Source organism: Salmo salar, chromosome 07 (genome assembly GCF_965601325.2).
Source record: "Salmo salar chromosome 07, fSalSal1, whole genome shotgun sequence".
NCBI classification, from domain to species: Eukaryota; Metazoa; Chordata; class Actinopteri; order Salmoniformes; family Salmonidae; genus Salmo; species Salmo salar.
Genome location: NC_138297.1, coordinates 38,712,523 through 38,784,611, shown reverse-complemented (window position 1 = coordinate 38,784,611; position 72,089 = coordinate 38,712,523). Strand labels below are relative to the sequence as shown.

The 72,089-nt window shown below is 41.7% G+C and overlaps 1 protein-coding gene across 1 annotated transcript; it reads right to left on the bottom strand.

Annotated features, from left to right (window-relative positions):
- Window positions 1-23,708: 23,708 nt before the first annotated feature.
- On the bottom strand, window positions 23,709-56,454 carry LOC106609088 (bromodomain-containing protein 1). The gene is made up of 12 exons (XM_082977211.1): window positions 55,716-56,454; window positions 54,145-54,458; window positions 46,193-46,998; window positions 43,594-43,759; window positions 43,151-43,282; window positions 42,825-42,953; window positions 41,860-42,172; window positions 41,159-41,592; window positions 32,236-32,607; window positions 31,392-31,541; window positions 24,613-24,767; window positions 23,709-24,350 (listed from the first exon to the last, which is right to left on the bottom strand). The coding sequence occupies exons 2-12, from the start codon at window positions 54,283-54,285 to the stop codon at window positions 24,167-24,169; spliced, it is 2,982 nt and encodes a 993-aa protein (XP_082833337.1). The 5' UTR covers window positions 54,286-54,458; window positions 55,716-56,454; the 3' UTR covers window positions 23,709-24,166.
- Between the last annotated feature and the right edge of the window lie 15,635 nt (window positions 56,455-72,089).

Below are 72,089 nucleotides of genomic sequence, written 5' to 3'. Positions count from 1 at the left end.
AACAAGATAAATGACAAACTATGGAAAAATACTTGAGCCCTTTAAATGATATTATGGGCAGAAACCCCAATTAATCTCCTTCATTCATTGAAGTTGATGGGTAATTTATAACAAAACCTTTTGATATTGCCATTAATTTCAATGACAGCTAAAGTAAACAAATTGACAAGTGAAATGACAACATTTGTTTATTGAAGATCTAATAATGAAAGAGAATGCTGTTTTGAATTTTTTGGTTTGTGTGGAAGAAGTGGAAAAACAATTGTTATCCATCAATAATGATAAGCCACTTGGTATAAACCTAGATGGGAAACTATTGAGAATGGTAGCAGACTGTATTGCCACCCCTATTTGCCATGTCTTTAACCAAAGCCTAAAGGATTGTTTGTGTCCACAGGCATAGAAGGAAGCTTAAGTAATTCTACTACTTAAAAAATAGTAAAGCACCCTTTGCTGGCTCCAACAGCTGCCCAATCAGTTTGCTGCCAGTTCTTAGTAAACTAATTGTTTGAACAAATACAATGCTATTTTTCAAAGAAGAAGTTAACTACTGACTTTCACCATGCGTATAGGGAAGGGCACTCAACTTGTACTGCACTGACTCAGATGACTGTCTAAAATAAATGGATAATAATATGATAGTTGCAGCTGTATCGTTAGATTTCAGTGCAGCCTTTGATGGTATTGAAAAAAACTTTACATCACCTGCCATCACATGGTTGGAGAGTTACTTATTCCAATAGCACTCAGAAAGTATTCTTCAATGGAAGCTTCTCTAAAATCAGATATGTACAGTGCGGTATCCCTTACGGCAGTTGCCTTGGGCCATTACTCTTCTCTATTTTTACAAGAAGCTAAAATTACTATGTATGCTGATGATTGCACACTGTACACATTATCACCTACAGCCAGTGAGCTCTCGAAGACTCTAAACAAGGAGTTAGTCAGTGTCAGAATGGGTAATTAACAAAATGTCCTTAAAAACGTCTAAAACCAAAATAATTGTTTTTGGTTCGAAGAACCTCAACTGGGGATGTGCATAAAGGGTGTGACCATTGAACAAGTTGAAGAAGCTGAACTCCTAGGAGTAACATTGGATGGTCAGTGCCTTCAGAAAGTATTCATACCCCTTATTCCACATGTTTTTGTTACAGCCTGAATTCCAAATTTATTAAATATATATTTTTCTCTCACCCATTTACAAACAATGACAAGAGTGAAAACATGTTTTTAGATTTTTTTTCAAATTGACAAAATGAAGTGCAGAAGTCAGAAGTTTACATACACCTTAGCCAAATACATTTAAACTCCGTTTTTCACAATTCCTGACATTTAATCCTAGTAAAAATTCCCTGTTTTAGGTCAGTTAGGATCACCACTTGTGAATACTTATGTAAATTAGATACAGTTGAAGTCGGAAGTTTACATACACTTAGGTTGGAGTCATTAAAACTTGTTTTTAAACCACTCCACAAATTTCTTGTAAACAAACTATAGTTTTGGCAAGTTGGTTAGGACATCTACTTTGTGCATGACAAGTAATTTTTCAAACATTTGTAAACAGACAGATTATTTCACTTATCACAATTCCAGTTGGTCAGAAGTATACATACACTAAGTTGACTGTGTCTTTAAACAGCTTGGAAAATTCCAGAAAATGATGTCATGAGTTCAGAAGCTTCTGATAGGCTAAGTGACATAATTTGGGTCAATTGGAGGTGTACCTGTGGATATATTTCAAGGCCTACCTTCAAACTCAGTGCCTCTTTGCTTGACATCATGGGAAAATTAGAAGAAATCAGCCAAGACCTCAGAAAAATAATTGTAGACCTCCACAAGTTTGGTTCATCCTTGGGAGCAATTTCCAAATGACTGAAGGTACCACTTTCATCTGTACAAACAATAGTACGCAAGTATAAACACCATGGGACCACACAGCTGTCATACCGCTCAGGAAGGAGACGCGTTGTGTCCTAGAGATGAATGTACTTTGGTGTGAAAAGTGCAAATCAATCCCAGAACAACAGCAAAGGACCTTGTGAAGATGCTGGAGGAAACAGTTACAAAAGTATCTATATCCACAGTAAAACGAGTCCAATATCGACATATCCTGAAAGGCTACTGCTCCAAAGAAGCCAATGCTCCAAGCCGCCATAAAAAAGCCAGACTACGGTTTGCAACTGCACATGGGGACAAAGATCATACCTTTTGGAGAAATGTCCTCTGGTCTGATGAAACAAAAATAGAACTGTTTGGCCATAATGACCATCATTATGTTTGGAGGAAAAAGGGAGAGGCTAGAAAGCCGAAGAACATCATCCCAACCGTGAAGCACAGGGGTGGCAGCATCATGTTATGGGCGTGCTTTGCTGCAGGAGGGACTTGTGCACTTCACAAAATAGATGGTATCATGAGGGAGGAAAATTATGTGGATATATTGAAGAAACATCTCAAGACATCAGTCATGAATTTAAAGCTTGGTCGCAAATGGGTCTTCCAAGTGGACAATGACCCCAAGCATACTTCCAAAGTTGTGGGAAAATGGCTTAAGGACAACAAAGTCAAGGTATTGGAGTGGCCGTCACAAAGCCCTGACCTCAATCCCATAGAAATTTTGTGGGCAGAACTGAAAAAGTGTGTGCGAGCAAGGAGGCCTACAAACCTGACCAGCTTTGTCAGGAGGAAATGGGCCAAAATTCACCCAACTTATTGTGGGAAGCTTGTGGAAGCTACCCAAAACGTTTGACCCAAGGTAAACAAATTAAAGGCAATGCTACCAAATACTAATTGAGTGTGTGTAAACTTCTGACCCACTGGGAATGTGATAAAAGAAATACAAGCTGAAATAAATAATTCTCTCTACTATCATTCTGACATTTCACATTCTTAAAATAAAAGGGTGATCCTAACTGACCTAAGACAGGGAATTTTTACTAGGATTAAATGTCAAGAATTGTGAAAAACGGAGTTTAAATGTATTTGGCTAAGGTTTATGTAAACTTCCGACTTCAACTGTATTTGATAATATCTATATTGGTCAGTCCAACATTGCTTTTTAATTGTGTCATGGAAATAAATGTTTTTCCTATTATCAAGTAATTTACCTATGCCTTTATTTTTTCCATGTGGAACAATTAAAAAAATTGGTGAATTCTGAAAAGCTATCCAAAGATTTGTTCCATAGGATTGTGCTTTTAGGGAGTGATATTGGTTCTTGTAGAATAAGTTTAATTTTGTTCCATATTGTTATAGTGTTTTTAACTATTAAGTTGTTCATGGTCTTAGCTTTATCATTTGAAAATAGACATGTGAATAGATTCTGGGGATAAGCATTGCGTCAGGGTTGTTGAGTGTAAGAAGGCTGTAGGATCAGTCCAACTTTTATTTAATTCTGATTTATATGTCTTTCAGAGAAGTTTTTAAAGAATAACATTTGGCAGCAATTACAGTGTGAGTCTTTCTGGGTACGTCTCTAAGAGCTTTGCATACCTGGATTGTACAATATTTGTCCATTATTCTTTTCAAAATTCTTTAAGCTCTGTCAAATTGGTTGTTGATCATTGCAAGACAACCATTTTCAGGTAGATTTAAGTCAAAACTCTAAATCGGCCACTCAGGAACAAACACTGTCTTCTTGGTAAGCAACTCCAGTGTAGATTTGGCCTTGTGTTTTAAGATATTGTCCTGCTGAAAGGTCAATTCATCTCCCAGTGTCTGGTGGAAAGCAGACTGAACCAGGATTTCCCCTAGGATTTTGCCTGTCTGTTTATTTTTTATACTGAAAAACTCACCAGTCCTTGACGATTGCAAGCATACCCATAACATGATGCAGCCCCCACTATGCTTGAAAATATGGAGACTGGTACTCAGTCATGTGTTTTATTGGATTTCCCCCAAAAATAACACTGTATTCAGGACAAAAAGGTAATTGTTTTGCCACATTTTCTGCAGTATTATTTTAGTGCATTGTTGCAAACAGGATGCATGTTTTGGAATATTATTCTGTACAGAAGTATTTGTACATTTTATGTGGACCCCAGGAAGAGTAGCTGCTGCATGTGCAGTAGCTAATGGGGACCCTAATAAACTAAACTCTCTCGCTCTCTACCTCCCTCATTCCCTTTCTCCTGTCCTCCCTCCTCGTCTCTCCTTCCCTCCTTCCTTCCCCACTCTCTCTGTTAAAATTGGGAGCAGTGTGTGTTTTAGTGCCACTGCAGCAATGAGTGATGGGGATACAAAAGCACAGGGAGGCAATAGTAACCAGCCATGCAGTATAAACCTGGAAAGAGGCTCAGTGTATATACAGTGCATTTGGAAAGTGTCAGATTTCGTCCAGACATGACGCTTGGCATTCAGGCCTAAGAGGTCAATCTTGGTTTTATCAGACCAGAGAATCTTTAGGTGCCTTTTGGCAAACTGCAAGCGGGCTGTCATGTGCCTTTCACTGAGGAGTGGCTTCTGTCTGGCCACTCTCCAATAAAGGCCTGAATGGTGGAGTGATGCAGTAATGGAAGAACCTTCCAGAAGGACAACCATCTACACAGAGGAACTCTAGAGCTCTGTCAGAGTGACCAAGAACCTCCCTGACCAAGGCCCTTCTCCCCCGATTGCTCAGTTTGGCCGGGCAGCCAGCTCTCCACCAATCAGGCCTTTATGGTAGAGTGGCAAGACAGAAGCCACTCCTCGGTAAAAGGCACGACAACTCGCTTGGAGTTTGCCAAAAGACACCTAAAGAACTCTGACCATGAGCAACAAGATTATCCGGTCTGATGAAACCAAGATTGAACGCTTTGGTCTGAATCCCAAACGTCACGTCTGGAGAAAACCTGTCACCATCCCTATGGTGAAGCATGGTGGTGGCAGCATCATACTGTGGGGATGTTTTTCAGCGGCAGGCACTGGGAGACTAGTCAGGATCGAGGGCAAGATTAACAGAGCAAAGTACAGAGCGATCCTTGATGAAAACCTGCTCCAGAGTGCTCAGGACCTCAGACTGGGTCCAAGGTTCACCTTCCAACAGGACAACAACCCTAAGCACACAGCTAAGACAATGCAGGAGTGACTTCGGGACAAGTCTCTGAATGTGGTTGAGTAGCCCAGCCAGAGCCCGGACTTGAACCCGATCGAACATCTCTGGTGAGACCTGACAATAGCTGTGCAGCGACGCTCCCCATCCAACCTGATAGGGCTTGAGCGGATCTGCAGAGAAGAATGGGAGAAACTCCCCAAATACAGGTGTGTCAAGCTTGTAGCGTCATACCCAAGAAGACTCAAGGCTTTAAATCGCTGGCAAAGGTACTGCAACAAAGTACTGAGTAAAGGGTCTGAATACTTATGTAAATGTAATAGTTACGTTTTTTATTTTAAAAAATGTGCCGAAATTTTCAAAAATCTGTTTTGCTTTTTCATTATGGGGTATTGTGTGTAGATTGATGAGGGGAAAAAACTTTTTCATCCATTTTAGAATAAGACTGTGATGTAACAAAATGTGAAAAAAGTCAAGGGGTCTAAATACTTTCCGAATGCACTGTATATTGACATTGTCATGACGTTGGCCTCTGAGTACAGGGAGGACAGTTGACCCCCTCCCCCCAACCTACCTCCCCCCACCCAGGCCCTGTGTGAAAGGGTTGTAAAACTCTAAGAGGAGAATCTCTTGCCACATGGCCCATAGAGAGACATAGGAAATTCTTCCAACTCACAGAATTGGGGAGCCAAGCAACATTTGTGTTCTGGAGAAGGTATGGAAGACTGGTGAAGAATCCAGCTACGAACTGGTCCGCTTGGTACAATTTTGTGATACTCAGAAGAGACAATATAGCCATATTACCATAAAACTGTTTATATAATAGCCTCAGCGATGGGACTTGCTTCCAAATGGTTGTATAGAATGTATTAACCTGTTTAGGATAGGGGGCAGTATTGACACGGCTGGATAAAAAACATACCCGATTTAATCTGGTTACCACTCCTACCCAGTAACTAGAATATGCATATACTTATTACATATGGATAGAAAACACCCTAAATTTTCTAAAACAGTTTGAATGGTGTCTGTGAGTATAACAGAACTCAAATGGCAGGTCAAAACCTGAGAGATTCCTTTACAGGAAGTGGCCTGTCTGACCATTTCTTGAACTTCTTTTCCATCTCTATCATTTACTAAGGATCTCTGCTCTAACGTGACACTTCCCACGTCGTCCATAGGCGCTCAGAGCCCGGGAAAAAACAGAATGTCGTCATTCCAGCCCCAGGCTGAAACACATTATCGCCTTTCTCAAGTGGCCAATCAAGGGACACTGGCTTATGCGCGTGACCCCGACCGCCCCCGCCTTTGGGATTTTTTCCTCTGTTTGCCGAAAAGGAGATTCCCTGTCGGAATATTATCGCTTTTCTACGAGAAAAATGTCGTAAAAATTGATTTTAAACAGCGGTTGACATGCTTCGAAGTACGGTAATGGAATACTTAGAATTTTATTGTCACGAATTGCGCCATGCGCGCGACACTTCTTTACTATTTCGGATAGTGTCTGGAACGCACGAACAAAACGGCGCTATTCGGATATAACGATGGATTATTTTGGACCAAACCAACATTTGTTATTGAAGTAGCAGTCCTGGGTGTGTATTCTGACGAAGACAACAAAAGGTAATCAAACTTTTATAATAGTAAATATGATTATGGTGAGTGCTAAACTTGCCGGGTGTCTAAATAGCGAGCCCGTGATGCCTGGGCTATGTACTTAGAATATTGCAAAATGTGCTTTCACCAAAAAGCTATTTTAAAATCGGACATATCGAGTGCATAGAGGAGGTCTGTATCTATAATTCTTAAAATAATTGTTATGCTTTTTGTGAACGTTTATCGTGAGTAATTTAGTAAAATGTTAGCGAATTCCCCGGAAGTTTGCGGGGGGTATGCTAGTTCTGAACGTCACATGCTAATGTAAAAAGCTGGTTTTTGATATAAATATGAACTTGATTGAACAAAACATGCATGTATTGTATAACATAATGTCCTAGGGTTGTCATCTGATGAAGATCATCAAAGGTGAGTGCTGCATTTAGCTGTCTTCTGGGTTTTGGTGACATTATATGCTGGCTTGAAAAATGGGTGTCTGATTATTTCTGGCTTGGTACTCTGCTGACATAATCTAATGTTTTGCTTTCGTTGTAAAGCCTTTTTGAAATCGGACAGTGTGGTTAGATTAACGAGAGTCTTGTCTTTAAATGGCTGTAAAATAGTCATATGTTTGAGAAATTGAAGTAATAGGATTTTTAAGGTTTTGAAAATCGCGCCACAGGCTGGCAGTGGCTGTTACGTAGGTGGGACGAATTCGTCCCGCCTAGCCTAGAGAGGTTAATAAGGATAAAGCTATTTGTAATACATTGAGATGCTATGTACTGATGTTAATGTGATAGAATTATATTTCTGTACCAAGCTTAACTCAGTCATCGGCATGCCCCCAGGGACACAGACAGGACCAGGCGTCATGTGACAAGCCTGTTCTATGTTCACTATAAAACCCACCCTGATTTACATTTCTGGAGACCAGGCCTCCACTCCATTGCGAGTTGGCCAATAGGTTTGACCATCCAATTCCGCTACTGAAAGTGAACTATACTACGTGGTTAACTTTTAGACTATTGATACTGACAGAATAAGAACAAGTCTTTGATATTAATTAATAGTCTGCAGCTAGAAATTATATCATTGAACGCGAAGACCGACGAAACATCCATTCTATAACGACATTAATGAATGTCGCTTTGAAAGATCCATTCTAACCGAGAGAGAGAGAGAGAGAACGCGGACAAAACTCTCCAACAGAACGACGCTCCAACAAGGATCCCGACGACACACTGAGCGTAAATATATATTGATTGCAATTGTTCCCAAATGAGTGAGCGTTCATGTGCAAAGGATTAGCATGTCAATTGTTAATATTAATGAACTCTGTGTACCTCCTCAGCTGAACTTTTATGACCCATTGTTGAACAAGACACCAGCCATGCCTGTTAGCCACTAGGGCACATTACTCTACCAATTCTTTGTGATGATAATTACTGTTTGTATACTTTCTGTGAATTACTTAGTTTAGTAAATAAATGATTTTAAGACAATTGATGTATGGATGATTTTAGTAAAGACTGGGTTCGTGCAGATACAACAATTTACGACGTTTGGAATGAGACTGGACGCGAGGTAAAATACACCATTTAAACCAGAATATAAATCGGCCTATACTATAATATATAATGTTATAATATAGGAAAGTTATATTAGGAAAATTATAACTTTGTAATCTGAATATTTTCCTTGGTGCCCCGATCTCCTAGTTAATTACAATTAAACGATGAATCAGTTTGATCGCGTGATAATAATTACAGGGAGTTAATTGACAAACATATCTTCAGTTTAATGGTACCCCAAAGACACGACAACATGATCCCATATAAAAAGGTGATTGTAGAGATGGTTGGTGCTTTCATATTGGACTTCAATCAAACCCACCATAGCAATGTTTATGCAGTGTCTTTGTTTACAAACTTCCCCCTGCACTTCAGAGGATGATTGAATAGATAGAATTGAGTTCTTAGAAAAGTTTGGAATAAACTCATACTGTAGTTTACCATCAGGGAACAGAGTGTGATTGGGTTCCGTGACAAGCCTGCCTCATATCAACGTTTCATTTCATATGTTCAGTCCTTTGAAGGAAGAAACATTAGTGGAAAAACCAGACTACTCTGGAAAAACCAAGCGGTGATGATGAAAGTGATGATGGCTCAGTGACTGCAGGTGCATCACTGTCTATAATCGCCTCAGCTCTGCATCCACGGGTATAAACAGGCAAGCAATACCCCACACACACACACACGGCAACCGGTAGTGCACATAAAACACACACATGGCATATATTATGTATTATTTTCACACAGGAATGTGCATGTGCACACAAAAGCACATAAATACACACCTTTACTCATACTTACACATAATCCCCAATTTGCCCTTACACTCCCTGTCCATCCACACATGCAAAGACTTACGCAGCTTTCCACACCTCACACTATGACACAGATCCAGAGAGAGACATCCTACACTATTCATGCTCTCAGATAGGTAATTATGTTTCTGTTTGTTAGAAAGAGAAGGTGGGGTGGAAAAGAAAGAGAGTGTAAATCTAATAATTCTTACAGAACAGGGCCTATGGCGAAGCCCTATAGGATCAACTCCAATTGTGACTAGATGCACATTAAGCCCTGTCACTCAGTAGCAGCACTACACTGGCTGCCCTTCGAACAGAGAGAGGAATGTTGATGACACTAGTGGTGGAGGTGGAGGGGGAGTTTCTCTCTTAGGAGCAAGAGATGAAGAGTGTAAACTCACGCATGCACACATGTGCATGTAAGGACAAACACGCACACACATGAAAACAAATGTGCACACACGCAAGGGATGAAGCATGTAGAAACGCAAGTACACACACACATCTGACCCATCATCCACGCCCCGACACCAGGCACCGTACCACAGCCAATCAAACACCGAAAACAACATTATGCCGCACTGAGAACACTACTTTGTGCCAAATCCAACACATATGTGGACACACACTACAAATACATGACACACACCCATCCAAAAGCAATGACGAGTCACTGTTTGATTAGGTTACCTTTCAGAGCGAAAAGCTCATATAGTAACGTAGTCAAAAAGCATTTAACGAGTCTATTTACTTTAGTGCTGGACTTTAGCTAACTGCAGAAGTAATTATCCTTCACTTCAAAGGCTCTGTCCCAAACGTCACTCTATCCCAGCTTACGTAGTGCACTATATAAGGAATAGGTTGCAATTTGGGAAGCAGCCCGTTCCCACAGCTTCCTGTGCAGACTGAAGCATGACAGATAATTGGCTGACCACTATGCTGCTGCTGTGTTTGATGAAAGGACATGTGAGAAGAGCCCCTACAGGTTGGGTACTAAACACACACTCGCACATAAGCATTTGCACTATCACACACACACGGGAATGCACACACTCGCACACAAACAGGCTTTTAATATGAGAGATAATGGGGATGCTACACATAGGCATTAACACCTTCAACCACTGAATGACTGTTAATAAAGGTGCTATAGACATATCTATCTTGGCAAAGCCCTGCAGAAAGCGAGTAAAATCAACTTCACCCCGAATTCCATCCTCTGGCCGCAGGTACAGCCAGCCAAATGTAAAAACCAACAGTGGCAGAAATTATTTTATTCCAAGTGCAATACTTCAGATGCACAAGATGTTAGCCTAATATACACTTTAAGCACTAAGACATGCAAATGTAGGCCCAGCCTTACTCAGACATTTTTAGACCCTTGCACTACCCTACTGACTTGTTTGTAAATATTCCGTTTTTTTCTGTTGTTGTGTTTTACATTTTAATATGTGATCGTGTCTGTATGTACTTTGACTGCTGCAAAATGAATTGACTCGAGGACATTAACATATATTCTGAACAACCACAGTTTTTCAGGGCAACATCCAAGCCGTTACACCAGAGATCCAAACCTCTTAACAAAGTATCTTCCGTTCAGATGCAGACTATGGATCGCTACAATAAGACGAAAAGAGAGTGTAATGGAATAATGCCCATTGGATCAATATATTAAATGTATGGGAAGTCCATAACACCATGATCTGCCTTGATTCAAGACAGTTAACTCCTTTCACCTCATGACATTAGTAGAATAATATCTAATCACATTTGACTCAAATGGATACATAATGCAGTTGTTTGACTGAAGCATGTGGATCCATAGTGGGCATGATGTCATGCCAACAGCATTGTGTTTGAATTTATTTACTCACCTGACAATAATTCTCTACTGTTCTTTGACATTCAGAGATTGAGGCAGCATTCCAAATGGCACTATATTCCGTATATAGTGCACTACTACCCTATGGGTACCGGTCAAAAGTAGCACACTATAAAGGGAATAGGATTCCATTTGGAACACACTCAGAGACAGACTATAAACTCAGGAAAAAAAGAAATGTCCCTTTTTCAGGACCCTGTCTTTCAAAGATAATTCGTAAAAATCCAAATAACTTCATAGATCTTCATTATAAAGGGTTTAACCTCTCTAGGCTAGGCGGGACGAATTCGTCCCACCTACGTAACAGCCACTGCTATCCTGTGGCGCGATTTTCAAAACCTTAAAAATCCTATTACTTCAATTTCTCAAACATATGACTATTTTACAGCCATTTAAAGATAAGACTCTCGTTAATCTAACCACACTGTCCGATTTCAAAAAGCCTTTACAACGAAAGCAAAACATTAGATTATGTCAGCAGAGTACCAAGCCAGAAATAATCAGACACCCATTTTTCAAGCCAGCATATAATGTCACCAAAACCCAGAAGACAGCTAAATGCAGCACTCACCTTTGATGATCTTCATCAGATGACAACCCTAGTGACAACCCTAGGACATTATGTTATACAATACATGCATGTTTTGTTCAATCAAGTTCATATTTATATCAAAAACCAGCTTTTTACATTAGCATGTGACGTTCAGAACTAGCATACCCCCCGCAAACTTCCGGGGAATTCGCTAACATTTTACTAAATTACTCACGATAAACGTTCACAAAAAGCATAACAATTATTTTAAGAATTATAGATACAGACCTCCTCTATGCACTCGATATGTCCGATTTTAAAATAGCTTTTTGGTGAAAGCACATTTTGCAATATTCTAAGTACATAGCCCAGGCATCACGGGCTCGCTATTTAGACACCCGGCAAGTTTAGCACTCACCATAATCATATTTACTATTATAAAAATGTCATTACCTTTTGTTGTCTTCGTCAGAATACACACCCAGGACAGCTACTTCAATAACAAATGTTGGTTTGGTCCAAAATAATCCATCGTTATATCCGAATAGCGGCGTTTTGTTCGTGCGTTCCAGACACTATCCGAAATAGTAAAGAAGTGTCACGCGCTTGGCGCAATTCGTGACAATAAAATTCTAAGTATTCCATTACCGTACTTCGAAGCATGTCAACCGCTGTTTAAAATCAATTTTTACGACATTTTTCTCGTAGAAAAGCGATAATATTCCGACAGGGAATCTCCTTTTCGGCAAACAGAGGAAAAAATCCCAAAGGCGGGGGCGGTCGGGGTCACGCGCATAAGCTAGTGTCTCTTGATGGGCCACTTGAGAAAGGCGATAATGTGTTTCAGCCTGGGGCTGGAATGACGACATTCTGTTTTTTCCCGGGCTCTGAGCGCCTATGGACGACGTGGGAAGTGTCACGTTAGAGCAGAGATCCTTAGTAAATGATAGAGATGGAAAAGAAGTTCAACAAATGGTCAGACAGGCCACTTCCTGTAAAGGAATCTCTCAGGTTTTGACCTGCCATTTGAGTTCTGTTATACTCACAGACACCATTCAAACAGTTTTAGAAAATTTAGGGTGTTTTCTATCCATATGTAATAAGTATATGCATATTCTAGTTACTGAGTAGGAGTGGTAACCAGATTAAATCGGGTATGTTTTTTATCCAGCCGTGTCAATGCTGCCCCCTAGCCCTAACAGGTTAAACACTGTTTCCCATGCAATCAATGAACATGCACCTGTGGAACGGTCGTTAAGACACTAACAGCTTACAGACGGTAGGCAATTAAGGTCACAGTTATGAAAACTTAAGACACTAAAAAGACCTTTCTACTATGAAAAACACCAAAAGAAGGGTCCCTGCTCATCTGCGTGAACGTGCCTTAGGCATGTTGCAAGGAGGCATGAGGACTGCGGATGTGGCCAGGGCAATAAATTGCAATGTCCGTACTGTGAGACAGGACGGACAGCTGATCGTCGTCGCAGTGACAGACCACATGTAACAACACCTGCACAGGATCGGTACATCCAAACATCACACCTGCGGGACAGGTACAGGATCGCTTTGGAGGTGGAGGGTCCGTCATGGTCTGGGGCGGTGTGTCGCAGCATCATCGGATTGAGCTTGTTGTCATTGCAGGCAATCTCAACACTGTGCGTTACAGGGAAGACATCCTCCTCCCTCATGTGGTACCCTTCCTGCAGGCTCATCCTGACATGACCCTCCAGCATGACAATGCCACCAGCCATACTGCTCGTTCTGTGCGTGATTTCCTACAAGACAGGAATGCCATTGAGCACATCTGGGACCTGTTGGATCAGAGGGTGAGTGCTAGGGCCATTCCTCCCAGAAATGTCCGGGAACTTGCAGGTGCCTTGGTGGAAGAGTGGGGTTACATCTCACAGCAAGAACTGGCAAATCTGGTGCAGTCCATGAGGAGGAGATGCACCGCTGTACTTAATGCAGCTGGTGGCCACACCAGATACTGACTGTTACTTTTGATTTTAACCCCCCCCCCCTCTTTGTTCAGGGACACATTATTCCATTTCTGCTAGTCACATGTCTGTGGAACTTGTTCAGTTTACGTCTCAGTTGTTGATTCTTATGTTCATACAAATATTTACACATGTTAAGTTTGCTGAAAATAAACGCAGGTGACAGTGAGAGGACGTTTCTTTTTTTGCTGAGTTTAGTAATCAGGTTATCAACTACAGTTATTAAAATGTTCATTAGCTAGCTACTAGCAGCAGCCAATTCCAACATGCATGGCTGCATAGAAATGTAATGTACAACCGAATGAAATTATAAGACCTGCATTTATATTCTTTTGAAGTTGTTTGTTTGGCTTACCTTGGAAACACTCAATTCCTACTTCCCCTCTATGTGATGTTTTTGCGGTTTGCATTAATATTTATATAAAATGTACATCGGCCCCTATCCAGCCTAACTAGTGTTTTCACCATAGCTACTGGAAAGTGGGCTTATTGGGGGGAGAAGGTGGGATAATGCTGAATATTTGCCAGTTTGAATGTTTCTCAGTTGAAAGTTAGACCGTTTGTGTGTTGTTTATGGAAGACATGCAGTTTTTAAATATACATTAATTGAAATGTGCTACAACACACCTCATACCCTTTTCCTCTGGTCACAAATGTTCCTAAAGAGAGATTCCTCTCATCAATTTGAATGTCTTTCACCTGCAGAATTTTGACATAACCCAAAACGTGTGTGTGTGTGTGTGCGCTTCATATGCGTGCGTGCACTCACGTGCAACAATGTGAAATGCATTAAACCACTGACATTTCCTATTCCTCCCTAAGCCAGGTTGGTGACACATCAGTATATTGGTGAGATTATGCATTCATCCCCTGCCCTCCTCTTTCTCTCTAGTTGCCACTATGGTTTCACCTGCTGGCTGCCTCCATGCCATCCTATCAACGTATCAGGCAGGGTGATGTCACACACGTCGAGCCTCAGGCCCTGCCATGCTCTGCAGCCTGCGGCATGGTGTGTGTGTATGTGAAAGAGAGAGCTTCTCTCGCTGTGTGTGCGTGTGTGTATGCGGCGCACACATGCCACTAGGCTAATTAGAGGGCTCTTAATTCTGTCAAAGTCATTTGATGACACTGATGTGACAGATTGATATTCACGCTTAACTCTCCCGTCCTCTCTCTACCTGAGTGCTTGCTGTTGTGTTGTTTGCTTCCCTACACAATTAGTATCGGATTGTTGATGGTTGGGGACTGAGTGAAGAGGTCTCACTGTGCAACCTGATGATTAGGAGATAGGTATATTCCTCCAATGTCACCAGCAACATTTTTCAAATCGCATTAAAATACCATAAAACTATAGGTTAACCCTTGTGGTATGGGTCAGATTGACCCGCACAGTTTAAACACACTCAAGACAGTCCAAGAATCAAGTAAAAACAGCCAAAACATTATTTTGTCTTTTCAGACCGTTCGTAAAGAAGAAATAGAAGAACATTTGATTTCAAAAACTATTTGTTAAACATATTTCCTTTCTCACAAACAAGCATTTTCTGTCTGGAGCTCATTTTGAGTGTGTGTGTGTTTCACCCAAACATAATTATAAAAGTGCAACCAGAACCAGTCAAAACAAAATACAAAGACACTTGTTAATTTTGGACCTGTGCAAATATCTGAACAGATGAAAGCCTCCGGGTCAAAATGACCCACATCATGTTTGTATACAAAATCTACACAGATATTCCACAACACATCAATGTCTCCACATTTTGAAGTTAGGTTCATGACCCTAAATGAGGAAAAGTCTTTTAATTTCATGGAGAAAAAGAGAGGTTAACTAGTATTTTAGACAACAAGTGGAAATGGGTCAAATTAACCCGCAACTTAATAGGAGGGTTGCTCTTTCATTCAGTGGTAAAAAAAAACAACTATATTTTCTCTGAACATGTGGTCCTCGGTTGGTAGAGCATAGTTCTTGTAATGTCAGGGTAGTGGGTTTGATTCCCGGTTCCAACCATAAGTAAAATGTATGCACGCATGACTATATGTCGCTTTGGATAAAAGCATCTGCTAAATGGTATATATTGTATTATGTGAAATCCATGCAAGCTATTGGAGTGTCTTCATGAAAATATACATATCATAAAGCTATAAAAGGGTTTCAATATAATAGTCTATGATTACACCTGGCTTCATCTGTGTAGTATGATGTGAGAGTAGAGTAAGCCTCAGTCTGCATTCTAAATGGCACCCTATAGCCTACGTCATCCTGTTGTATCCTGTACACGTGACAAATACATTTTGACTTGATGTAGGGAATAGGGTGCCATTTGGGACAAAACCTCAGTTATAGTTGTCTTTTGATTAATTCAATTTGCACCAAAGAAAACAAGTGATAGACTACAATAAAAACAAATTAAAATAGGGATCATTAATAAACAGTTATTTGTAATGGGTGTTTTTACCATATGCTGACATGATATCTGGTATGTGTACAAGCTGCACGTTAACCAAGCTGATTCTCTAGCACACCTAACATAGCTGATTGAGGAATCTGTTTATGCCAGGGATCATGCCTTCTCATTTTCTATAGAGCCACAGCGCCCCTATGTGAACAGCCGTAGAATGACACCCTATATGAATCAAATGATCAACCCTTAAATTTCCAATATCCCATGCCTCCACAAATCCAATGCTTTTAGATTTGTGGAAGTATTGAACGAGTGCACACTTCAGGAGAAAGGAGATGCAGGTGCTTCTACACCTGCATTGCTTGCTGTTTGGGGTTTTAGGCTTGGTTTCTGTACAGCACTTTGTGACATCAGCTGATGTAAGAAGGGCTTCATAAATACATTTGAATGATATTATTGGGACGGACCGTCTGTTTGAATGAGCATCCTGCCTCCCTTCTTCCTTGAAGTTATCACTGATCTCAAAATAATTGGATCTGTGAAAGCTAGTATAGCCATTGCCTCCAACTACTATATGTACTCACCTGCATGCACTCACCTGACAAAGACGTCTTTGAAGTCGAAACAATGTTGATTTTGGTGCAGGAATAAAGCACTGGAGAGCTGCAATTTTCTGCATCATTCCTTTTACTCCCCCTACTGTATTAGATTGAGGGAATCACTGATCCAGCACTATGAAGGTAGAAATTAGGAAATTTTAACAGTATTCAAACAAGGCATTAATTAATTACTCTAACCTTGCATAATTGTCAGGTAAGCAAGTATTGTCTGGTCAACTGCGGTTAATGGGATGGAAAGTGGGTCTTCCAAAGCTGGCTGTCCTCCATTTCAGATGCAATCTCATCCTTCTTCAGTTTGATGTCGCTCCTGAGCTGTTCCATATGTGATCTCTGAGCGTCAATACTGCTGAAAGAGGCATAGCATGAGTAATGGGTACAGTCCTGTTGAAAGATATTATGATACAATCTAAGAGATGACATTGCTCATAGTGATTTTACATCCTTGTCTTTTTATTATCTGTGTTTTGATAATAAAAAAAGGAAACAGTCCCAGCAAGACACGATAAAAAAAATCTACTAAGTATAAAAGTATCAAAAACTACTCAATGCTACCCAGAAAAAGAACATACAAAAAAAAAGAATGTTGTGAAGTCTACAGCTAAACCGTCAAAATGACCCAGAAGTAACAAAGAAAAAAAACAACCCAAGGATTCACCGCAAAATTTACCAATAACCACTATAAACTCTTACATGATTCTCCAAATATAAAGTAATGCAAATACTTTACAATAAATAACAGGCACATCTTCCTACGTCTACAATAAAAGTTCCTAGAAGTACAGTGAAATTACAGTCAAATTCACTTTTCACAACTGTTTGCAATAAACTTTCACACCACAGGCACAAACAAATCAAAGAATAAAATGATCTGGGCAGCAAGTTTTTTGGTTTCTTGAGAACGCACTTTTGGTTTCCATAACAACAAAACACTTCCCAACATGTGAGCATCTGAATTATACAGATATACAGTTGAAGTCAGAAGTTTACATACACCTTAGCCAAATACATTTAAACTCAGTTTTTCACAATTCCTGACATTCAATCGCAGTAAAAATTCCCTGTCTTAGGTCAGTTAGGATCACCCTTTTATTTTAAGAATGTGAAATGTCAGAATAATAGTACAGAGAATTATTTATTTCAGCTTGTATTTCTTTCATCACATTCCCAGTGGGTCAGAAGTTTACATACACTCAATTAGTATTTGGTAGCATTGCCTTTAAATTGTTTAACTTGGGTCAAACGTTTTGGGTAGCCTTCCACAAGCTTCCCACAATGAGTTGGGTGAATTTTGGCCCATTCCTCCTGACAGAGCAGGTGTAACTGAGTCAGGTTTGTAGGCCTCCTTGCTCGCACACGCTTTTCAGTTCTGCCCACAAATTTTCTATAAGATTGAGGTCAGGGCTTTGTGACGGCCACTCCAATACCTTGACTTTGTTGTCCTTAACTTCTCTAGGGTAAGGGGCAGTATTTTGACGTCCGGATGAAAGGCGTGCCCGTAGTAAACTGCCTGCTACTCAGGCTCAGAAGGTAGGATATGCATATTATTAGTAGATTTGGATAGAAAACACTCTGAAGTTTCTAAAACTGTTTGAATGATGTCTGAGTATAACATAACTCATATGGCAGACAAAAACCTGAGAAAAATCCAACTGGGAAGTGTGGAAATCTGAGGTTTGTAGTTTTTCAAGTGATTGCCTATACAGTATACAGTGACTTAGGGTTCATTTTGCACTTCCTAAGGCTTCCACTTGATGTCAACAGTCTTTAGAACGTTGTTTCATGCTTCTACTGTGAATAGGGAGAGAACAAGAGCTCCTGGAAGTAGATGAGTGAGAAAATGACATGAGCTCAGAGGCGCACCCTCACGTGAGAGTTAGCTGTGTTCCTTTTCTTTTTTGAAGACAAAGGAATCGTCCGGTTGGAATATTATGGAAGATTTATGATAAAAACATCCTAAAGATTGATTCTATACATCGTTTGACATGTTTCTACAAACTGTAGTATAACTTTTTCGACTTTTCGTCTGGACTTAGTAAGCGCGTGCCTTACATTTGGAATAGTGAACCTAACGCGCAAACAAAATGGAGATATTTGGACATAAAGATGAACTTTATCGAACAAAACAAACATTTATTCTGGAACTGGGATTCCTGGAAGTGCATTCCGAGGAAGATCATCAAAGGTAAGTGAATATTTATAATGTAATTTTTGTCATTTCTGTTGACTCCAAAATGGCGGGTATCTGTATGGCTTGTTTTGAGATCTGAGCGCTGTACTCAGATTGCAAATGTTTGCAAATGTCTGATTTTGTATGTTTGCCCACTTACAAAGAAATTATCAGTCTATAATTTTAATGGTAGGTTTATTTGAACAGTGAGAGACAGAATAACAACAACAAAAATCCACAAAAACGCATGTCAAAAATTTTATAAAATGATTTGCATTTTAATGAGGGAAATAAGTATTTGACCCCTCTGTAAAACATGACTTAGTACTTGGCCACCAGGCATTTCTTGTAGTTGGCCACCAGGTTTGCACACATCTCAGGAGGGATTTTGTCCCACTCCTCTTTGCAGATCTTCTCCAAGTCATTAAGGTTTCGAGGCTGACGTTTGGCAACTCGAACCTTCAGCTCCCTCCACAGATTTTCTATGGGATTAAGGTCTGGAGACTGGCTAGGCCACTCCAGGACCTTAATGTGCTTCTTCTTGAGCCACTCCTTTGTTGCCTTGGGCATGTGTTTTGGGGCATTGTCATGCTGGAATACCCATCCACGACCCATTTCCAATGCCCTGGCTGGGGGAAGGAGGTTCTCACCCAAGATTTGACAGTACATGGCCCCGTCAAATGATGCAGTGAAGTTGTCCTGTCCCCTTAGCAGAAAAACACCCCCAAAGCATAATGCTTCCACCTCCATGGTTGACGGTGGAGATGGTGTTCTTGGGGTCATAGGCAGCATTCCTCCTCCTCCAAACACGGCGAGTTGAGTTGATGCCAAAGAGCTCCATTTTGGTCACATCTGACCACAACACTTTCACCAGTTGTCCTCTGAATCATTCAGATGTTCATTGGCAAACTTTAGACGGGCATGTATATGTATTCTTGAGCAGGGGGACCTTGCGGGCGCTGCAGTATTTCAGTCCTTCATGGCATAGTGTGTTACTAATTGTTTTCTTGGTGACTATGGTCCCAGCTGCCTTGAGATCATTGACAAGATCCTCCCGTGTAGTTCTGGGCTGATTCCTCACCGTTCTCATGATCATTGCAAACCCACGAGGTGAGATCTTGCATGGAGCCCAAGGCCGAGGGATATTGACAGTTCTTTTGTGTTTCTTCCATTTCCGAATAATCGCACCAAATGTTGTCACCTTCTCACCAAGCTGCTTGGCGATGGTCTTGTAGCCCATTCCAGCCTTGTGTAGGTCTACAATCTTGTCCCCGACATCCTTGGAGAGCTCTTTGGTCTTGGCCATGGTGGAGAGTTTGGAATCTGATTGATTGCTTCTGTGGACAGGTGTCTTTTTTTTACAGGTAACAAGCTGCGGTTAGGAGCACTCCGTTTAAGAGTGTGCTCCTAATCTCAGCTCGTTACCTGTATAAAAAGACACCTGGGAGCCAGAAATCTTTCTGATTGAGAGGGGGTCAAATACTTATTTCCCTCATTAAAATGCAAATAATTTTATAACATGCGTTTTTCTGGATTTTTTGTTGTTGTTATTCTGTCACTCACTGTTCAAATAAACCTACCATTAAAATTATAGACTGATAATTTCTATGTCAGTGTGCAAACGTAAAAAATCAGCAGGGGATCAAATACTTTTTTCCCCCCACTGTATATGTTTGGGTAACATGAACATTTTTGTTTTATTCTATAAACTACTGACAACATTATTCCCATATTCCAAATAAAAATATTGTCATTTAGAGCATTTATCTGCAGAAAATGATAATTGGTCAAAATAACAAAAAAAAATAACAATAACAAAAAAATGCAGTGTTGTCAGACCTTGAATAATGCGAAGAAAATAGGTTCATATTAATTTTAAACAACACAATACTGATGTTTTTAACTTAGGAAGAGTTCAGAAATCAATATTTGGTGGAATACCCGATTTTTTAAAATCACAGCTTTCCCTCCACCAGTCTTTCACATTGATGTTGGGTGACTTCATGCCACTCCTGGCGCAAAAATTCAAGCAGCTCTGCTTTGTTTGATGGCTTGTGACCATCCATCTTCCTCTTGATCACATTCCAGAGGTTTTCAATGGGGTTCAGGTCTGGAGATTGGGCTGGCCATGACAGGGTCATGATCTGGTGGTCCTCCATCCACACCTTGATTGACCTGGCTGTGTGGCATGGAACATTGTCCTGCTGGAAAAACCAATCCTCAGAGTTGGGGAACATTGTCAGAGCAGAAGGAAGCAAGTTCTTCCAGGACAACCATGATGGCTTGATTCATGCGTCCTTCACGAAGACAAATCTGCCCGAATCCAGCCTTGCTGAAGCACCCCCAGATCATCACCGATCCTCCACCAAATTTCACAGTGGGTGTGAGACCTGGAGAGGCCTGCAAGCCAGTGTCTCACGCCCACTGTGAAATTTGGTGGAGGATTGGTGATGATCTGGGGGTGCTTCAGCAAAGCTGCTTGAAGTTTTGCGCCAAGAGTGGCATAAAGTCACCCAACATCTATGTGAAAGACTGGTGGAGAGCATGCCAAGATGCATGAAAGTTGCGATTGAAAAATCAGGGTTATTCCGCCAAATATTGATTTCTGAACTCTTCCTAAGTTAAAACATTAATATTAATTTTTAAACAATACAATATTAACATATTTTCTTTGCATTACATGAGGTCTGACAACACTGCATCGTTTTTGTTATGTTGACCAGCTGAGAAATGTTGTCAGTAGTTTATAGAACAAAACAAAAATGTTAATTTTACCCAAACACATACCTATAAATAGTAAAACTAGAGAAACTGATCATTTTGAAGTGGTCTCTTAATTTTTTCCAGAGCTGTATAGAGACAAAGTGCCTTCGGAAAGTATTCAGACCCCTTGACGTTTTTCAAACTTTGTTACGTTACAGCCTTATTTACAAAATGGATTAAATTAAAACAAATCCTGAGCAATCTACACACAATACCCCATAATGGCCACGTGAAAAAAAAAGGTTTTTGAAATTTTGCAAATGTATTAAAATAACACAGGAATACCTTATTTACATAAGCATTCAGAACTTTTGCTATGAGACTTGAAATTGAGCTCAGGTGCATCCTGTTTCCATTGATCATCCTTGAGCTGTTTCTACAACTTGACTGGATCTACCTGTGTTAAATTCAATAGATTGGACATGATTTGGAAAGGCACACACCTGTCTATATAAGGTCCCACAGTTGACAATGCATGTCAGAGCAAAAACCAAGCCATGACGTGGAAGGAATTGTCCGTAGCGCTCTGAGACAGGATTGTGCCGAGGCACAGATCTGGGGAAAGGTACCAAAAAATTGTACCAAACTGACAAATAGGGGGAGAAGGTTCTTGGTCAGGGAGGCTACCAAGAACCCAATGGTCACTCTGACAGAGCTCTGGAGTTCCTCTGTGGAAATGGGAGAACCTTCCATAAGGACAACCATCTCTGCAGCACTCCACCAATCAGGCCTTTATGGTAGAGTAACCAGACGAAAGCCACTCCTCTGTAAAAGGCACATGAAAGCCCGCTTGGAATTTGCCAAAAGGCACCTAAAGACTATCAGACCATGAGCAACAAGATTCTCTGGTCTGATGAAACCAAGATTGAACTCTTTGGCCTGAATGCCAAGCGTCACGTCTGGAGGAAACCTAGCACCATCCCTACGGTGAAGCATGGTGGTGGCAGCATCATGCTGTGGTGATGTTTTTCAGCAGCAGGGACTGGGAGACTAGTCAGGATCGAGGGAAAGATGAGAGATCCTTGATGAAAACCTCCTCTAGAGCCCTCAAGACCTCAGACTGGGGCCAAGGTTCCCCTTCCAACAGGACAACGACCCTAAGCACACAGCCAAGACAATGCAGGAGTGGCTTCGGGACAAGTCTCTGAATGTCCTTGAGTGGCCCAGCCAGAGCCCGGACTTGATCCCGATCGAACATCTCTGGAGAGCCCTGAAAATAGCTGTGCAGCAACGCTCCCCATCCAACCTGATAGGGCTTGAGAGGATCTGCAGAGAAGAGCAGGAGAAACTCCAAATACAGGTGTGCCAAGCTTGTAGCGTCATACCCAAGAAGACTAAAAGGCTGTAATTGCTGCCAAAGGGGCTTCAACAAAGTACTGGATAAAGGGTCTGGATACTTATGTAAATGTGATATTACTAAAAATGTTGTTTTTTTTTAACTGTTTTTGTCTTGTCAATACAGGGTAATGTGTGTAGATTGAGGAGGGGGAAAAACAATTTCATCAATTTTAGAATAAGGCTGTAACCTAACAAAATGTGGATTAAGTCAAGGGGTCTGAATACTTACGGACAAACAAAAATATTGTAAAACTATTGTGTAAAAAATAAAAAATAAAAAAAATTGAAAAGTGATAAAATTGGATTACAGAAGGACTAATGCCAAAGGGAAGTTTATATTTTATAAACTTCAATAACTTAAAATAAAATACAAAAAAATGTAAAAGGATATACTTTAAAAAAAAATCCCCATTATTTTATACTGCTAAGGCTTTTTACACTTGTCTTATCTTCATAGCACTTCGAAATACCACACCGTAGTGCTTATATACTAGTATTTATACTTTTTGGTGAAGTAAGAAAATCCATTGTACAGTACAAATTCCATTCAATCTACAAAATAAGTTAGTGTGTCAGACAAATATTGCAGTTATTTACAGAGTTAACAAAAAAAATGTAGTAGGTAGTGGAAATAAATGGCATAAGGTGCAGTGGATTAAAGCATTTATGTAGTACTTTCAAGTATTTTTTCTTAAGTTGTTTTTTTGGGGTATCTGTACTTTACTATTTATATTTTTGACTACTTTTACTTCTACATTGCTAAAGAAAATAATGTACGTTTTACTCCATACATTTTCCTTGACACCCAAAAGTACTCGTTACATTTTGAATTCTTATTAGCAAGACAGGCAAATAGTGAAATTCATGCACTTATCAACCGAACATCCCTGGTCATCCCTAATGCCTCTGATCTGGGGGACTCACTAAACACACATGCTTCATTTGTAAATTATGTCTGAATGTTGGTGTGCCCTTGGCTTTCCGTAAATATTTATATTTTTTAAAATAAAATGGTGCCATCTGGTTTGCTTAATATAAGGAATTTGATACTTAAGTATATTTTAAACCAAATACTTTTACTCAGGTAGAATTTTACTGGGTGACTTAATTGAGACATTTTCTATTGTCTTTACTTTTACTCAAGAATGATAGTTGGGTACTTTTTCCACCACTGATAAGGCGAGACGAGTGAGTTGTTTTCTTCCATTTGGTGCATCTTGAACACGACCATGGAGAAAAGTAGATAGGAGGGGAACTGGGGCACATTCTTTAAAGCAGCAGTCGTCAGACCAGCGGGCGAGGGCTGACGTGGAAGGGGGCACCATACCAAGCCAGGGGGGTAGCCAGGCACCTGGTAAACACAGCCAGCATAGACCTTTGGAAAGACTGACAAAGAGGAGAAGGAAGGAGTGTAGGCCAGGCTCAGGTCCGGGACAAGACCATGAGCAGTAATTCAAGGGTTGGGTGTGTGTGTGTTAGTCCACGTCACTCATGTCGCTGACAGGTTCGTCCTGAACAATGCTAAGATGTTTCATGGCACGTTTGAAGGCAGTCTGAACAGCCTTACGGATGCTGGATGTTCTGCCCTCCATCATCTTGATCTTGTCGATGGTCTTGTCGATCCCCAGAGGGACCATCTTAGACCTAGGAAGCCATTGCCTGAGAAGAGAGAATAATGAAATCAAATTCAGCTACATTTCTTCTGATACAAATCTGCAAAAATGTAGAACTTATAATTCAGATTTGAGTTCTTTGTGTTGTCTGTTGGTTGTGTATGAAAATTCACAGCATGTATTGAAATAACACTTAATATTGCAAATGTAGATTGCAAAATGGTATATCCATGTATGTTGCTATCAACAACAACCAAAAATCCCTTTCAAAGCATTTAGTATTGGAGAACATAGGAGATGTGTCTTACCAGCTGCGTTTGTTGTCGAAGAATAGGACGAGGAACAGTTTTTCTTCGTTCTTGTACTGCATCCGTTCTCCGACCCGGAGGATGCCGAGGGGAGGCATGGGGATAGACACCCCTTTGTGCTGGCATCCCACCCGGGGAATGTGGGGGTCAACAATCTAACGTGGTGGAAGAGGTGTACCAGGTTTACTAGGGAGTGGTGTCTGGAATGTTATGGCACAGTATACTTGCATACACATGCTCAAACACACACATGCTCGTGCTTGTGTTGAAAAGAGGTGCATCCACTTCGTCCTCTCAAACTAAGGTCAAATCAGACCTGTTTATTTGACAATGGCACCATCTAGAGGACTTGGAAGATATGGACCTAGGATTTATTCTACCATGAAAGGCAAAGACGAAACTTGAACATCACTCACTCAAGATTTGATGAAGGGGGTAGCAAGCATGGCCTAAAATTAAACACCCACCAAATGCGGGTAGTTCTTGGCATTGGCGGGTACGAATTTCTAATTCACCAGCCACATTGGTCAAAAGTCAAGTATTGGCACGTGTGAGTAGTGATTTATAGAAAAATAAATGGGGCTGTAGCTGTTTAAAGTACTTATTCTGTTTTGTTTCATATCTGGCAATGCACAAACAAATAGGAATCGTAACGTTATAGCTATCTCAACTCGCAAAGCAACACTGCCTGGCTGGAGGGCTGTGTGCACTGCGAGTGAAGAGCTGAAAAGTTTGTTTTAGAAGCAATGGGTACAGGCATAAAAGTTGGTCTAACTACTACAGTGAGACTTTATCTTCTTGTTTCTTGTACATTTACATTGTTTAGTTCACAAATTAGGTTGTTTTTCAATGTGAGTTTGCTTCCACTGTGGAAGAGCAAGAGACGTTGTCAGCCTCTACTAGTCAGATTCTCACAGGAACACTAGAATCAATTCCTCGACTCCTTGCCCGTTGATTCCCAGTGTCGACTCACATTTCTGGGTGTCAGGCATCGACTAGTCGACTCCTAAGATTCAGTATTTTTGCAAGGGAGGAAACTAGTTGGCGTGGCTACTTCCGGGAACAAAAACTCTTGCATCTATCACAGCAAAGAAAGAGTGAGCTAACAAGGAAGGGAGCGAGAGGGGATGGGCAGTCTGGCATTTCGGCCACCAGGCAGAGTCTGAACCGTGCATTGGTAATCAAAAGATGTACAGGCGATCGCAACCAGTGATACCCGTCATTCAGGGTATGTTATTCTGGCATTAATACAGGTCCCATATCAGTTTGCAAACAATGAAAAAATATAATTGAGTTAGTAAGGCCACATACAAGCGGACTCTTTTTTTCTTTCTTCAGTAATGCAGCTCCAAAATGCAGGTGTTTCAGCCTAGCTCAGTGCTTTCTGTGGTGGTGGGGCAGCCAGCAGAAAATACGGAGCATAGGGGTTGGTAATGTTCTCTAGTTGCACCGTGATTGGCTCAGTGTTCCGTCACTCATTGGGACACCACGTCACCGCAAAATCTACAGGGAGAGCCACAGATAAAATGACGTCAAATCACGTTATATCTACAGTAGCTTTGATTGATCATGTCAACGTCATACTTTCAAAATCTTACCTAGCAGTCATCATGAATCACGTTAACAATCTACTGTCAAATCCTTTTCAAATAAAGAGAAATTTTAGATAAAAAGTATCGGCGCTCATCGGCAATAAACATTACACAACAAGTTGGAAAAAGCAAATTCAACAACGAGTGGTTTGGAAGGAATAAGTGGCTAACTGGCAAAGCAATCACAAAGCCTGCTGTTCAGTGGAGTGGATGTGTGGTCCAAGTCTGGGTTTAAGGGTCTCTTTCCAAGCTTAAAAGGATAAACATTCAACATTGACCATGCTGTCAATCCAGCATGACTTCTACCATAAATCCAGAGAATGCCAGACTTTGATGACAAAATTTGCCCACAAGAAAGACCACCACACCACCTTCCTGTTCAAGTGAGCACAGCACACCAAAGTGAGTCCAAAATGTATTGTATGCTGCTGCATAAATAATGTAATATGTCAAGGAGATATGTATACTGTAGCTAAGAAAGTAATACTAAGTGTATGTTGTGTAGTAAGCTGTTAGTAGCCCATGTGCCTCACCCTAATCATTTGGTCACTTTTCCCCTCATAATTTAGCCTACTGTTCTGACTTGGTGGTGCACGTAGCTTATAGCCTGTTTAACAAAATGTCATAATCAAATATTGTAAGAGCTTTCATTGTCTACTTATATGCCCCCTTTATTTATCCTACGGTTCTGACTTGTTGTACAGGGAGAATACTGTAAGAACGGCCCATGTTCTGAATTCTGTTGCTGTACATTTTAAAAGTGCTGAACAAAGTTATATTGACTAAGTTTGTCCTACCTCGCTCATTAATTGCCTCTTCTCCACTCGGCATCCCCTGATGCAATAGTTTATACATCTCAATTGTCAGAAACCACATTTGTTTAAGCAAGTCAACCATAGCAGCTATGTTTTTTAAAAGGCAGTAAATGAGGCTGAATGAACGGTTTTGCTGCCAGACAAGGCTCGTCTGATAGCCGAGTGTAACAGCGGTAAGGTGTTGGGACTGCAATTGGGACAGCTTAATGTAGGCCCAAACAGTGTGTGGGCACCGTTTGTCACCATTACAGTCCAATTAATGTATTGTTTAGTGTTGTGTTGTGGCATGCATCTAAAAAAATGTTTTGAGATTGCCCCACCAAGATTTCCATCCTAAAATCGCCACTGATCGCAATGCGGTGTCCTGCAATGTCTCGCGCAAATTCACTAGTAGGGGCTATAAAAGGAGGAGACTGAGCTATTCTACACGAAACAGACCAAAGACTAAAACACACACTTGCGTTTTTCCTAGCAAAGAGAAAGACCAGGCGAGCCAGCGAGGGAGAGAGAGGATCGAGTCAGGCAGACAAACGTGCACTTGGTAATCTGTATCTCGCAATGTCTTGTCTTTCAAAGCCTCATCAATTCACCAAAAGTACATTAAAGTATATAATAGGCTATCAATGGCTAAGCTATTATTCATGGTGCCAGTGAATTGAAGTTAAACATCGCCAAATGCTTATTTAATAAAACCCTGGCTGGCTGTTGATGTCCTAAGTCAGGGCTCTCCAACCCTAAAAATTGTCAAAGACCCCAGCCACCCCGGTCATAGACTGTTCTCTCTACCGCATGGCAAGCGGTACCGGAGTGCCAAGTCTAGGACAAAAAGGCTTATCAACAGTTTTTACCGCCAAGCCATAAGACTCCTGAACAGGTAACCAAATGGTTACCCGGACTATTTGCATTATGTGCCCCCCCCCAACCCCTCTTTTACGCTGCTGCTACTCTCGGTTTATCTTATATGCATAGTCACTTTAACTATACATTCATGTACATACTACCTCAATTGGCCCGACCAACCAGTGCTCCAGCACATTGGCTAACCGGGCTATCTGCATTGTGTCCCACCACCCGCCAACCCCTCTTTTTACGCTACTGCTACTCTCTGTTCATCATATATGCATAGTCACTTTAACCATACCTACATGTACACACTACCTCAATTAGCCTGACTAACCAGTGTCTGTATATAGCCTTGCTACTCTTATTTTCAAATGTCTTCTTACTGTTGTTTTATTTCTTTTACTTACCCACACACACACACACACACACCTTTTTTTCCCCTCGCACTATTGGTTAGAGCCTGTAAGTAAGCATTTCACTGTAAGGTCTACACCTGTTGTATTCGGCGCATGTGACAAAAAAAACGTTGATTTGATTTGTTCCTGGAGAGCTACCTTCCTGTAGGTTTTCACGCCAACCCCAGTTGTAAACTAACCTGAATCAGCTTATCAACCAGCTAACTATTGAATCAGATGCAATAGATTAGGGTTGGAGTGAACACATACAGGACAGTACCTCGCCAGGAACACAGTTGGAGAACTCTGTCCTAGGCAATCGATCGCAAAGCAGGGCATCCCCACTAAACTTGTTGGAAATGGCAAGTTCACTTTCTCATCCATAAATACAAATATGGTCCACCAACTTAAATCATCAGGATGGGGTGCATTGTTATTAGAAAGGACGCCTACCATGGATCGCTAAAATAATGATTATGATCACACTTAATCAATTTAAATATTATGGGGACACATACAGTGCCTTCAGAAAGTATTCATATACATTGACTTATTCCACATTTCGTTGTGTTACAGCCTGAATTCAAAATGGATTAAATAGATTTCTCCTCACCCATCAACACTCCATAATGACAAAGCCAAAACATGTTTTTAGAAATGTTGCGAATTTATTGAAAATTAAATACATAAAATCACATTTACATAATTATTCACACCCCTGAGTCAATACTTTGTAGAAGCACCTTTGACAGTGATTACAGCTGAGTCTTTCTGGGTAAGTATCAAAAGAGCTTTCCACTCCTGGATTGTACAACATTTGCCCATTAAGCTCTGTCAAATTGGTTGTTTATCATTGCTAGACAACCATTTTCAGGCCTTTCCATAGATTTTCAAGTAGATTTAAGTCAAAACTGTAACTCGGCCACTCCGGAATAGTCACTGTCTTCTTGGTAAGGAGCTCCAGTGTAAAATTGGCCTTTTGTTTTAGGTTATTGTCCTGCTGAAAGGTGAATTCATCTCTCAGTGTCTGGTGGAAAGCAGACTGAAAAAGGTTTTCCTGTGCTTAGCTCCATCCAATTTCTTTTTTTATCCTGAAAAACTCCCCAGTTCTTAATGAATACAGGCATAGCCATAACATGATGCAGCAACCACCATGCTTGAAAATATGGAGAGTGGTACTCAGTCATGTGTTGTATTGGATTTGCCCCAAACATAACACTTTGTACTCAGGACAAAAAGTGAATTGCTTTGGCACATTCTTTGCAGTATTACTTCAGTGCCTTGTTGTAAACAGGATGCATGTTTTGGAATATTATTCTGTACAGGCTTCCTTCTTTTCACTCTGTCAATTAGGTCAATATTGTGGAGTAACTACAATGTTGATCAATCCACCATTTTCTCCCATCACAGCCATTAACTCTAACTGTTTTAAAGGTTCCTTCCTCTTCGGAAAATGAGTTAGGAAGGATGCCTGTGTCTTTGTAGTGACTGGGTGGATACCCTATCCAAAGTGTAATGAATAATTTCACTAAGCACAAAGGGGTATTCAATACCAGCTTTTTTATTTGTACCCATCTACCAATAAGTGCCCTTCTTTGCAAGGCATTGGAAAACCTCCCTGGTCTGTGGTTGAATCTGTGTTTAGAATGCACTGCACGACCTTACAGATAATTGTATGTGTGGGCTAAAGCGATTAGGTAGTCATTAAAAAAATTATGTTAAACACACCAAACACTTTTGTGACTTGTTCAGCAATATTTTACTCCTGAACCTTTTTAGGGGTTGAATACTTATTGACTCAAGACATTTCAGCTTTTCATTTGTATTAATATGTAAAAATAAAAATAAAATAAAAACTAAATAATTCAATTTTGACATTATGGGCCAGTGACCAACAAATCACAATTTAAATCAATTTTAAAATCAGGCTGTAACACAACAACATGTGAAAAAAGTCAAGGGGTGTGAATACTTTCTGAAGGCACTGCATACATTTGGCAGCCAAGCATGAGTTATCAGTATAGCCTATTATAGTCTAGACATGACTATGACATATCTTCATGCCTAGAATAAAAACCTCCAGGCTTCCATCAAGAGTCAATTAAATTTGAGGGGAAAAAAATAATTACAAGGGGCAGTTTGGAGTAATCCTGTGTGAATCGTCTTCTGGAATAACGCACATGCTTGGATAATAATTACATAACCAACGTCTCTAGTAATACCCATCCGAATAGCGCTATAACATGGCAAAGAATGGACTTATCAGCGTAGAACGTGCAGCATCATCACATGGGATCGTCAAGGCTGCGTACAGCAGAAATATCACCAAAATATTGTAGTTCCTACACATCACCTATATAAAAATAAAACAAATTAAATGGGACTTTTATAGGCTAAGTTAATGAACAAATGGGCACCATCATGTTCATATCAGTCCTCTAGAACGCAAATGTAGTCTTCCTAGTAGGATGCAGCAATAATGAGGTGCGTACGTGTTTCAGCTCCTTTTGGGAGTTGAGCAAGAGTCGACTCTTGACTCTAACCACAGCAGTCAGAGTTGACTCCAAAAATCCTAGAGTCACGCACCACTAAAGGCATCTGCATGTTTCCCAGCCAGAACAGCTTGTGCATATATTATGACGACATTGTGACATTACTGTTATTTGTTTTTTATGAGGCAAGCCGAAGTCGGTAGCCGAAGTCTAGTTTTTCAAGCAAATTATTTTAAGAGAGTATGCGAGCACACTCGTTTCGTTCGCCTAGCTGAGCATACTGATGCCTTATGGCACATGTGACAACTTGAGTGGCCCCATTACCACGGTAAGCTTAAAAGGGGCAGCTGAACATTTGTCTCATCTGTGATATTTTGATGAGAAGACTCAGGTCACAAAATATTAAATTGAGCAATACAACATTACTTCCTATTAGTAATACACATTCCTTGATTTAGAAACACAACTAAGCATACTCATACATTTTGATTTGTGTTTGTTGTAAGGCAAAAAATATATATTTTGGCTCCTAAAAAATCTGAGTGACAGGTAAACAAAAAGTTAGTTGTAGGCCCTGGTAGCAAGCACTGAGAAGTGAGAATTAGATAGTCAGGTGTCATACATACGCTCACTGTCACTCACCAAGGCAGGATAGGAAGGGTATCCGCTACATTTTGCCCAAACTAGCTTTAGAGGCTCCAGAACAACTGTTGCAGCACTAGCAGGCATCCAAATATTGTTATTGCCAACTTCTGTGGATGCAGCAATAACAACAATCAAGTTAGGAGGGGTTCACTGTAAATATAGCAAAACAATTCCAGAGCCATGCTAATAGTGACAGCGTCAACACATACAGGTTAAATACATCACAACTCACTGAAAAATGTGATAATACAAAAATACAATTTGGACTGTAAATCATGAATAGAATGGCTTTAATTTATGTTTATCTCGCCTACATTGCTTAGAGTGTTTGATTGAGCCTGCCTGTGTTTCCACAGTTGGGTCTATTGTAGTGGTTCCATTGTGCCAGGCGGGCTCAATCAAGCTCAGTTTAAGTAATTGAAAGACTAATTCTATTTGAACCCAGGTCTGTTGTGAGGTATATGCATGTGCCTACCTGGTGCTGCCCAGCAGACTACAACTAGTTGAGATGCTGGACTGAGGCACACCGTCTCCTGGTTTCTAGAGGCCTGCTGGCACTTAGCTCCTTCCCTTCATCAATTACCTCCTCCATCACAAAACCATTAGACAGGCCTGAGGCGAGTAACACAGAGCAGTACAGCAGTCAGTATACTACACATAAACCAACTATAGCATAGACCTACAACATTTGAACCTTTATTCATGAAGCGTCTCAGTAGGGGTGCTGATCTGGGATCAGTTTAGTCTTTTAGATTATAATTAATAAGATTACATAGACAAGGGGAACCTGATCTCTTAATTAACAAGTCTGGGAAGATAATTTTCTACTTCTTATTCATGCTCTATTTAAGAGTCCCATTAAGATAAGCACTTTATTTTCTGACACGGCAGTGCGGCGATTGACAGTCGTCCCCGAGGGATGGGTCAGGGTTGAGGTGGCCACCACACTCACGCCCCCCTCTAAGAGAAGCAGGGGGTTCTGGGACTCGGAGTGGCCATTGAGAAGGGTCTTGGTAGTGTTTAAGGAAGTGTTGTTGGGTTTCTCCCGGTCAAATTTGACCTTGCTGTCCGGAGTGGGGTTGGGGTGGATGGGTTTAAGGGTAGGGAGTTCTGAGTTACTCTCGAAGTGCAGGAAAGGAGGAAGGGAGTCAGAGGGTTCCAATTTGGGAGGTAATGATTTGTCCCCTGTTGAAGAATACAGTGAGAAAACACAGAAAGCATAACATTATATAGATCACAATGTAATATGAAGAGGGAATTGTACATCTTGAATAAAAACACCAGAACCATTCCTAAAGCACATCATCCTTATACTTGCAGAATTACAAGACCTCAATACAAATGATCTTGCCTTCTATAATGCATAGCTAAATAACCAATGAGACAGCAAAATATTTTAAAATCACATCACATTTACATTTTACATTTACGTCATTTAGCAGACGCTCTTATCCAGAGCGACTTACAAATTGGTGCATTCACCTTATGATATCCAGTGGAACAACCACTTTACAATAGTACATCTATATCTTTTTTTGTGGGGGGGGGGGGGGGTTAGAAGGATTACTTAATCCTATCCCAGGTATTACTTAAAGAGGTGGGGTTTCAGGTGTCTCCTGAAGGTGGTGATTGACTCCGCTGTCCTGGCGTCGTGAGGGAGCTTGTTCCACCATTGGGGTGCCAGAGCAGCGAACAGTTTTGACTGGGCTGAGTGGGAACTGTGCTTCCGCAGAGGTAGAGAGGCGAGCAGGCCAGAGGTGGATGAACGCAGTGCCCTTCTTTGGGTGTTGGGACTGATCAGAGCCTGAAGGTACGGAGGTGCCGTTCCCCTCACAGCTCCGTAGGCAAGCACCATGGTCTTGTAGCAGATGCGAGCTTCAACTGGAAGCCAGTGGAGTGTGCGGAGGAGCGGGGTGACGTGAGAGAACTTGGGAAGGTTGAACACCAGACGGGCTGCGGCGTTCTGGATGAGTTGTAGGGGTTTAATGGCACAGGCCGGGAGCCCCGCCAACAGCGAGTTGCAGTAATCCAGACGGGAGATGACAAGTGCCTGGATTAGGACCTGCGCCGCTTCCACGCAACGTATTCTGCATTCTAGAAGGGAATCTAATAGTTACTGAGTCAGTGTAGGTTTATTGTGAATCAATTCAGGCTCCTAGCATATCAACTCCACTGTACCAAGACCATGTTAAAGAAAAAGCCTTGCTACCATGCAGTTATACTGTATAACTACAATAGTATCCCACTTCAACACTCATCAACCAGGCAATGGGATGTCCTGAGGCAAGGGATATCATGTGACCCAGCATGACTACGTCATAGCAGGTTAGCATGGCTAAGCACACTATATGGTATGATGGTGTGACTAACTAGGGGTTAGAGGTTACGGTTAATTCCTGATCTAGCTATAGTTTATATCTTGTTTCCGCCAATAAAACAAAGAACTGCGAAGCACATAACATCATGACACCAGGTCACTGGTGATATCTGAGTGCTTGGCCAAAGCCAGGTCCTCCCTCTCCTGACGCTGAAACCCTCATACATGCATTCATCTCCTCTAGTCTTGACTACTGCAACTCACTACTCTCCGGCATCAACTCAATGTCCTTCCATAAGCTCCAAATGGTTAAAAACTCAGCAGCCTGCCTTCTCACCAACACTAAGCCCTAGCAACACATCACTAATGTTCTCCGTGAACTCTACTGGCTGCCAACTAATTAATTACAAGATCCTCTTTCTGACCTACAAAGCCATTCACCACCCTGCTTTACCTCTCAAACCTTCTTCTCCCCTACCAAACCACACACGCAATCCATTCCGCCACAGAAGGCCACCTTGACATCCCAGGTCAAAACACACCAACTCATTCCAGGGTTGTTCTTTAGTTTTACTATTTTCTACATTGTAGAATAATAGTTGAAGACATCCAAACTATGAAATAACACATATGGAATCATATAGTAAATACAGAAGATAGCCCTAATTGGTAAAAGACCAAGTCCATATTATGGCAAGAACAGCTCAAATAAGCAATGACAAACGACAGTCCATCATTACTTTAAGACATGAAGGTCAGTCAATACAGATAATTTCAAGAACTTTGAAAGATCTTCAAGTGCAGCCGTAAAAACCCATCAGGCGCTATGATGAAAACGGCTCTCATGAGGACTGCCACAGGAAAGGGAGACCCAGAGTTACCTCTGCTGCTGAGGATGAGTTCATTAGAGTTACCAGCCTCAGAAATTGCAGCCCAAACAAATGCTTCACAGAGTTCAGACATCTCAACATCAACTGTTCAGAGGAGACTGTGTGAATCAGGCCTTCATGGTCAAATTGCAACAAAAAAAAAACACTACTAAAGGACACCAATAAGAGGAAGAGAGACTTGCTTGGGCCAAGAAACACAAGCAATGGACATTAGACCGGTGGAAATCTTTCCTTTGGTCTGAGTCCAAATTTGGGATTTTTGGTTCCAACCACCGTGTCTTTGTGAGACGCAGAGTAGGTAAACAGATGATCTCCGCATGTGTGGTTCCCACTGTGAAGCATGGAGGTGGTGGTGTGATGGTGCTTTGCTGGTGACACGATCAGTGATTTATTTAGAATTCAAGGCACTGTTAACCAGCATGGCTACCGCAGAATTCTGTAGCGATACACCATCCCATCTGGTTTGCGCTTAGTGGGACCATCATTGGTTTTTCAACAGGACAATGACACAACACACCTCCAGGCTGTGTAAAGGCTATTTGACCAAGAAGGAGAGTGATGGATTGCTGCATCAGATGACCTGGCCTTCACAAATCACACAACCTCAACCCAATTGAGATGGTTTGGGATGAGTTGGACTGCAGAGTGAAGGAAAAGCAACCAACAAGTGCTCAGCATATTTGGGAATGCTAAGAGTGAGCAAAGCTGCCATCAAGGCAAAGGACATCTACTTTGAATAATCTTAAATATAAAATATTTTGATTTGTTTAACACTTTTGGTTACTAAATTCCATGTGTGTTATTTTAAAGTCTGTTTTCACTATTATTCTATAAAACGTAGAAAATAGTAAAAATAAAGAAAAACCTTGGAATGAGTAGGTGTCCAAACTTTTGACCGGTACTGTATATAAGGAACCATTATGTCGAAGTAAACAGAGTCATGCGATGATAAGCTACATTGTACTTCCATTACAACGTGGAAAAGCATAGGCAGATGATGGATGCTGATAAGCTTGTTGTAAATTTCCAACAAAAAGAGGGATTTATTTGAATGCTGTTGACATGATCGATGCTTTGGCTGCCAATTATTAAATTAAAACTAGATTGCCATTATCCATATCTCATTATATAATCTAACTGGTACACTATCAGTGAACTTCTTTTTTAGAGAACATGCGACAAAATCAGATTTGGCAAGTTTGCTATATATCGCAACTGTTTTAGTGACAAAACCATCAGTAGATTTTAAAATGCAATGGAAACACATTGAACTTAAAATGTTTATTTGGTACATGAAAAGTGTTGATTTTCTTAATGCAAACATAAGAATATTTGCATGAAAATCTGTTACAAATTGGATGGAAACCTAGCTACTGTCGGACTTGGTTATACTGAAGAGAGAGCCACCCACCTGGACATTTCTGGGGGGGGGGGGGGAATGGCCCTAGCTCTCACCCTCTGATCCAACAGGTCCCAGACGTGCTCAAAGGGATTGAGATCCGGGCTCTTCGCTGGCCATGACAGAACACTGACGTTCTTGTCTTGCAGGAAATCACGCACAGAATGAGCAGTATGGCTGGTGGCATTGTCGTGCTGGAGGGTCATCTCAGGATGAGCATGCAGGAAGGGTACCACATGAGGGAGGAGGATGTCTTCCCTGTAACAGTGTTGAGATTGCCTGCAATGACAACAAGCTCAGTCCGATGATGCTGTGACACACTGACCCAGACCACAACGGACCCTCCACCTCCAAATCGCTCCGGAGTACAGGCCTCGGTGTAACGCGCATTCCTTCGACGATAAACGTGAATCTGACCATCACCCCTGGTGAGACAAAACCGCAACTCGTGAAGAGCAGTTTTTGCCAGTCCCTTCTGGTCCAGTGACGGTGGGTTTGTGCCCATAGGCGACGTTGTTGCCGGTGATGTCTGGTGAGGACCTGCCTTACAACAGGCCTACAAGCCCTCAGTCCAGCCTCAGCCTATTGTGGACAGTCTGAGCACTGATGGAGGGATTGTGCGTCCCTGGTGTAACTCAGGAGTTGTTGCCATCCTGTACCTGTCCCGCAGGTGTGATGTTTGGATGTACCGATCCTGTGCAGGTGTTGCTACACGTGGTCTGCCACAGTCCATCCTGTAGCGCTGTCTTAGGTGTCTCACAGTACGGACATTGCAATTTATTGGTCCTGGCCACATCCGCAGTCCTCATGCCTAAGGCACGTTCACACAGATGAGCAGGGACCCTGGGCATCTTTCTTTTGGTGTTTTTCAGAGGCAGTTGAAAGGCCTCTTTTATTGACCTACAATTCATAACTGTGACCTTAATTGCCTACCGTCTGTAAGCTGTTAGTGTCTTAACGACCGCTCCACAGGTGCATGTTCATTAAATTGTTTATGGTTCATTGAAGAAGTATGGGAAACAGTTTTTAAACCCTTTACAATGAAGATCTGAGAAGTTATTTGGATTTTTACGAATTCTCTCTGAAAGACAGGGTCCTGAAAAAGGGACATTTCTTTTTTTGCAGATAGGATAGGACACACACACCCATTCAAAAGTTTGGGCTCACTTAGAAATGTCCTTGTTTTTGAAAGAAAAGCAACTAAAAAAGTGTCCATTAAATTTAACAAAATTGATCAGAAATACAGTGTAGACATTGTTAATGTTGTAAATGACTGCTGTAACTGGAAACTGCAGATTTTTTTTATGGAATATCTACATAGGCGTACAGAGGCCCATTATCAGCAACCATCACTCCAGGGTTCCAATGGCACGTTGTGTTAGCTAATCAAAGTTTATCATTTTAAAAGGCTACAATAGTCATACATTGTCTTTCTGATCAATTTGATGTTATTTTAATGGACAAAAAATATGATTTTCTTTCAAAAACAAGGACATGTATACAGTTGAAGTCGGAAGTTTACATACTACGGTGTATGTAAACTTCCGACTTCAACTGTATACATTTAAACTCAGATTCACAATTCCTGACATTTAATCCTAGTAAAAATTCCATCTTTGGTCAGTTAGGATCACCACTTTATTTTAATAATGTGAAATGTCAGAATAATAGTTGAGAGAATGATTTATTTCATTCATCACATTCCCAGTGTGTCAGAAGTTTACATTTACATTTTAGTCATTTAGCAGACGCTCTTATCCAGAGCGACTTACAGTAGTGAATGCATACATTTCATAATTTGTATTCTCCGTACTGGTCCCCCGTGGGAATCGAACCCACAACCCTGGCATGGCAAACACCATGCTCTACCAACTGAGCCACACGGGACCACTCCAAAGCCCTGACCTCAATCCTATAGAAAATTTGCGGGCAGAACCGAAAAAGCGCATGTGAGCAAGGAGGCCCAAAAACCTGACTCAGCTACACCAGCTCTGCCAGGAGGAATGGGCCAAAATTCACCCAACCCACTGTGGGAAACCTGTGGAAGGCCACCTGAAACGCCTGACCCAAGCTAAACAATTCAAAGGCAATGCTACCAAATACCAACTGAGTGTATGCAAACCTCCGACCCACTGGTAATGCGACGAAACAAACAAAAGCAGAAATAAATACTCGCATATCTGGTGTATATGCGAGTAACATGGTCACACCTTAGCATTCAGATTCAGTTATCCAAATTTATATTCAAAACCAGAGACAACATCCTGGTACTTTGCCAGCAGGAAATGGTAGAAGAGAACAGATCAAACGCTCTGTGTTAAATAGGTTTCTGGTAGTTTCTGAAGCCAATGTTGCCAATCATTTTAATGATTACTTAATTGTCAAAGTGGGCAAACTTAGGCAGGAAATGCCAACAACGAATAGTGAGCCATCATACTCAAACATAAAAAGACAAATATTGAAAGAAAAGCAATGTAAGTTGGAATTTTGTAAAGTTAGTGTGGGAGAGGTGGAAACAATATTGTTATCAATCAACTATGACAAACCCCCTGGCATTGACAACTTTGATGGAAAGCTGCTGAGGATGGTAGCTCACTCAACAGCCAATCCTATGTGTCATATCTTTAAAATCAGAGCCTAGAGTAAAGTCTTTGTCCTCAGGCCTGGAGGGAAGGCAAAGTCATTCCGCTACCCACGAGTGGTAAAGCGGCCATTTCTGGTTCTAACAGCAGACCTATCACCTTGCTACCAGCTCTTAGCAAACTGTTGGAAAACATTTCTCTGTAAACAAATTAACAACAGACTTTCAGCATGCTTATAGAGAAGGGCACTCAACATGTGCTGCACTAACGAATGGCTGAAGATTGGTTGAAAGTAACTGACAATAGGAAGATTGTGGGAGCTGTACTGTTAGATATCATTGCAGCCTTTGATATTATTGACAATAACCTGTTGAGAAAACATACAGTACCAGTCAAAAACGTTAGGACACACATACTCATTTCAAGGGGTTCTCACTATCAAGACTGTTGGAAAAGCATTCCAGGTGAAACTGGTTGAGAAAATGACAAGAGTGTGCAAAGCTGTCATCAAGGCAAAAGGTGGCTACTTTGAAGAAACTCAAATATAAAATATATTAAAAATAAACAAATATATTTGTTTAACACTTTTCTGGTTACTACATGATTCCATATGTGTTATTTCATAGTTTTGATGCCTTGACTATTATTCTACAATGCAGAAAATAGTAAAAATAAAGAAAAACCTTTGAATGACTAGGTGTGTCCAAACTGTTGACTGGGACTGTATGTAGTATGGCTTTTCAACCTCTGCCATAACATAGATGGTTACCTTTAAATAGAAGCTCCTCTAATATCAAACATGTAAAGTGTGGTGTACCGCAGGGCAGCGCTCGAGGCCCTCTACTCTTTTCTATTTTTATCAATGACCTGCCACTGGCATTAAACAAAGCACGTGTCCATGTATGCTGCTGATTCAATCATATACGCATCAGCAACCCCAGCTACTGAAGTCACTGAAACCCTTAACAAAGAGTTTGTCTGTTTTGGTATGGGTAGCCAGAAATAAACTGGTCCTGAACATCTCTAAAATTAAGAGCATTGTATCATTACCTACAGTTGAAGTTGGAAGTTTACACACACCTTAGCCAAATACCTTCAAACTCAGTTTTTCACAATTCCTGACATTTAATCCTAGTAAAGATTCCCCGTCTTAGGTCAGTTAGGATCACCACTTTATTTTAAGAATGTGAAATGTCAGAATAATAGTAGAGAGAATTATGTATTTCAGCTTTTATTTCATCACATTCCAATTGGGTCAGAAGTTTACATACACTCAATTAGTATTTGGTAGCATTGCCTTTAAATTGTTTAACTTGGGTAAAACATTTCAGGTAGCCTTCCACAAGCTTCTCACAATACGTTGGGTGAATTTTGGCCCATTCCTCCTGACAGAGCTGGTGTAACTGAGTCAGGTTTGTAGGCCTCCTTGCTCGCCCAAGCTTTTTCAGTTCTGCCCACACATTTTCTATGGGATTGAAGTCAGGGCTTAAGCCATTTTGCCACAACTTTATAAGTATGCTTGGGGTCATTGTCCATTTGGAAGTCCCATTTGCGAACAAGCTTTAAATTAATTACTGACGTCTTGAGATGTTTCTTCAATATATTCACATCACTTTCCTCCCACATGATGCCATCTCTTTTGTGAAGTGCCCCAGTCCCTCCTGCAGCAAAGCACCCCCACAACATGATGCTGCCACCCTCGTGCTTCACGGTTGGGATTGTGTTCTTCGGCTTGCAATCCTCCCCCTTTTCCTCCAAACATAACGATGGTCATTATGGCCAAACAGTTCTATTTTTGCTTCATCAGACCAGAAGACATTTCTCCAAAAAGCACGATCTTTGTCCCCATGTGCAGTTGCAAACCGTAGTCTGGCTTTTTTATGGCAGTTTTCGAGCAGTGGCTTCTTCCTTATGGAGCGGCCTTTCAGGTTATGACGAGATAGGACTCGTTTTACTGTGGATATAGATTCTTTTGTACCCATTTCCTCCAGCATCTTCACAAGGTCCTTTGCTGTTATTCTGGGATTGATTTGCACTTTTCGCACCAAAGTACGTTCATCTCTAGGAGACAGAACGCGCCTCCTTCCTGAGCGGTATGAAGGCTGCGTGGTCCCATGGTGTTTATACTTGCGTACTATTGTTTGTACAGATGAACATTGTACCTTCAGCCATTTGGAAATTGCTCCCAGGGATGATCCAGAATTGTGGAGGTCTACAATATTTTTTTCTGAGGTCTTGGCTGATTTCTTTTGATTTTCCCATGATGTCAAGCAAAGAGGCACTGAGTTTGAAGGTAGGCCTTGAAATACAGTCACAGGTACACCTCCAATTGACTCAAATGATGTAAATTAGCCTATCAGAATCTTCTAAAGCCATGACATCATTTTATGAAATGTTCCAAGCTGTTTAAAGGCACAGTCAACTTAGTGTATGTAAACTTCTGAACCACTGGAATTGTGATACAGTGAATTATTAGTGAAATAATCTGTCTGTAAACAATTGTTGGAAAAATTACTTGTGCAATGCACAAAGTAGATGTCCTAACCGACTTGCCAAAACTATAGTTTAACAAAAAATTTGTGGAGTGGTTGAAAAACAAGTTTTAATGACTCCAACCTAAGTGTATGTAAACTTCCTACTTCAACTGTATATACACACACATGCACAGTTCCCCAATGCAGATAACATAACTTGAAAAAAAAACTACCCTCGTTATCATGGCTCTGTCCATTGGTCTTCACCCCCTCTGCCTCCCCAGCTTTACTCCTTTCTGGATGGTATGACCAGTGGGAGGAAGAGGAGTACGAATGTGAGTGGTAGGAGGCCCTCCTAAGGCTGAGGCTCATCTCACTGCGCACGTTGTTGATGGTCTTCTTGAGCAGCTTGAGGCGTTTGGAGCGTGACGGACTGGACTTCATGGAGTACGTCATGTCCAGTTTCTCCAGCAGCTCTTTCAGCTGCTCCTCCAGAGGCATGTGCTGCCGGTTGGCTGGGACCAATAACTGGTCCACTGGGAACGAACAACAAGATAATACTGTCATTGGGAGACATTTGCTTGATGTTAACTAAACAATGAGTAGCCTAGGTAAGTAGAACTATATTGAGGATCCATATTAAGCAAACTCCTAGACAAAAATGCTCAAAGGAGTATCTCAATTGACCAGGAATATGCTTTATGAATTTGGATCTGTGCAAACACTGCTGTCTGTTCCAGTATTCTACATTGACTGATTTATCCATTTAATTTCTACAACTCTTCGTCTCGCTAGGTCTTTACCATCCTCCCAGGAAAACCGCGGAGGCGCTTCGATTTTGGGCGGTTCGGAAAGGTGCATCCCACCGTCCTTCACGAAGCCGATTCGTTCCACATCCCTATGCATCTTCCTGATCAAAGCCCCACCCTGGTCTCGGAGACGGGCGGCCGCCCGGTGGAAGAAGGTATCCTTACAGTTGTACTTCATGCAGTTGAAGATGATGAGGTTGAAGTCGAACTCAAAGTCATTCAGGTTGCTGTAGGCCTGGTCGTCAATGCGTTTCCTCATAGTGGAGAAGTCCATGGGGTTCCTGATGTGGTCAAGGTATTCAGCCACCTAAAGCTTTAATGATAGACAGAGATATAGAAACATCTGATAGTCGGCACATACAGAGCATTGAAATGTAAATGTAAAATCTGATATTTTTGGAAATACTTTTTGAAGATGTTATAAATCAGTCCAAATGAGACCAGACTAGGAGGAGAATGAATGAATGAAGAATTTAGATATAAATAAAGTATACAATTTTGAAAAAAATCATGAAAGTAAAAAAAAACGTCAAAGGACAAAAGCAGCATCTCAACTCTAGTCTGGCTGACACCAAACTCTGGAGAGGCTGTTTGATGTTAGGGTTAATGAAGTTGATAATGAAGGGGGCTGTGCCTCGGTGTCTTTCTTCCTCAAACACCCACATGTACAGCAACACACAGTTCCCGAGCGCCGCTCCCTTCCATTATAACTGTTGGATTTTTTTTATCCAGAACACACAAGAGGTTTAAACTCTCCAGGGGGGAAAAAAACATTTGAGAACACCAATAAAAACTTGATGAATTTCTGGCCGAATATTACATTATTATACGGACTCCTGTCCAAACCAGTGGCTCTCCGTCGCTGTGTACCACGCAAGTCGCGTCAGCAAGGCTATCTCAGGCCGTACATACACGTTATAGTAAGAGCTGCTCTCCTAGCCATGGTAAGTAAGCGTTACCTCTTTGATGTCGACAGGATGGGCAAAGATATTGGCCTGGTCTCTCTCCTGTAGCTGTTCCAGTACAGACCTGAGCAGGATACTGAAGGGAGTCAGCTGGACCTCCAACAGGCTCTGCTGCAGCTTCATCTGAGGACACACAAGGGACCATTAGCATCATGATGTACTGTATATGGAACCTTGGAGGGAGAGAGACAGGCAGAAACAGGGGGGGGGGGGGGGGGGTGCAGCTCCTATTGATACTATACTACTAATTGTCTTATAGTTGGCTTGTGAGCTATATTTATGTATTGGCTTGCAGGGACAGCTACAGTTATCTAACCTACCTCTTCTCTCTTGAGTTTCTCCCTCTTGCGTATGAGCTCCAGCAATAGACGGGCTCTCTCCAGGTCATGTCTTAGACGATGCCACTCCGTGAGCTGCTCCTTCAGAGCCCGGCTCTCCTCCTCACTATCCTTCTGTGGTTGGAATCACACAAATCAGATTTAGAAAACATCACAGACAAGTACAGTTAAAAAACAATATCACCAACATTAGGGTTAGAAAACAGAGGAATTGTAATCCAACAAGGAGAGCAGTGGAGCTCTCATTTATACAAACAATCATATGCCTCTGGGTAGTTTTTGCCTGTTCTCTTTGACATTGCTATGGTAATAAGGAGAGGGGTATGTTATAATGATAGGAGTGTGAGAAGAAATGTAGTGTACCAGCCAGGGGACGTGAATTGTGTCAGAAACAGGGGACAGGAGTGCATAACCATCTGACTGACCGGCTGTGCAGCATGGGTCTTCTGGTGGGACTGTTGGCTGGACTGTAGTCGTCTGATGAGGGGTACGCCGTTCCTCGCCTGTCTCTTTAGACTCCAGTAGTTTAGAGCCAGCTCCACAAACGCCTTCTTCTTCTGCATAGACACCCGGTTGAGGATGGTGTTTAACCTACGAACAGATGGAGAAGATTTTTTAATTGTTACTATGTTGCTTATGGAAGGAAAATGTCCAAGTCTGAAATTAAATAACATGTTTTTTTCACTTTAAGTCTTGACATCTTTTTCTATAAACTGCTGTGAACTGTTAGTTAAGAACAAATTCTTATTTACAGTGACGGCCTACAATCACTGCCGGTTGTGATACAGCCTGGACTCGAACCAGGGTGTCTGTAGTGACGCCTCAAGCACCGAGATGCAGTGCCTTACACCATGCCCAAACCAGGCGTGCACCATCGTGCGCAAATGTATTTTGTCCCCTCACACCAAACGCAATCATGACACGCAGGTTGAAATATCAAAACAAACTCTGAACCAATTATATTAATTTGGGGACAGGCCGAAAAGCATTAAACATATTTAGCTAGCTACCTAGCTTGCAGTTGTTAGCTAATTTGTCCTATTTAGGCAGCTTGCTGTTGCTAGCTAATTTGTACTGGGATATAAACGTTGAGTTGTTATTTTACCTGAAATGCACAAGGTCCTCTACTCTGACAATTAATCCACACATACAACGGTGAACCGAATTGTTTCTAGTCATCTCTCCTCCTTCCAGGCTTTTTCTTCTTTGGACTTTATATGGTGATTGGCATCGAACTTCCATAATAAGGTGTATTACCACGACCAACCTCAGTTCACCTGTCAGTCACTCACGTGGGTATAACCAATGAGGAGATGGCACGTGGGTATATGCTTCTATAAACCAATGACGAGATGGGAGAGCCAGGACTTGCACCACGTTCAGTGTCACAAATAGAACTGACTCCTATTTTAGCGCTTGGCAACGCAGACGCTTGTTGGCGCGTACGAGCAGTGCGGGTGCAATGATTGAAAAACATGCATATGTAAATATATTTTGCGATGCGAGCTGTGTAGTCAACATTTTAGACCGCTGCGCCACTCGGGTGCCCTGATGAGCATGCTTTGTAATATTTCTAAAACAATAAATGTCTTACTAGTAACAAGTGATGTGGTTTATTGCTCTGTTATTTCATTATTTGTGACCTGAGTCTTTTAACCAAAATATCCCAGATAAGACAAACATTTTCAGCTGTCCCTTTAAGGGTGGGATGTTACCATGGCAACAAGGACAAGGCTTGAATCCAGTGTGCCTGTGAGATAGTCTGACTAGTAGACAATGTGTCTTCGCTAGCAGTTGAAACAAACTCAAACATTGAAAAACAACCTAACTTGTGTGTCTTGGCTATTTACATTGTTTTGTTCACAAGTCTCACTTTAAATTACACCAACTTTTATGCCTGTGCGTAGCGCATCTAAAAATGTATCTTACTGCCGCACTTCAATCACAGTGCGCACAGCTCCCCAGTCAGGCAGTGTTGCTGCACATGAGGTTGGATATTATAGGATTTGTAGTTCTTTGTGTAATTAGCATTCAGCTATGATACAAAACAACAGAAATGCTTTGAACACAGCTACTACAGCATTTACTTTGCTTTAACAAAATGTTTATTCACAAATGCAAGTGAAATGCAGAGCCCTTACAATTATTTATTTTGGGGGGGGGGGGGGGGGGTCGAGATGAGGAGGAGGATTATATAAAAAATACTGTTTGAAGAGGCAGGGTTTCAGATATTTTAGGAAGATGGGCAGGGACTCTGCTGTCCTAGCTTCAGGGGGAACCTGGTTCCACCATTGGGGTACCAGGACAAAGAAGAGCTTGGACTGGGCTGAGCGGGAGCTGCCCTCCCGGTAGGTGTGGGAGGGCCAAGACACCCCAGTTGGCAGAACGGAGTGCTCGGGTTGGGGTGTAGGGTTTGAGCATAGCCTGAAGGTAGGGAAGGGCAGTTCCTCTTGCTGTTCCATAGGTAAGCACCATGGTCTTGTAGTGGGTGAGAGCTTCAACTGGAAGCCAGTGGAGTGTGTGGAGGAGCGGGTGACATGGAAGAACTTGAAAAGGTTGAAAACCAGGCGGGCTGCTGCCTCCTGGATAGGTTGCATGGGTTTGATGGCAGAAGGGAGTTTGCCCCATTTCGGATTCCCTATTTTTGCATATATTTTTTTACACTGAACGTTATCAGATCTTCAACCAAAACCTAATATTACATTTCAACAGCTACATGAAGCGTTTGGTTGCAGTCATTGCAGCTGAAGGTGGCACAACCAGTTATTGAGTGTAAGATGGCCATTTTTTTCACACAGGGGCATTGGGTATTGCATAATTATGTTAAATAAATGAAATAATTACCAACATTTTATGTTATATTAATATTAATGTTTTGGTTAAAAATCTGACAATAGATAAAATCAGAAAGGGGGCAAATACTTTTTCACGGCACTGTATGTTGTGTATTGTCACATTTACTGATACGTCTGGTCATCTACAAATTATGAAAATGATTCTTAGATGAATGGTGAGTGAATCTACCTTTGGGGAGGAAAGCTAGGCACAGCCACAGGCGGGACCTCATTTTCTGGCTCCACCTTCTTGCTCTTCATCTTCCTGCCTTTCATCAGTGCATTGGCGCCCCTCGTCTTCTCCTCTTTCAGAGGGGAACACAATCCATTTTGGGGTTTGGTGTCCTCGTAGATGGTGAGGGGTCTCGTGACCGAGCTGTTGGGGGTGTGAGACCCGCAGTAAGTCGTCTTCTTCACCGAAAATGTTGGATCGCCGGTCTCCGTAACCTCCTTGATAGGTTCCATCTTCATAAAGAGTCCGGCTTTCTGAGCACAGCTGACGTGGAAGGCGATGTAGCAGTTAGCCTTGGGACACTGGATACAGGCCCCCACCCCCTTCTCCTTACAGATGTAGCAGGTGAGCTTCCAGCGGGCGGACGGAATGTTGCTGACTCTGTCGATGAAGACCGTGTTGGAAAACCCTACCTCCGGCACCCACAGGGCACACACCACATGACCCCAGCGGTCATCGTCAGTCTTTTTCACTGCTCCGCCTTTATTAGGACACAGTATGCAGCCTGCGGGCTGGGTGGGCAACTGGAGGCAGTGCCGGCACAGCCACTGTCCCTCTGGGATGTAAGGGACACCGTAACACTCTTGGTGCACGGCCAGGTTGCACATGTCACAGAAGAGGATGACGTTGCTATCCTGGCCATCTCCATCCATGCAGATGCAGCAGACAGCATCCTCGTCTATGGTCAGCTTGTCCTGGCCCTCCTCCATCTGGGTCTCCTTCTCAAAGCGGTCCACCAGGAACTCAAACACATTATGGGACACCTGGTGGTGGGAGGGAGAACAGTAAACAGTTGCACATTAATTGTAGTATTAATTATACATTGTTGACTATTGTCGTGTTGTACTCTTTTCTTAGCCTGTGATTCATTTGTGTTGTATTCTTTTCTTAGCCTGTGATTCATTTGTTTTTGTTTCTTTAGGAGGGGGAGCTAGCCTGACTGCCAGTCTGTTTCTGCTCTCTTGTCTAGTTGACAAAAGAGTAGAAACAGAAAGAAATCAAATCCAAGTTTATTAGTCGAGTACACAGTTTAGCAGATGTTATGGCGGCTGCAGCGAAACGCTTATGTTATTAGCTCCTAACAATGCAGTATAATGTCAAAGTTCACAATCAAAAATATATCAAGAAAATAAGATCAAGAAATGCCTAAATTAATCCAATAAACAATCCAAATAACACAACAATAATAACAATAATAACATAACAATACCACTAACAATAATCCAAATGCAATCTATGCGTATATACAGTCGTAGACAAAAGTTGAGAATGACACAAATATTCATTTTCAAAGTCTGCTGCCTTAGTTTGTATGATGGCAATTTGCATATACTCCAGAATGTTATGAAGAGTGATCAGATGAATTGCAATTAATTGCAAAGTCCCTCTTTGCCATGCAAACAAACTGAATTTCAGCCCTGCCACAAAAGGACCAGCTGACATCATGTCAGTGGTTCTCTCGTTAACCTGTTAGGGCTAGGGGGCAGTATTTACACGGCCGGATAAAAAACGTACCCGATTTAATCTGGTTATTACTACTGCCCAGAAACTAGAATATGCATATAATTATTGGCTTTGGATAGAAAACACCCTAAAGTTTTTAAAACTGTTTGAATGGTGTCTGTGAGTATAACAGAACTCATATGGCAGGCAAAAACCTGAGAAGATTCTGTACAGGAAGTACCCTCTCTGACCATTCCTTGGGCTTCTTGGTTCTGTTTATTGAAAACTTAGGATCTTTGCTGTAACGTGACACTTCCTACGGCTCCCATAGGCTCTCAGAACCCGGGAAAAAGCTGAATGATGTAATTCCAGCCCCTGGCTGAAAAACAATAGCGCCTTTGGTAAGTGGTCTATCAGAGGACCATCAGACTGAGGCGCATGCACGGGGCGACACCATGTTTTTATTTTCTCTCTCTTTGTAATAAAACACGATTTCCCGGTCGGAATATTATCGCTTTTTTACGAGAAAAATTGCATAAAAATAGATTTTAAACAGCGGTTGACATGCTTCGAAGTACGGTAATGGAATATTTAGAATTTTTTTGTCACGAAACGCGTCGGGCGCGTCACCCTTCTTTACCCTTTTGGATAGTGTCTTGAACGCACAAATAAAACGCCGCTATTTGGATATAACTATGGATTATTTTGAACCAAACCAACATTTGTTATTGAAGTAGAAGTCCTGGGAGTGCATTCTGACAAAGAACAGCAAAGGTAATAACATTTTTCTTATAGTAAATCTGACTTTGGTGAGGGCTAAACTTGTTGGGTGTCTAAATAGCTAGCCCTGTGATGCCGGGCTATCTACTTAGAATATTGCAAAATGTGCTTTCACCGAAAAGCTATTTTAAAATCGGACATAGCGAGTGCATAGAGGAGTTCTGTATCTATAATTCTTAAAATAATTGTTATGTTTTTTGTGAACGTTTATCGTGAGTAATTTAGTAAATTCACCGGAAGTTTGCGGGGGGTATGCTAGTTCTGAACGTCACATGCTAATGTAAAAAGATGGTTTTTGATATAAATATGAACTTGATTGAACAAAACATGCATGTATTGTATAACATAATGTCCTAGAAGTGTCATCTGATGAAGATCATCAAAGGTTAGTGCTGCATTTAGCTGTGGTTTGGGTTTATGTGACATTATATGCTAGCTTGAAAAATGGGTGTCTGATTATTTCTGGCTGGGTACTCTGCTGACATAATCTAATGTTTTGCTTTCGTTGTAAAGCCTTTTTGAAATCGGACAGTGTGGTTAGATTAACGAGAGTCTTGTCTTTAAAATGGTATAAAATAGTCATATGTTTGAGAAATTGAAGTAATAGCATTTCTAAGGTATTTGAATAACGCGCCACGGGATTCCACTGGCTGTTACGTAGGTGGGACGAAATCGTCCCACTGGCCCTAGAGAAGTTAACACAGGTGTGAGTGTTGACGAGGACAAGGCTGGAGATCACTCTGTGATAAGAGAATTATCTAATAAAGGTAAATGAATCAATAAACCATGATGAATTATTAGTCATACAGCATGGTTAATGAATAATCAATGTAATGATCAATGTAGTGATTGATTGGTCTGATTAGTTCCAGAAAGTCCAGGAACCACTGGAGAGGGAAAGAAATGTGTGTATGCAATTAGTATAGAGAGCAGGGGACAGATGGTAAAGGAAGTAAAACTTCAAAGGGTTCCTAACCTTGAGGGAAAGGAACAGGCTGAGCTCTGAATAGTGATAAACAGTGTGTGAAGTCAATGGGGGAGGCAGGTCACCAACAGTTTGTGTGTAAATGCATGTGCGTAAGTAAGCAAGAACTATAAAATGACTGTTTTGTTATCCTGACCTCAGAACGTTCTCATGAATAAAGCAACAGAAACCTTTTGCAGAAAGCTGAGTCCTTGCCTAATTATTTAACCCATTGTCTTACAAACCTTGGGCATTAGCCAAGGCGAATTGATTATTGATTATTATCATCAAGATATAAAATTCCTTTAACACTCCGTCATGCTGATTGAGTTCGAATAACAGACTGGAAGCTTCAAAATGAGGGTGGTGCTTGGAATCATTGTTCTTCCTCAGTCAAACATGGTTACCTGCAAGGAAACACGTGCCTTCATCATTGCTTTGCACAAAAAGGGCTTCACAGGCAAGGATATTGCTGCCAGTAAGATCATCAAGAACTTCAAGGAGAGCGGTTCAATTGTTGTGAAGAAGGCTCCAGGGCACCCAAGAAAGTCCAGCAAGCGCCAGGACCATCTCCTAAAGTTGATTCAGCTGCGGGATCGGGGCACCACCAGTACAGAGCCTGCTTAGGAATGGTAGCAGGCAGGTGTGAGTGCATCTGCACGCACAGTGAGGCGAAGACTTTTGGAGGATGGACTGGTGTCAAGAAGGGCAGCAAAGAAGCCACTTCTCTCCAGGAAAAACATCATGGACAGACTGATATTCTGCAAAAGGTACAGGGATTGGACTGCTGAGGACTGGGGTAAAGTCATTTTCTTTGATGAATCCCCTTTCCGATTGTTTGGGGCATCCGGAAAAAAAGCTTGTCCGGGGAAGACAAGGTGAGCACTACCATCAGTCCTGTGTCATGCCAACAGTAAAGCATCCTGAGACCATTCATGTGTGGGGTTGCTTCTCAGACAAGGGAGTGGGCTCACTCACAATTTTGCCTAAGAACACAGCCATGAATAAAGAACGTTACCAACATATCCTCCGAGAGCAACTTCTCCCAACCATCCAGGAACAGTTTGGTGATGAACAATGCCTTTTCCAGCATGATGGAGCACCCTGCCATAAGGAAAAAGTGATAACTAAGTGGCTCGGGGAACAAAAGATCGATATTTTGGGTCCATGGCCAGGAAACTCCCCAGACCTTAATTCCATTGAGAACTTGTGGTCAATCCTCAAAAGGCGGGTGGACAAACAAAAACCCACAAATTCTGACAAACTCCAAGCCTTGATTATGCAAGAATGGGCTGCCATCAGTCAGGATGTGGCCCAGAAGTTAATTGACATCATGCCAGGGCAGATTGCAGAGATCTTGAAAAAGAAGGGTCAACACTGCAAATATTGACTCTTTGCATCAACTTCATGTAATTGTCAATAAAAGCCTTTGACACTTATGAAATGCTTGTAATTATACTTCAGTATTCCATAGTATCATCTGACACAAATATCTAAAGTCACTGAAGCAGCAAACTTAGTGGAAATTAATATTTGTGTCATTCAAAACTTTTGTCCACGACTGTACACCAGATGAAATTTACATAAGATAGTCTTCTTAGTACACGTACAGCAGAAGCTATACACTGAATGTACAAAACATTAGGAAAACATTTCTAATATTGAGTTGCACCTCCTTTTTCCCTCAGAACATCCTCAATTTGTTGGGACATGGACTTTACAAGGTGTTGAAAGTTTTCCACAGGTATGCTGGCCTATGTGGACTCCAATGCTTCCCATAGTTGTGTCAAGTTGGCTGGGTGTCCTTTGGGTGGTGGACAATTCTTGATACACACGGGAAACTGTTGATCGTAAAAAACCCAGCAGGGTTGCACTTCTTGTCACACTCAAACCGGTGTGTCTGGCACCTACTACCGTACCCCATTCAAAGGCACTTAAATCTTGTCTTGCCCATTCAACCTCTGAATGGCACACATACACAATCCATGTCTCAATTGACTCTTGGCTTAAAAATCCTTCTTTAACCTGTCTCCTCCCCTTCGTTGACACTGATTTCAAGTGGATTTAGCAGGTGACATCAATAAGGTATCATAGCTTACACCTGGATTTACGTGGTCATTCTATCATGGAAAGAGCAGGTGTTCCTAATGTTTTGTACACAGAGCGTATCAGAGCGAGTTACAGTTGAAGTCGGAAGTTTACATCCACCTTAGTCAAATATATTTCAACTCAGTTTCACAATTCCTGACATTTAACCATAGTAAAAATTCCCTGTCTTAGGTCAGTTAGGATCACCACTTTATTTTAAGAATGTGAAATGTCAGAATAATAGCAGAGATAATTATTTATTTCAGCTTTTATTTCTTTCATCACATTCCCAGTGGGTCAGACGTTTACATACACTCAATTAGTATTTGGTAGCATTGCCTTTATATTGTTTAACTTGGGTCAAACATGTCGGGTAACCTTCCCACAATAAGTTGGGTGAATTTTGGCACATTCCTCCTGACAGAGCAGGTGTAACCGAGTCAGGTTTGTAGGCCTCCCTGCTCGCACACACTTTTTCAGTTCTTCCCACACATTTTCTATAGGATTGAGGTCAGGGCTTTGTGATGGACACTCCAATACCTTTACTTTGTTGTCCTTAAGCCATTTTGTCACAACTTTGGAAGTATGCTTGGGGTCATTGTCCATTTGGAAGACCCATTCACGACCAAGCTTTAACTTCCTGACTGATGTCTTGAGATATTGCTTCAATATATCCACATAATTTTCCCACCTCATGATGCCATCTATTTTGTGAAGTGCACCAATCCCTCCTGCAGCAAAGCACCCCCACAACATGATGCTGCCACCCCCGTGCTTCACGGTTGGGATGATGTTCTTCGGCTTGCAAGTCTCCCCCTTTTTCTCCAAACATAACGATGTTCATTATGTCCAAACAGTTCTATTTTTGTTTCATCAGACCGGAAGACATTTCTCCAAAAGGTACGATCTTTGTCTCCATGTGCAGTGGCAAACTGTAGTCTGGATTTTTTAAGGCGGTTTTGGAGCAGTGGCTTCTTCCTTGCTGAGCTGCCTTTCAGGCTCTGTGAATATAGATACTTTTGTACCCGTTTCCTCCAGCATCTTCACAAGGTCCGTTGCTGTTGTTCTGGGATTGATTTGCACTTTTCGCACCAAAGTACGTTCATCTCTAGGAGACAGAACGCATCTCCTTCCTGAGCGGTATGACAGCTATGTGATCCGGTGGTGTTTATACTTGCGTACTATTGTTTTTACAGATGAACGTGTTACCTTCATCTGTTTGGAAATTGTTCCCAAGGATGAACCAGACTTGTGGAGGTCTACGATATTTTTCCCGAGGTCTTGGCTGATTTCTTTTGATTTTCCCATGATGTCAAGCAAAGAGGCACTGAGTTTGAAGGTAGGCCTTGAAATACATCCACAGGTACACCTCCAACTGACTCAAATGATGTCAATTAGCCTATCAGAAGCTTCTAAAGCCATGACATCATTTTCTGGAATTTTACAAGCTGTTTAAAAGGCACAGTCAACTTAGTGTATGTAAACGTCTGACCCACTGGAATGGTGATACAGTGAATAAGTGAAATAATCTGTCTGTAAACAATTGTTGGAAAAATTACTTGTGTCATGTACAAAGTAGATGTCCTAACCGACTTTCCAAAACTATAGTTTCTTAGCAAGACATTTGTGAAGTGGTTGAAATACGAGTTTTAATGACTCCAACCTAAGTGACTCCAACCTAACCTCCGACTTCAACTGTATATCAAGAATCTAGTATATAAATAAATATGCTCTGTATAAAGAGTAACTAAATTGCAATGAACAGTAGTAGAAAGATAAGAATAAACTGTCGAGAATACAGTATTTAAATACACAGTACAATGCCCCACAGCAAAAAGGATTGACTGGCACCCAGGCTACGGGGGAGCAGCCTCATCATTAACTTCTCTTGGGTAGGGGGCAGTATTTTGACGTCCAGATGAAAAGCGTGCCCAAAGTAAACTGCCTGTTACTCAGGCCCAGAACCTATAATATGCATATAATTGGTAGATTTGGATTTGCACTCGAAAGTTTCTAAAACTGTTAAAATTATGTCTGTGAGTATAACAGAACTGATATGGCAGGCGAAACCCCGAGGACAAACCATCCCCAGCCTACCACTATTTTCAATGGCTATCACTTTTATTATAAGGCCAAGTCCTCCCAGATTGCAGTTCCAAGGGCTTCCACTTGACGTCAACAGTCTTTAAAAATAGTTTCAGGCTGGTTTTTGGAAAAATTTGCCAGAATTGTAGTTTTTCTAGGTGGGTCCCATTTTGGCTGTAGTGTTTCCAAGCGCGTGGAAGAGATCGCGTTCTTTGGTATTTTTCTCTGGTAAAGACAATAACGATTCTCCGTCTTAAATTGTATCGTTTATTTACGTATTAGGGTACCTAAGGTTTGATTATAAACGTTGTTTGGAAAAGTTTATTAGTAATGTTTGGGATTCGTTTTGTATGCATTTTGATGGAGGGAAACTGGGTGGATTATTGGCTGAAGGGCGCCAGCTAAACTGAGTTTTATGGATATAAAGAAGGACATTATCAAACAAAAGGACCATTTGTGATGTATCTGGGACCTTTTGGAGTGCCAACAGAAGAAGATCATCAAAGGTCAGGCATTTTTTATGTCGCTATTTCTGACTTTCGTGTCGTACCTGTCTGGTTGAAATATGTTTTTCATGCTTTTGTATGCAGGGCGCTGTCCTCAGATAATCGCATGGTGTGCTTTCGGCGTAAAGCCTTTTTGAGATCCGACATAGCAGCTGGATTAACAAGAAGTTAAGCTTTATTTTCATGTATTACACTTGTGATTTTATGAAAGTTAAATATTTATAATACTGTAGTTTGAATTTCGCGCTCTGCAAATTTATCGGATGTTGGCCAGGTGGGACGCTACCGTCCTGCCCATAAGAAGTTACGGGGACCCTGTGGTGCCGAGCCTTCTTCCTCATCTTCGACACCTGAACAGCTGCAAGAAGAGAAACAGGTACATAGATGAGTCTATATTACTACACAATAAAGTTAACAAGCATGAGGAAGACAACAGAAGCAGACATAGATTACCATCACAATACAATGTTATTAAGTAAAAAAAACTAAACAAAGATTATTTTTGACTGGTTTTACCACAGAGACAAACACCAGGACATTCTAGACAAGCATCAACTGGTGAAGAATTTGAATGGGCCAACTTCCAGCTATCTATCTGCTGATCGACAATGTGTGATATCAGTTTGAGGATTTAAAATTCAACAATGCTATGGAAATGTATTTACATTAGAAACTATAATGTATAAATCGCGAGTGGGACTGGGTGAGCATCTGCTAAGACATAAGAATAAAAAAAGTGTGTCACTAAAATGCATGAGGGACAAGAGGATAGTAGTAATATTAGAGGGGAAAAGGCATGGCTTGTGTTCAAAAGAAACTCGGGTTTCCCATGACAGCAAAAGTATGAGATAACTGCTAACGTTATCAGCAGTGCAGTCAGCTACTAACAAGATCAGAGTTGAATTCGAAGTTCGAACAAAATAAAACTCTGCATGGGTTTGTATGGAGAACGCGTTGCGCTTTAGAGTGGTTATATTTATACTGTCTGGTTATTATTATGGATCTTTCAATATTTTAAGGTGCGAGATCACGCAGTAAATAACATAGCCTAAACGTTACAACACAGACACAGGAAATGTTTTGGGTTGCTAGAGACAATCTAAATGTCGAATCAAATAACGTGTGCTATGCCCGAGAGGACATATTCTTCACAGAACAAGGGGAGTGTTAACTTTAACCTTTTAAAATTGTACCAACTTTGTTACACCTAGGAGTGGCAGCCAACTGAGCCAAGCACCCCACCCACCAAACTATACACTGCACCATGATAAATTGCAGCATTTAATTTACCATTTGGTCCGTTCGGAGGATGTTATGGTTCTTTCTAGCAAACTAGCAGCTGGCTGAAGAAAGAAAACAGCGATACCAACGAATAGCGCAAACAGAGGAAGCCAATGTGGACTAGTAACTAACAATAACATTACTGTACCTACTAATGCTAGTTAGTTACCTAACAACCTAACGTTAGCAAATGGCGTCAAACAAAACAAGGCAACGGAGCCCTTTAAATGTGTACTGTGCTTCCTATAACACATGCAGAATTAAATCGGTTACTGACCGACTACGCTCTTCATAATCCATGATAAAATGCATCGGGGGAAAAAAATGCACACACCTCAGAGCTAGAAACAGCTTTGCTGGTTGTAACAGATAGAAGCTTGTCAAAAGCCTTTGAAAGCAATGCCGATGTGGCCTGCTCAGAGACTGTCATTCCGCGTAAACAATGTTCTAATCCAACGGGAGATGCTCAGGCTTTTTCAGTAATAAATGACAATAATGCAGTTGGGAGCCATCTGCGTCTTGCTAAATACTAGATTGGGTTCTATCATGCGTATACAAGTATTTGCTCATGGATCTGAATTGGCTTCCTCCCTATAGCTTGGAGGCTGCAACTGCATGCTCGAGCTCCCCCCCACCATCCAAAACAATGCAGTGCACACGAGCGTTGTCCCACCCGCTACGCACAACGCAACAGGTAATGTTATAGCGTGCATACACAGAGTACACACGCGCACACACACATTGAACAATGAGCCCAATATTACATCGGATGTATAAATGTGACGCATCCGGTAGCGTTTAACACTCACTACCAATATGGTGATGAGAGGCAGCCAGGTTTATGGCAGTCGGAGAAGATTGAGCGAGATGGATTTTGGCCGAAATTCTGCAAATTTGCTCACCGATTAAACATTTTCATCGGTGAGCAGTTTTCTGTTTACAAGAATCAGTAACAAACAGAGCGGCCTGCGTTTTGTAGACTTTAGCCTTTGCCAAAGTTTTTTTTTAAAGGGCGAATTGAATTATTGTACACACGCGCTTCAGACTGGGCGTTCCCTAACGGAAATATGCAAATAAATGCTAGAACTAGCCAACAGGATTTCACTAGCACGTGCCTGGCTCTGCTCAATTTCCTCCAATTGGCAACGACAGGCCCTGGTCTATCTTGGGTTAGTTATAAAAACCTTTGTTATCATGTGGAACCAGGGGCGAAAATCTGATATCAACTTTGGAGGTGACAATTACATGACATTTTCTCAAGAGCAATTCCTGAGGGGGACACCAAAAGTAGCGCTGTAACACATAGCCTACATTGTAATATGGTAAATGTATATTGAGGAACCAAAGAAATAAGGTGTTTGCCGTACTCCTAACTACCGGTACCCACAACTAATCACAACAGCAATACCATTGCCTTTAACAAATCTTAGTTCAGTCACCAGTTTAAGTTGAGAGTGGGGGTATCCATGGCATTTTCCAATTATGTTCCTATTTTACAAGCCAAAAAAATTGAGAACCTTTCATAATGTTGCCAAACAAAGACTCAACAAACTTACCTGAGACTCCCTGTCTCTGCCAGTCTGTCCCTGCATAGCTGTCCCAACTCTGCTGTCTGTGTGCCATCTGTTGCCTGCTCTGCCTAATGACATCATTGTGAAATATTTCCATTAGAATTTCATTTCTTTCTTCTGAACATTTTATCAACTAGTCTTTGAGATATTAGGCTACTAGGGTTCTTACTATGCGTTTTGGTGTACTGACAAATCATATTTTTCCCAGGATGGGGGGGTCGTGTCCCCCCCAGGATTTCCACCCCTGTTTAATGGCTAGTTAGTTAGCGGTGGTGCGCACTAATAGCGTTTCAATCAGTGACGTCACTCGTTCTGAGACTTGAAGTAGGGTTTCCCCTTGCGTTGCAAGGGCCACAGCTTTTGTGGCACAATGGTTCATGGGGTGTCAGTTGTTGATGTGTGCAAGGGTCCCTGGTTCGAGCCCAGGTTGGGGCTAAGAGAGGGACAGAACTTACACTGTTACATTGGTGCCGTGACCCAGATCATTACATTTGCGTCATTTAGCAGACGCTCTTATCCAGAGCAACTTACAGTAGTGAATGCATACATTTCATACATTTTTTTTTTCTTCTCCGTACTGGTCCCCCGTGGGAATCGAACCCACAAACCTGGTGTTGCAAACACCATGCTCTACCAACTGAGCCACACGGGACCACGATTGGTTGCTGCGGAAAAGGAGGAGGTCAAAGGGGGGGTGGGTGTAACTGATGTGAAATGGCTAGTTAGTTAGCGGTGGTGCGCGCTAATAGCATTTCAATCAGTGACGTCACTCGCTCTGAGACTTGAAGTAGGGTTTCCCCTTGCGTTGCAAGGGCCGTGGCTTTTGTGGCGCGATGGGTAACGATGCTTCGTGGGTGTCAGTTGTTGATGTGTGCAAGGGTCCCTGGTTCGAGCCCGGGTTGGGGCGAAGAGAGGGACGGAACCTACACATGCCAGAACAGGTCGTCACAGTCACGAAGTCAGAAGGCCCGCCTAGTCGACCAATCAAATGAGGGAGTGTGATTGGTCATTTTTTCTGATCGGGGCCACTCTGGTCAACTTATTGCTCCGCCCCATATTTAATACCACACAAATTACAGGGTAGCCTCTGGCTGGGTCTCTGCTCTCCATGGCAGTTGCAACTCAATCATCAATTTGGTGTTAGCAGCGCGTGCTGCCCTAATTGCGGGCCCTTCCGACAGTAGGCTATGCGATTTAAAAACAATCCACAACAATCTGTGGCCAAATCATGCTTTCTGGTGTAGTAGCCTATTTGTTATACTTGTATTTATTTCTCTATAGACAGGAGTAAGTTTATTAGGGCAGGCCTATATAAGTTTGGCAATTTAATTACATTTACTTTAGGGAAGGCTAAGGCCTTTTAATGCAACCGCTGTGCCAGATTTCAAAAAACCTTTACGGCAAAAGCACACCATGCGATAATCTGAGTACAGTGCTCAGTCACCAAAACAAGCCATACAGATACCCGCCATGTTGTGGAGTCAACAGAAGTCAGAAATAGCATTATAAATATTCACTTACCTTTGATTATCTTCATCGGAATGCACTCCCAGGAATCCCAGTTCCACAATAAATGTTCGTTTTGTTTCGATAAAGTCCATATTTATGTCTAAATACCTCCTTTTTGTTCGCGCGTTCAGTTCACTATTCCAAATGCAGAAGGCGCATGCACTAAGTCCAGACGAAAATTCAAAAAAGTTGCATTACAGTTTGTAGAAACATGTCAAACGATGTATAGAATCAATCTTTGGGATGTTTTTATCATAAATCTTCAATAATATTCCAACCGGACAATTCCTTTGTCTTCAGAAATGAAAAAGAACTCAGCTCGCTCTCACGGCTGTGCGCATGACTGAGCTCATGACATTTTTCCAGACACCTGATTCCAATAGCTCTTATTCTCTCCCCATTCACAGTAGAAGCCTGAAGCAACGTTCTAAAGACTGTTGACATCTAGTGGAAGCCTTAGGAAGTGCAATATGACCCCACAGACACTGTATATTGGATGGGCAATCACTTGAAAAACTACAAACCTCAGATTTCCCACTTCCTGGTTGGATTTTTCTCAGGTTTTTGCCTGCCATATGAGTTCTGTTATACTCACAGACATCATTCAAACAGTTTTAGAAACTTCAGAGTGTCTTCTATCCAAATCTACTAATAATATGCATATCCTAGCTTCTGGGCCTGAGTAACAGGCAGTTTACTCTGGACACCTTATTCATTCAAGCTACTCAATACTGCCCCTAGATCCCAAAGAAGTTAAGCATACACGATACTCAAATTTTCCCTATACCCATCGTGAGTTTGCTACAACCTAGCCTATGAATGAAAGTTTACAACATACTGTAGGTGCACTCAGGTCAGTGTAACATTCAATAGTGCCTTGCACACTCTTGCCTGCATCTAGCTGATCTAGGGTGTAATCATTAGTCCAACAGTTGCAAACGAGAGTTTCTGTTGGACAAATTCAGGTATAGTATGTTTATCCCCGTTTCGTTCTGTTTGCTTCCGTTGAAGAAACATTTTTCAACAGAATCGGCAGAATGAATACACCCCTGATCACGAGTAAACACAGTTCACTTTCATAGCAGCCAAGTTGTATTCCTTCTCGCATCTATGCGCTCTCCTCATCTCACCTTTTACCTTAGCTTATGGACTTCAATGCACAACACTTCAGCTGTATGTGACCAGGTGAAAAAACCTTTCCAAGCCAAAACATATCATAACCGCTACCGTAAAGTAAAGTCAACATAGCTAATAGAATTAATGCGTTAGTAAACCTGCTATAATCATACAGTAACGTTACAGTGTACAGTCAGTAAGCAGTTTATCACTTACACCAGTGGGCCTCGGTGGCAATAAATTAGTACAACTTAAAGCCGTGCTTCTACACCTGCATTGCTTGCTGTTTGGGGTTTTGGCTGGGTTTCTGTACAGCACTTTGTGACATCAGCTGATGTAAGAAGGGCTTTATAAATAACTTTGATTGATTTGATTGACGGCCTGGGAATGTGATGAAAGAAATAAAAGCTGAAATAAATCATTCTCTCTACTATTATTCTGACACTTCACATTCTTAAAATAAAGTGGTGATCCTAACTGACCTAAGACAGGGAATTTTTACTAGGATTAAATGTCAGGAATTGTGAAAAACTGAGTTGAAATATATTTGGCTAAGGTGTATGTAAACTTCCGACTTCAACTGTAGCTGTAACCATGAAAAACAGCCCCAGACCATTATTCCTCCTCCACCACACTTTACAGACAACCTCAGGAAGCTGGTTGAGAGAATGCCAAGAGTATGTAAAGCTGTCATCAAGGCAAAGTGTGGCTACTTTGAACAATCTCAAATATAAAATATTTTGATTTGTTCAATATTCAATATTGTCTTCACAATAATTCGACAATGTAGACAATAGTAAAAATAAAGAAAAACCCTTGAATGAGTAGGTGTGTCTTAACTTTTGACTGGTACTGTATGTAAATAAAGTATCTGTTTTTCACTTTTATTAAATTGAATCGATTTTAGAATAAGGCTGTAACATAACAAAATGTGGGAAAAGGGAAGATGTCTGAATATTTTCAGAATGCACTGTATATCGTGTAGATGTAGGAAGCCTATAGCCCCTGATAGGCCCTTTGTCTTTTTGTCAGGTAGTCGCCTAGGCAAAATGTAGTGAAGATGTAAACTGAACGATTTAACAGCTTGCTTAGTTCAAATTAACAGACTAATTTATTCAACATGAAGAGTTTGGTGATTTTCAGGTAAGAAGTGCTTGTGTTTCCCAATATCCTGCTGGAATAGGCTACTGAGGATGGGGTCGTAATTTCAATCACTGAATAAAATATAAATAATATGTATATGAACTGAATATGCTTGTCAAGAACAGCCAGTGTTTATTTTGTTTTATCTGTAGTCTAATGACTGACTGTTACCATCAATCTAATGAGTTCTAACAACTGATCGGCAATTGTCATAAAGCTTTGATAACTTCCAATTTAATTAACTAAACATGGTTATTAGCACAAGGCTACAACAACAATACACTGAAGTTATAGGCTATTTATTAAAGCCGTTTGCCAGCTCCAGGTAGGCTACACAAGTGGCACAAATTGATTTGCAATGACTCCAATGATAGTCATTTCAACATCAACATATGTAATGTATCAAATGGTAGCCTAAAGTAGCCTACAATGGCATATAAATGAATAGGCTACTTGACGGCCAACAGATGCAAATGTATTATTCTCCACATTTAAATGTCAGTTTCATTGAGTACTTTTCCCCATAACAGAAGCACATTAGGGAGTTCCATAACTTCCTTTTAAAATTTCCACTTGCTCATAATGATAAGTTAATGCAACCTGTAAAAAGCTCTCTTCCCTCTCACTCACGGACTCAACCAATTGTGGTTGCATGCTGCAGTGCTCTGTCAACACACGTATGGGGGGGTGATAAAGGCCTAAATTCAACCTAGGCAACAGTACCACCGTGTGGCTGTCGGTTATCATTGAACGTCTGACTGACATGAAATAATCCCAACGCCTTACTAACTGTGTGACGCCTGCGTGTCAATAAACCTAGGCAACAGTACCACCGTGGTGCTGTCGCCTACCATTGAACATATAACTCACATTTTCCGGTCACAACTTGTGGACTTGTTTACGTGATGCTGTGCGGTTTGTTGCTAACGTTACTTTGCTACCTGCCAACTTTACAGTTTTTAATTCATTACCATTTATATATTTTTTTGAATTCCCCTCGCTCAACTTTTTTCATTCAACTTTTTCACCGCGGACGCTTTATCTGGACATGGTTCAATAGGACCTCCACCAGCCGAAGCTAATATGCTCTCATATTATCTATGAACATAGACAGGGCTCTAACTCTTCTAACTCCACAATGAGATAGGATAGGGTGCAGGCCAGGCAGTAGGCTGTTAGCCAGCCTACCAGGTTAGTGGAGTCTGCCATTAGTACAGTCAGTGTAATCTGCTCAGCTATCCCCATTGACCATATCCTCTGCGCATCCCACAAAGGCGGAGGGGTTGCTAACATTTACGATACCAAATTTCAATTTACAAAAAAAAATGACTGAGTTTTTGTCTTTTGACAAAATCTATGCAGCCTACTCAATCACTTTTTATAGCTACTGTTTACAGGCCTCCTGGGCCGTACACAGCGTTCCTCACTGGGATCCTATCGAACCTTGTAGTCATGGCAGATAATATTTTTTTTTAATTATTCACATGGAAAAGTCCACAGACCCACTCCAAAAGGCTTTCGGAGCCATCATCGACTCAGTGGGTTTTGTCCAACATGTCTCCAGACCTACTCACTGCCACAGTCATACTCTGGACACAGTTTTGTCCCGTGGATTAAATATTGTGGATCTTAATGTTTTTCCTCCTAATCCTGGACTATCGGACCACCATTTATTACGTTTGCAATTGCAACAAACAATCTGTTCAGAACCCAACCAAGGATCATCAAAAGCCGTACTGTAAATTTTCGGACAACCCAAAGATTTCTAGATGCCCTTCCAGACTCCCTCCGCCTACCCAAGGACTTCAGAGTACAAAAATCAGTTAACCATCTAACTGAGGAACTAAATTTAACCTTGCATAATAACCTAGATGCAGTCGCACCCCTAAAAACAAAAAACATTTGTCATAAGAAACTAGCTCCCTGGTATACATAAAATACCCGAGCCCTGAAGCAAGCTTCCAGAACATTGGAACGGAAATGGCGCTACACCAAACTGGAAGTCTTACGATTAGCTTGGAAAGACAGTACCGTGCAGTATCGAAGAGCCCTCACTGCTGCTCGATCATCCTATTTTTCCAACTTAATTGAGGAGAATAAAAACAATCCAACATTTATTTTTGATACTGTCGCAAAGCTAACTAAAAACCAGCATTCCCCAAGAGAGGATGGCTTTCACTTCAGCAGTCTTAAATTCATGAACTTCTTTGATGAAAAGATAATGATCATTAGAAAGCAAATTACGGACTCCTCTTTAAATCTGCGTATTTCTACAAAGCTCAGTTGTCCTGATTCTGCACAACACTGCCAGGACCTAGGATCAAGGGAGACACTCAAGTTTTTTAATACTATATCTCTTGACACATTGATGAAAATAGTAATGGCCTCTAAACCTTCAAGCTGCATACTGGACCCTATTCCAACTAAACTACTGAAAGATCTGCTTTCCGTGCTTGGCCCTCCTATATTGAACATAATAAACGGCTCCCTATCCACCGAACGTGTACCAAACTCACTAAAAGTGGCAGTAATAAAGCCTCTCTTGAAAAAGCCAAACCTTGACACAGAAAATATAAACACTAATGGCTTATATCGAATCTCCCATTCCTCTCAAAAAATATTGAGAAAGCTGTTGCTGCCTTCCTGATGACAAACAATGTATACGAAACACTTCAGTCTGGTTTTAGACCCCATCATAGCACTGAGACTGCACTCGTGAAGGTGGTAAATTACCTTTTAATGGCATCAGACCGAGGCTCTGCATCTGTCCTCGTGCTCCTAGACCTTAGTGCTGCTTTTGATACCATTGATCACCACATTCTTTTGGAGAGATTGGAAACCCAAATTGGTCTACAGGGACAAGTTCTGGCCTGGTTTAGATCTTATCTGTCGGAAAGATATCAGTTTGTCTCTGTGGATGGTTTGTACTCTGACAAATCAACTGTAAATTTCGGAGTTCCTCAAGGTTCCATTTTTGGACCGCTATTGTTTTCACTATATATTTTACTTCTTGGTGATGTCATTCGGAAACATAATGTTAACTTTCACTGCTATGTGGACGATACACAGCTGTACATTTCAATGAAACATGGTGAAGCCCCAAAATTTCCCTCCCTGGAAGCCTGTGTTTCAGACATAAGGAAGTGAATGGCTGCAAATGTTTTACTTTTAAACTCAAAACTTTACTTTTAAACTCAAAACAAAACAGCAATGCTTGTTTTAGGTCCCAAGAAACAAAGAGATCTTCTGGTTGATCTGACAATTAATCTTGATGTTTGTACTGTTGTCTCAAATAAAACTGAAAGACTTCTGCGTTACTCTGGACCCTGATCTTTCTTTTGAAGGACATATCAAGACTGTTTCAAGGACAGCTTTTTTCCATCTACGTAACATTGCAAAAATCTGCTAAACACGGCTGCTAGAATCTTGACTAGAACCAAAAAAATGTACATATTACTCCAGTGCTAGCCTCTCTACACTGGCTTCCTGTTAAGGCCAGGGCTGATTTCAAGGTTTTACTGCTAACCTACAAAGCATTACATGGACTTGCACCCACCCATCTTTCCGATTTGGTCCTGCCGTACATACCTACACGTACGTTACGGTCACAAGTCGCAGGCCTCCTTATTGTCCCTAGAATTTCTAAGCAAACAGCTGGAGGCAGGGCTTTCTCCTATAGAGCTCAATTTCTATGGAATGGTCAGCCATTTGAGAGACGCAGACTCGGTCTCAACCTTTAAGTCTTTATTGCAGACTCATCTCTTCAGTAGGTCCTATGATTGAGTGTAGTCTGGCCCAGGGATGTGAAGGTGAACAGAAAGGCACTGGAGCAACGAACCACCCATGTTGTCTCTGCCTGGCCAGTTCCCCTCTCTCCACTGTGATTCTCTAACTCTAACCCTATTACGGGAGCTGAGTCACTGGCTTACTGGTGCTCTTCCATGCCGTCCCTAGGAGGGGTGCGTCACTTGAGTGGGTTGAGTCACTGACATCATCTTCCTGTCCGGGTTGGCGCCCCCCTCGAGTTTGTGCCATGGGGGACATCTTCGTGGGCTATACTCGGCCTTGTCTCAGGTTAGTAAGTTGGTGGTTTGAAGATATTCCTCTAGTGGTGTGAGGGCTGTGCTTTGGCAAAGTGGGTGGGTTATATCCTGCCTGGTTGGCCTTGTCCCGGGGTATTGTCGGATGGGGCCACAGTGTCTCCCGACCACACCTGTCTCAGCCTCCAGTTTTTATTCTGCAATAGTTTGTGTCGGGGGGCTAGGGTCAGTCTGTTATATCTGGAGTATTTCTCCTGCCTTATCCGGTGTCCTGTGTGAATTTTAAGTATGCTCTCTCTAATTCTCTCTTCTTCTTCCTTCCTTTCTCTCTTTCTTTCTTTCTCTCAGAGAACCTGAGCCCTAGGACCATGCCTCAGGACTACCTGGCCTGATGACTCCTTGCTGTCCCCAGTCCACCTTGTGGTGGTGCTGCTCCAGTTTCAACTGTTCTGCCTGCAGCTGTGGAACACTGACCTGTTCACCAGATGTGCTACCTTGTCCCAGACCTGCTGTTATCGACTCTCTCTCTCTCTCTCTCTCTACCACACCTGTTGTCTCTAACTCTGAATAGTCAGCTATGAAAAGCCAACTGACATTTACTCCTGAGGTGCTGACCTGTTGCACCCTCTACAACCACTGTGATTATTATTATTTGACCCTGCTGGTCATCTATAAACGTTTGAACATCTTGGCCATGTACTGTTATAATCTCCACCCGGCACAGCCAGAAGAGGACTGGCCACCCCTCAGAGCCTGGTTCCACTCTAGGTTTTTTCCTAGGTTCCTGCCTTTCTAGGACATTTTTCCTATCCACCGTACTTCTACATCTGCATTGCATGCTGTTTGGGGTTTTAGGCTGTATACCACTTTGTGACATCGGCTGATGTAAAAAGGGCTTTATAAATACATTTGATTGATTGATTGATGTCGTCTTACCAACGCCTTACCAACGTCTGCGTGACGCCTGTGTGTTAATGAAAGTCATAAGTTGCATATTTTATATTTATATTAATTTAATCTCAACCATAAATGTTAGAAATGTACCGTTTTTTCTGTGCAAGGCGACATTCCGATGTAGCCACCTTGAGCTATAGTGTAGCCTACGGCTTGTGTATTTCCTGTTATCGCTAATTGCCTAGAAAATATTTTATCCAATTTATAGGTAATCTGTCTTTCCCTCAACACCTCATGGGATGGGATGTTATCTTACCTAGCTATATACAGATCTAAATGTTGTTAGCCAATCACAGACTGTGTTGTTACCAGTTCCCAGTAGCCTACATCAGACATCCAATAAGAGTTGTGTCCGTGGCTTTCAGTCGAATAGAGGAATTCATAGGCTTTCCCAGAGGGCCTGTGCTTTTTGGGATCCTTGGGATATCCCTACCTCAATTAAGTAGAAATGTAAAATGGTTAAGGTAAGGGTTACGTTTAGTGTTAGGTAAGGGTTATAGTTTAGGGTTCAGGGTACGGACGTCCCAAAGAATCAGAATAACAGTGTCCGTTCAAAGAGTGAGAGACGGGCACAGTATTTGAGAGCTCGGCGGCGACACAGACGTTTGTTTTTTTTACAAGTGGCAAATGCGATTTTTGAGAGTGTCTTCCCCAGATAGTTTCCTTACACGGAACCCAAACCGTCTGCACGCGTGCGCCATCGGGCGCCATCATGCATACATTTATTTTGTCTCCCCACACCAAATGTGATCACGACACGCAGGTTAAAATATCAAAACAAACTCTGAACCAATTATATTAATTTGGGGACAGGTCGAAAAGCATTAAACATGTATAGCAATTTAGCTTGTTAGCTTGCACTTGCTAGCTAATTTGTCCTATTTAGCTAGCTTGCTGTTGCTAGCTAATTTGTCCTGGGATATAAACATTGAGTTGTTATTTTACCTGAAATGCACAAGGTCCTCTACTCCACCAATTAATCCACACATAAAATGGTCAACCGAATCGTTTCTAGTCATCTCTCCTCCTTCCAGGCTTTATCTTCTCTTGACTTTATATTGCAATTGGCAACATTCATAAATTAGGTGTATTACCGCCACCGACCTTGTTCGTCTTTCAGTCACCCACGTAGGGATAACCAATGAGGAGATGGCACGTGGGTACCTGCTTCTATAAACCAATGAGGAGATGGGAGAGGCAGGACTTGCAGCGCGATCTGCGTCACAAATAGAACTGACTTCCATTTTAGCCATTGGGGACGCAGATGCTTGTTGGCGCATGCGAGCAGTGTGGGTGCAATAATTCAATAATATAGATTTCTACATTTATTTTGCTGCGCGAGCGGTGTAGTCAGCCTGTTAGAGACAATGAAAATAATTACTGAGATGTCCTTGATCCTATTGAGGAGTAAGAAGGCTATATTTAAGTTGTGATATTGTTAGGAAATGATTATCTGTGTTAAGGCAAATTTGGTTTATTTGAAAATAATTACATTTTGTTGATATCGAGTTGATAACGTATTGTCCAAAATACGTAGACAATGTTATTTCCTGTGTCGATAGGGGAGTAGGCTAGTGTACAATAATAACGTAATTTGATGTGCTAGTATTATTTATTTAATGGATTAAATAAATTGTAAATGAAAATATACACACGTGGTGCTATAAGATATGTTACATTGTAATACACTACCCCTACATTCCATTATGTGCTGGAGCTATGGGTTTATTTTTCCACTGTCACTAGGCCTACACATTCACACTCAAACTGAATTGAATGGGGGATGCATAACTACTGTTCACTGAAGCAAGGGAACGAGGTACAGCATCAAACTAAGATTGACGGCTATAAATCATGCCTGACAAGACCAATGAAATCAGTAGCCTATTCTACAATAATATAACTGTACAGTGCATTCGGGAAAGTATTCAGACACCTTGACTTTTTCCACATTTAGTTACATCACAGACTTATTCTAAAATGAATAAAATACTTTTTACCTCATCAATCTACATACAATACCCCATAATGACAAAGCGAAAACCGATTTTTGAAATGTGTGCACATTTATCAAAAATAAAAACAGAAATATCTTATTTACATAAGCATTCAGACTCTTTGCTAAGAGACTCGAAATTGAGCTCAGACACATCCTGTTTCCATTAACCTGTCTGGGCTAGGGGGTAGTATTTTCACGGCCAGATGAAAAACATACCCAATTTAAACAGGTTACTACTCTGGCCCAGAATATGCATAGTATTAGTAGATTTGGATAGAAAACACTCTGAAGTTTCTAAAACAGTTTGAATGGTGTCTGTGAGTATAACAGAACTCATATGGCAGGCAAAAATCTGAGAAAAATCCAAGCAGGAAGTGAAAAGTCTGAGAATTGTAGTTCTTCTTTTGATTCTCTATCGAAGCTCCAGTGTCTGTGGGGTGACGTTGCACTTCCTAAGGCTTCCATTGGCTGTCTAAAGCCTTCAGAAAGTGGTTTGAGCATTTTCCTGTCACTGGGCAGAGTATAGGAGCTCAGTTACTGAGTGGTCTGCCTGGCAACAAAGGGATTGGATATGCTCGGTCCCGCGAGCTCCCCTCCTTCTTTTTCTTCTTGAATGAATATGCTATTGTCCAGTTGGAATATTATCGCAATTTTACGTAAAAAATACCATAAAGATTGATTTTAAACAGTGTTTGACATGCTTCTAAGAACAGTAATGGAACATTTTGACTTTTCGTCTCTCATTCCGCGCTCGCGCATTATACCTTTGGATAGTTAATTGGACGCACGAACAAAACGAAGGTATTTGGACATAAATATGGATTATTTGGAACAAAATCAACATTTCTTGTGGAAGTAGCAGTCCTGGGAGTGCATTCTGACAAAGATCAGCAAAGGTAATACAATATTTCTAATACTAATTCTGAGTTTAGGTTGCCCCGAGTTGGGCGGGTGTCTGAATAGCTCGCCGTGATGGCTGAGCTACGTGCTCAAAATATTGAAAAATGTGCTTTCTCCGTAAAGCTATTTTAAAATCTGACACAGCGGTTGCATAAAGGAGTTGTCTATCTATAATTTTTAAAATAATTGTTATGTATTTTGTCAACGTTTATGATGAGTATTTTTGTAAATTGATGTGCGTATTCACCAGGCGTTTTGGTGGGAATACATTTTCTGAATATCACGCGCCAATGTAAAATGCTGTTTTTGGATATAAATATGAACTTTATCGAACAAAACATGCATGTATTGTGTAACGTAATGTCCTAGGAGGGTCATCTGATGAAGATTGTCAAAGGTTAGTGCTTCATTTTGCTGTGTTTTGGGTTTTATTGACACATGTCCTTGCTTGGAAAATGGCTGTGTGATTATTTTTGTCTATGTACTCTCCTAACACAATCTAATGTTTTGCTTTCACTGTAAAGCCTTTTTGAAATCAGTCAATGTGGTTAGATTAACGAGAAGTGTATCTTTAAAATGGTGTAAAATAGTCGTATGTTTGAGAAAGTTGAATTATGACATTTTGTTGTTTTTGAATTTTACACCCTGATATTTCACTGGCTGTGTCCCGCAGGTCTAGCATCCCACCTAGCCCATAGAAGTTAATCATCCTTAAGATGTTTCTACAACTTGATTGGAGTCCACCTGTGGTAAATACAATTGATTGGACATGATTTGGAATTGCACACACCTGTTTATATAAGGTCCCACAGGAGACAGTGCATGTCAGAGCAAAAACTAAGCCATGAGGTCGAAGGAATTGTCCACAGAGCTTTGAGACAGGATTGTGTCGAGGCACAGATCTCGGTGAGGGTACCATTTTTTTTGTTGCAGCAATTGAAGGTCCCAAGAACACAGTTTCCTCCATCATTCTTAAATGGAAGAAGTTGTCCTAGAGCTGGCCTCCCGGTCAAATTGAGCAATCGGGGGAGAAGGGCCTTGGTCCGGGAGGGTACCAAGAACCCAATGGTCACTCTGATAGAGCTCCAGAGTTCCTATGTCGAAATTGGAGAACTTTCCAGAAGGACAACCATCTCTGCAGCACTCCACCAATCAGGCTTTTATGGTAGAGTGGCCAGGCGGAAGCCACTCCTTAGTAAAAGCCACGACAGCCCGTTTGGAGTTTGCCAAAAGGCACTTAAAGTCTCTCAGACCATGAGAAACAAGATTCTCTGGTCTGATGAAACCAAGATTGAACTCTTTGGCCTGAATGCCAAGCGCCATATCTGGAGGAAACCGGGCACCATCCCTATGGTGAAGCATGTTAACGGCAGCATCATATTGTGGGCATGTTTTTCAGTGGCAGGGACTGGGACACTAGTCAGGATCGAGGGAAAGATGAACGGAGCAATGTATAGAGAGATCGTTGATGAAAACCTGCTCCAGAGCAATCAGGACCTCAGACTGTGGTGTAGGTTAACCTTCCAACAGGACAATGACCCTAAGCACACAGCCAAGACAACTAATGTCCTTGAGTGGCCCAGTAAGAGCCTGGACATGAACCCGATCTAACATCTCTGGAGAGACCTGAAAATAGCTGTGCAGTGACACTCCCCAACCAACCTGACAGCACTTGAGAGGATCTTAAGAGAATAATGGGAGAAACTCCTCAAATTGTCACGACTTCTGCCAAAGTCGATGCCCCTCCTTGTTCGGGTGGTGCTCGGTGATCGACGTCACCGTTCTTCTAGCCATCACTGATCCATTTTTCATTTTCCATTGGTTTTGTCTTGTTTTCCTACACACCTGTTTCCAATCCCATTCGTTACATGTTGTGTATTTAACCCTCTGTTTTCCCTCATGTCCTTGTCCGAGATTGTTTTGTTTGTTATTGATTTTCGTGTATTTTTTTGTATTGGTTAGCATAGGGTATTTTTAGCCATGTTATTTTATGTATGTTGGTTTTTGGAGTTCATGTTAGTTTATTATTTATTAAACTACTCCAGTTGTACCAAGTTGGTTTCTCCTGCGCCTGACTTCCTTGCCACCTACACACACGAAGATGACAGAATCTCGGACCTAAATATGAAGTCAGCAGGAGAGGGTACCCCGGACATGAAGGAAGAGGAGCCCGTCCAGGAGAATGAGGAGAAGCTTCACCATCTATGCGCCGCTATGGATCGCGCTGTCCAGAATATGGACCGCTGGGCGAGACAGAGAGTTTTTCCAGCGCCTCCACCAGCCCAACCGGGGTCAATCCTGAGCGCCCCTTCTCAACCTGAACTCGGTGGCATCCGTCTATCCATACCTCAGGGATACGACGGAAGTGCTGACACCTGCCGGGGTTTCCTACTACAATTAGACCTTTTCCTGGCCATGGTCCACCCAGTTCCATCTGACCGTGAGAAGAGTTTCGCCCTCGTCTCGTGCCTCACCGGGAGAGCCCTGGAGTGGGCCAGCGCTGTGTGTGGAGGAGATGATGCGGCGTCGGACCATTATGAGGAGTTCACCCGCCGTTTTCGGGCATTCTTTGGCCATCCACCCGAGGGCAGAGCGGTGGGTGAGCGCCTCTACTGTCTGAGGCAGGAGATGAGGAGCGTCCAGGATTTTTCCCTGGAGGTTAGGACCCTGGCAGCCGGTGCGGAATGGAATCACCGGGCCCTGATTGACCATTACCGTTGTAGTCTGCGTGAGGACGTCCGTCTGGAGCTGGCCTGCAGAGACACCACCCTCACCTTCGACCAGCTGGTGGATCTGTCCCTCCAGCTGGACAACCTGCTGGCTGCTCGTGGACGTCCAGATCGGGGTCTGGTGGTTCCATCCTCCCGCACTCCCTCTCCTATACCCAGGGAACTGGGAGAGGGGGTGCACAGGGAGACCGGAGGGGGTTCCCGCTCGCGCACCATCTGTGGCCACAGAGGTCACACTGCTGGTCAGTGCCGGGTAGGTTCCTCTGGGAATTGAGGTAGCAGGCAGGGTGCTCTGGCGCCACCCCAGGTGAGTAGGCACCATTCTCATCCAGAGCCCTCTGTTGCACTTATGTTTGTGTCTGTTACTTTTCCTGATTTTTTTCCCCCACGTTCCCAGCATAAGGCGCTAGTAGATTCAGGCGCGGCTGGGAATTTCTTGATCAAGCTTTTGCTCATAGTTTAGGGATCCCCATTGTACCCGTGGATGTGCCTTTCCCCGTTCACACCTTAGATAGTCGACCATTAGGGTCAGGGTTAATCAGGGAGGCCACAGCTCCTTTGAGTATGGTGACGCAGGGGGGTCACAAGGAAAAAAATTGTATTTTCCTTATGGACACTCCTGCGTATTCCATGGTGCTGGGTCTACCTTGGTTAATTTGTCTTGGACACAGAGGGCTCTCACGGGGTGGTCACGAGAGTGATCAGGTAGGTGTGTAGGGGTTTCCGTTGGTGCTACTATGGTGGAAA

What these genes read in the sequence shown, in the direction of transcription:
- LOC106609088 (XM_082977211.1), bottom strand. Translation starts at nt 54,285, where the DNA reads ATGAAAATAAAGCTTAACTTCTTGTTAATCCAGCTGCTATGTCGGATC. An exon ending in CCTAGCTTTCCTCCCCAAAG is followed by an intron (nt 43,760 to 46,192) that starts GTAGATTCACTC and finishes ATCTGTTCGTAG; the next exon opens with GTTAAACACCATCCTCAACC. An exon ending in AGAAACTCAAGAGAGAAGAG is followed by an intron (nt 42,954 to 43,150) that starts GTAGGTTAGATA and finishes GTGTGTCCTCAG; the next exon opens with ATGAAGCTGCAGCAGAGCCT.